Below are 72,089 nucleotides of genomic sequence, written 5' to 3'. Positions count from 1 at the left end.
TTATATCTTTGTATTCGAATTTAGAAAATCTGAAAACTGAGACTGCGTGACACCACATTCAGTATCCGCGACACAAGGAAAACAGTCCAAAGTGACATAGTTTAAAAAAAAAACAGGTTAATTCCTCTTTTTATTAATATTTAATCAACTAATGGAAATTAGTATATGAAGATTTCTTTTTTTGTGGAATAAGCTGTTGCTTTCTTGGAGAAAGATTTTCATAGACATGAATAAAAGCAATATTAAATAAATTACTTTACAAGTAGTAGGTAACCTTTCGCTACCAACCAATACCTACAGCTAAAACAATACATTATTTCTCGCATTTAAAAATACTATATTATCCACGGCTACCATTCGCATATAAATTACAAAGTACAGACCAAAATTCAAGGCACGTTTCAAAATTTATTGTGCCCCAAATAAGTTGGAAAGAACCATTGAGATAACGCGAGAAAGCAAAAGTTTGCCGACTCGTCTATGGTACCTTTATTATGTGTAACGATAGTGATGTCCCCTTTATTGGTTTCAAGAGGATGAACATTATGGTACGTGTAGTGACGTTATTCCGGCTTATGTATTGTTAAGTTTTAAACAGGAATAGTTTTGTTAAATATTATAATTTTATAACACATATATTAAAAATGGGAAAGTCTGTGATTTTGTTTGTATGTTTGTTAAATTTTCAGGCTCAAAAGCCTGGACAGATTTAGATAAAACTTGGTAAAGAGGTAGTTGTCATCTTGGATTAACACAGACTAATTCATCTGCCTGTATTAAAGGAGGACGTGCCAAACATATTTTGAGTTTAATTCTCACTCAACATTACTTCTTTAACACCATACTGTGTAACAGTCGAAAGATTAAAAAAACAAAAGTTGCACCAAAAAATATATCAACAAAATTGACTCATACTGCAGAAAATTCAATACAAAAATGTTAATAACCGGATAAATTTTACAAAGAGTATTAATGTTATGAGCGTTCAAAATTATGTTAAGTGTGCAATTATTATGGATATGTATATTAAAACAATTAGGAGATGATTTCACGCACATCGGCGCGTTCGTCCATGATATATGATCGATGCTGGGATAATGGGACTACTCGTATTTGGGTGTGGTTTGTGTGATAGCAGGTGGCGGGGCGATTCTTTACCTCCAGTAAAGATCACAAAATCAGCTCGTAGACACCATAAGGAAAATTCATGCTAATTTAAAAGATTTCTTAGTTCATATGATTAATAGATTTAGAAAAGTCTAAAAGCCCACGTTTTTAATTTTCACTACATTAAATTTTTATCAAAATCGGTCCAGTTGTTTTTATGGTTGTAAATTGCATTGTCATTAGTTTTGAAGTTACTCTGAAAATTTCAGCCTGCTAGCTTATCGGGAAGTGCCTCAAAATTGAGTTGCAACGACAAACAAACAAGAAAGTGAGTGTATAAAAACGTGGAAAAATAGCAGTGGTTCTATTAAATATAATGTCCAAATGAATCTGGTAACACTAAAAGCCAAGCCCAGCATAGCTTAGGAAGTAATCAAACGTGTGTCGATCAATATGTTTCACCCCACGGATATCCGAGTGGCAAATGTCACTCATCAAGCCCAGTCTACAAGCCAGTCTGGGTGTGTGACTTGAATGTTGGTGAAACCCCCCGCGACACTAGGTCTAGTCCTCAGAAGTAGAAAAATAATACAACCATAAATATTTCATAAATACACACTACTAATACACCTACCTACAACTAATATGTTTAAAATTAAAATTCTAAATTGTTTTACCACAGCGTAAATTAAGACACGAAACAGATTGAGTCGAAACAAAAGACAAAAATACCATTTCGCGACACACGTTCAGAAAAACTAACCTAAAAAAACGACAACCATTACCGGCGACGTCACAAAAAAAATGGAAATCAAAATGGCGTCATTTATTTAATTATCAAAACAAAGGGTTAACTTCCCGCGCAATAAGGCAAGAACAGTAACACAGTCTAGGTATACAGTAAACCAACCGAAAGAGTTTAATTAAGGCGGTGTGTAAAAAGTTAGTGGGGTCCTCTCTTGATATACTGAATGTCGCTACTCTGTGGCTTTTTTTAATTTTAATAAAGTTCTTGAACCTGATGTGATATTTTGCTGTTTATCGCTGGCTTTTGTCTTAGTATTAGAACCTTAAGGACTACTTGTGTTTTTAAGAGTTCAATACCCAAAGGGTTAAAATGGAATAGTAGTATCTAGAAATTTTCAGACATAATAATAAATACTAAAAACCAAAAATGGAGGTTGAGTTAGTTGTTTCTTTAAAAAATATATCTTTTAAGCTTATTCCTATGAAACATGTAGTTTCGTGAGTTCAACCTGCACTTGGCCAGTTCTTATACAAAAATACAGGCGAAACTTTGAAGAAAGGAGCAAGGTTGGGTTTTAGTCAGTAAATCTGACACTCTTCCGCTCAACCCAAAACGGAAGAAGTCATTTGACGATTGACTAAGAAGAAAACTATCCTTGAAGAAATTCTTATTACTGAAATTTTCAATTAACGTATTGTTTAAAAACATTTAAAAATGCAAGTTGAACAACACTAATATAAATTCATAAAACCGCAAAACCACAACGACTATCAAATTATCCGCCCAAAAAAGAATATAGTTCAATGTATTAAGTAATAATACATAATTATAAAACATTCATTTTCACTCGCTCGTTCAATCATACCATCATATTCTGTATTTAACGCAGCGCATTAACTTCTTAATTAACAGTATCACAGTAATTTTCCGGGAGAATACACGAAGGTTCCTACCACGATGTCTTAAAGCAAGACAGCTATAGGTATGTGAGCGTGATAGCGATATAAATTGTGTAGCGGCGTCTCGTTTAAATAGCTGCAATAGTATTTCTTTGTTTCGTGGTAGGAGGCCAACTGGGCTTTAAATTAAAACGCTATTTAAGCACAATCACAATAGTTGTACACCGAGCCTGTAGTCTTTTGTTTTAAATATATACTTTCAGGTTTTCCTCCTATTGTTCAAGGTGAATAGTTTTTTTCGAGTACTTTTCGACGCACTTGAATATTTATGTTGTTCACTAGGTCTTTTTCTACGTGGATATCCACGTAGGAAATATCCTATATAGGTTAAACTATAATATTTCTACCCTTGAAATTTACACAGTGCTCGTATCAAGATTCATACAGAACCCTAGTGAGGTTCCGCAATCTATAAGCTGGTCTGCCAGTCCTCTGTATATAATGAACCGTGGTAGTAAAACCGTTCAAATTTTCACAAGTGAAAGGTTTCAGTAGCCGTTCTGTCAACTAATAATGAAAATTTACATTGAATTTAAGCTATGGTTGCTACGGTCATAAATTTGACGGGTGACCAATTTTTGTAGCGGGATTTTCACACTACAGATATCGAAAACGGTTTAAACATTCAATAGTTCAATAAATTACAGTACATTTTTTTTCAATTATTTGAGTCGATGATAAATTTGGCAGACGTAATATTTCACATTTAATTTTGGCAAACGAAAATAATTAATTAATCTAAAGACGAGTAATTATTTAGTTCGTTTCATCCGTGTTTAGCCGATTTTCCTGTTTTCATTAAATGTCAGATATCTAAGAATATATTAATTAAAATTAGTTTCAGGAATCCGTTGCCTTTGCTAAGGCGTCTTCAAAAAGACATTAATTTAATTTCCAACGATTTACTTTCCGTTGATTCTTGAGGAAAACTTTAATTTAATGAATCCGTACATTACATACTTTTCGACTTTTACTTTCTCTCTGGTTAATTAAATTGTCCATTCGAGGAAATAAAAGCAATGACTTAATCAACAATATTTGGTAGGTTTTTTTGGTCCCGCTTTTGTTTTTTAATTAGGTCTCTTGTGTCTTGACTTTATGCACATTCGAAAAAGGTTGGATTTATTTATTACTGAAGTATTAATACAACTCCTTTATTGTATTTACCTCAAAAGCTGCAGGTTTTGCTTAAGTGATCCATCACTCATGTGCTAGTCATATTTATTTTTTAGACTGAATTAAACTTTAATCATATGAATCATTCTTACTCAGTTTGAATCAGTGACACTGAGATTTTCCTTTCTCGGACGCAAAGGGATTCAATTTTGGTCAATATTTGACTACAGCTACGAATCAAACTATTCAGATTAAAAGTAACAGTCTGTCTGGACTGAATCTGAGAAGTGTTTTCTATGATAATATCGATAATTTAACGATAAAAACATACTCGTACAACCGACTTTAAATAAAAAACTACTGAGCCAAACTTGATGGGACTAATTTATAGAGCAGCTATTTAACGATAAATGAAGAAAAATCTACCAAAATTGTTTAATCCAATCCTTAGTTCTGAGAATTGAGAACCTCCGCCTTGTTGCAATCACTTAACGATAACATATGGAAAATCAGTAGGTAGTTACTATAAGCAAATTCATGAGGCAAAAATCCGACGTATTCAAATTACGAAAAAAAACACTTATTTCGCAAAATATACCTAAAGTTACAAACAACCTAGGAAATACCAAAATATTCTACGAGCATCCACCGAGTACGTCTTGAAGACATTATAAGAGAGCGTGTTTCAATCTTATGTAGATTTACTAAATGCCTGACCCGTACAATCCGCTGTTGGCCGACAAACTTGGCCGTTTCATTTCCTCTCGACGCTCATACAAACAAATGCCTATGTGTGGGGTGGCAGTGATAGCGGGGAGAGTAGCGGAGCGACAAGCGAGGTTAAAAAAAAGCGTCAAACTTTGCTGGCATTGATGGTATATATCATGAGGGAATAATAGAATCGGGAGTCAGCAATCCGCTGTGAGGTAGCATTCATTTCATTGGCCTAGCCTTTTCCCAACTATGTTGGGGTCGGCTTCTAGTTGGTAGCGTCTTGACAAATTCTTAAACTTTGTCCATATGAGCGAGACCTTTTATCAAAATGAGAACATTTACAGACTGCTAATATTAAACTATTAATGTGATCTTAATTATTTTTGTTATTAATTCCAATCACATTTTGAAGCTTTGTAGGTTCAGAACCCAAAGTGTAAACAAGAAAACCTATTATTAAGGCTACACTGTCTGATCTTCTGATGCGTTCGTTATTATAACAAATAATGAAAATAAACATCTAGATTAAGCAACAATCATAAATTTGATGTGTGACCATTTTTTATTCCAAATTGGTTTTACTACATCCAACTCGAATTTGACCGGTTTTACTTCATTTATTTCTTTCTAATTGCCACGCCCCGCTGTCACTGGCACCCCACGACCCAAAGACCTTCAATTTCCTTTTTCTAGTGTATGATATTGAATTGGCTTGCTTGAATCGTTGAATATAATACAACATTTATGTGATGTGTGAAATTGCCTTACTTGTGTCGATAAATGACCCTCATGTAATTCTATCGAGTTTTCTAGGTTAAGTCTACTGTATTTTTGTTTGATTATTTATTGGACGATGTATTATATAATTGAATGTTATGTTAAATGTAGTTTGTAGATATATGTAAGTTAGTAATGCTTGTAATAAATTATTATTTAGAGTTCGAAAAGGTTATACTTTTTGTGTCGTCATCATTTGGACACCAAAATACAATATTGTAACGAACTCTACCTACCTTCCACGGCAACTTTATAAGCGTGATTATAAAGTTTAATATTTTCTTTGTTTAAATACATCATATCTGCAGCATTAATATTTAATTCCTAAATTCCGGAGTCATTTTTAAAACAAAACAAAAAAAATTGTCTATTTACAACTTGAGCATTGCATTGTGAAATATACAGTAATTTTATTGTTAAAAATTTACACATTTTAACTGTCGATTTTCTATAAATATCCCGCATCAATGAATAACAATCGAACAATATTCAGAACTTGACACATAAATCCATAGAGCAACACTCTCCTTATTGATTCACTAAATCCCCAATTTATCTAAACCCCGAAATACTTTTACGAAACCTGTAGACTTGTCTGAAATTGTTTTTCTTTGACAAATGACGAATAACTTATATTTATCGCTTACTTCGTTTTATTTGGAATCGCATTTGTTTCTGTAAATGCCCAATTAATTGCAAATATTGGTATTTCTTTAACTTTCCTCTTTATCAATTGGATAAGTGATATCTCTGCGCGCGACACTAATAAGGATTTTTGTGATCTACGAACGTTTGTCCTGAGTGTGGGTGTATTTATGGAAGTGTTTTTCCTTTTTTAAACCGGACCCCCTGGAACACAAGGCTTAAATTCCTTATTGCAGGTATCGTAATTTAATTTAGTTGCTGCAAAGAGTTTCTTGTGAGATGACGTCCGATAGAAAGGTATGGAAGAAGAAGCCATGTTGCGCCGACCCCAAAATAAAATAATTAGGATAGGTGCAAGGGAATGGTGATGAATTTAGTGTCTGCCTGACTTCACAACCCATACATAGCTTTTTAACCATTCTAAGTTAAGTTACAGATATAGAGCAAGAAGACAAACGACTTCATATCTTCTGAATTTCTTTTATTTTTTATGTTTGTTACCTCAAAACCTCGGACTGGTTGAACTGCTTTTGTTCATACTTTTCTGATTCAACGTATAGCTGATATATAACTGTCATTCGATCCCATAAGAAATTCATGAAGTTTTCCTCAGTAGTATTTATTAAATATTATTGTCAAGTCACTTTAACTTGTAATTCCAACAAATTCGATCCATTTTACCAACATTAGTACTTACTTAGATAAGAAAGCAAGTACCTACTTCGCACTTGGAGTCACGCAGCGCATGTTTCAATTACCCGACATTAAAAAAGCGTAAGACGTTACAGCGGACAATTTTATTGTGAGTGTCGCGGCGAGCCGGGATGTAGAACTCAATTTATGTAATTCTTGAGACGTCGTCCTACATGGTGAGGTAGGCGAAGCTAATGTCAAGCGACGGGTGAAATACGTGACAGAGGGTTTTTTAAGAACATTGGTTAAGGTGACTTGTACAAATTGTTCTGATTGTTCGTAAAAATAGTTTTGGGAAATATTTGCCTGCTTTTATAAGAAAAAGAACTTATTGGAAGGTTTTTCATCGGAATCAATCCAATCGTGTTTGCGTAAAGAGGTAACAGACATACACACCCGCAAACAAGCGCACTAACATATTTTTGCATGTATAATATTAGAGTCATGGCAATTATAGGACTCTCACTTGCAAGAGGCTCCAGGCTCCCAAAACGCAGCTAAACTACATCTTTGGCAACAAAATCATTTAAAACATTTATTTTTGTTTAGGAAAAAAAAAAATTTACAAACAATGTTAACAGTTCAATTGAATATATACAGACTAAGAGTCAATCACATTAAAATAATAATTGTACAAGTAAATTAAACATATAAGTAATGAAGACGAGAACTTACAAAATATAAATTACTAGCAGTTGCCCGCGACTTCGTCCGCGTGGTTAGAAGATATAAGTTATGACACCTTGGGTTACAATATCGCAATTTTCTTACGGACCTTCATAGCCTATGTTCAGCGGGGACAATGTGGCTTCTCAACAGTGAAATATTTTTTCAAATCGGACGAGTATCTCGAAGCCTATTAATATAGATAGCTTGAATATCGCCTAGCATCCTTTAGTAGGACACTCAGTAATCTTCAGGAGGGCAATGTTGGAATTGCATCAGGAGTGCGGTCGTTCGTCACGGCGCGACAAACTTCACCTACTATTTTATAGAATGCTACTCGAGAAAATAGTGTCAGGTGGGGCCCCTAAATGTGGAAATTTAAATAATTGTGGAATGAACAGCTTACAGCTTCTTTGTAGAACTTCACCATCATCATCATCAGCCAATATTCGGCCACTACTGGACATAGGCCTCCTCAATTGCACGCCATCGAGATCTTCCTTCGGCTCGTAGAAATATAGAAGAAAATGCAAAACACTGCCATGTGCTGGAATGCCATGCAACTGGAACCAGTTTTTTTTTCCCTCTCTGGATCCCATCCACTTTTGACGTCAGTCAAATACTAAAAATATTAATATTGTGAAAAAAAAAGTATCAAAAATCTATTTAAGAAAAATCTATTTTAGATTTAAGTCATGCAAAACCCACTTTGCGAAACGTTTCGCGGACTCGATTCCCGCGTAAGACAAGCATTTGTATGGTCCACGAATGCTTGTTCTAAGTCTGAATATTTTTGTGTATGTAAAATTCCCTGCGAGTCCTGCGACACAAGGATTACAAATACATCGTTACGAGTTTAAGATAAAAAAACAGTTATACAATATGTATCCGCATAATACAATCTTCTTTTTCCAAAACGTATCTCCCTGATTATATCTTAAACTAGTATACACGTATATAAAACAAGTCGTGCCTTCAAAGTTGTATGTATATTGGTAGTAGTCAATCGTGCGTATTTTACGCGCTCCGGATAAAGAAATTCACCGACGAAGACCGTGTGTCGCATACATCATGTGTAGGATACACATTGAAATATATTAAACTGGTACACAATTTGTTATGTGTACAATCGAATATAAATGTTAAGCAGCATTTTCTTGAAACAATATTGTTGTAAATTTAAAATTCAACAATTATAAATTCTTTTTCTAATTTCTCTTAATCTGTTTGCGAAAACCAAAGCTATGATGTGATGTGTATCAACCCTGTATAAGGTTCCCTTTACAAAGGGTAACAGCAAAAAACGATATTTCTTTCGCAAATTGGTTTCGTAAGTACGTAAGTAATTGGTGTTAGATGGTAAGTACTTGGTGTTAGATGGTAAGTACTTGGTGTTAGATGGTAAGTACTTGGTGTTAGATGGTAAGTACTTGGTGTTAGATGGTAAGTACTTGGTGTTAGATGGTAAGTACTTGTTGTTAGATGGTAAGTACTTGGTGTTAGGTGGTAAGTACTTGGTGACAGATGGTAAGTACTTGGTGTTAGGTGGTAAGTACTTGGTGTTAGATGGTAAGTACTTGGTGTTAGGTGGTAAGTACTTGGTGTTAGGTGGTAAGTACTTGGTGACAGATGGTAAGTACTTGGTGTTAGGTGGTAAGTACTTGGTGACAGATGGTAAGTACTTGGTGTTAGGTGGTAAGTACTTGGTGTTAGATGGTAAGTACTTGGTGTTAGATGGCAAGTACTTGGTGTTAGATGGTAAGTACTTGGTGTTAGATGGTAAGTACTTGGTGTTAGATGGTAAGTACTTGGTGTTAGATGGTAAGTACTTGGTGTTAGATGGTAAGTACTTGGTGTTAGATGGTAAGTACTTGTTGTTAGATGGTAAGTACTTGGTGTTAGGTGGTAAGTACTTGGTGACAGATGGTAAGTACTTGGTGTTAGGTGGTAAGTACTTGGTGTTAGATGGTAAGTACTTGGTGTTAGGTGGTAAGTACTTGGTGTTAGGTGGTAAGTACTTGGTGACAGATGGTAAGTACTTGGTGTTTCATGGTAAGTACTTCGTGTTAGATGGTAATAATAAATAATCCTTCATTTCACTATCTATATAAAATCTATTATCACACCATAATTTATAGGAGCCGAGCGGTGATAAAAAATCTTACAAATATGTTCAGAAGTTGCGTGGACTCTAAAAACTAGTCCGATTTCGCAAAAATCCTAACTTATATCTTCTATCCTCGCGGACGAAGTCGCGGGTAACAGCTAGTTGTATATACTTTTCGTCACCCCGGGGCTCCTGTGACATGGCGCTCTAAAATCGACCGCTGATTCGACTAAAGCAATAATATTGCTTGAAGAAGTGGACTTTAGTCTAGCTATTGACGGGCCTGTTGGTCTAGTGGTTAGCGACCCTGACTGCTATACCGGAGGTCGTAGGTTCGATTCCCGCCCAGGACAAATGTTTGTGTGATGAGCATGATCATTTGTTCTGTGTCTGGGTGTAATTTATCTATATTATGTATGTATTTAGAAATATATAAGTAAGTTTATCAGTTGTCTGGTTACCATAACACAAGCTCTGCTTAGCTTGGGATCAGATAACCGTGCGTGAGTTGTCCCAGGATGTATTATATTATATTATTATTAACAATTAGACTCATGACACTTTTACTTTATTACCTCTAGAAAATAAACTTTACCTCTGAACCATCTGATCTAATGGCCGCACAAGAAAATTAAAACTACATTTGTATTCAAGGCCTGAACATAAAGTTTTACAGTCTTCAATTTAAATCAATTCCAAAGAAGTTTGTTCCGCTATAAACTGGGTTCCGCACGCAACGGGATTAGTCAACAACAGGACCCGGATCGAGGAACGATGGATGTTCTGCGATCGTCAACTGTTTTTAAAAATCTGGTATGTCATATCGGCCTGTCAATGACTCATTGCCGATTACTGAAACTGGTCAATTGTAAGTAGGACTCGAGGCACTGAGGGCTCTGTATAAATCTATACTAATATATAAAGCTGAAGAGTTTGTTTATTTGAACGCGCAAATCTCAGGAACTACTGGGCCGAATTGGAAAATGATTTATGTTTATAAATCTGTTTGACAACAAATAATTTAGAGTATTTGCTTTGGCACCCAGCAACAACAACTTTTCCAATTTGACATCAATCTTAATTTTTTAGATATTTTGTTTTAGCGTCAACATAAATAAATGATCTGTAAAACAACAGTTCTTAAGACACAGCCTGGTGCCAGACAGGCAGACATCAAAGTTACAATTATACAGGTATACTTTTACAAACCAAAAAATGCCCTATAAAGTACCCTATTAATCCCCATTTAACAAAACAACAACAAATCAGTTACCCCTAACCCGAAAACTCCACAAACCTTTTCCAAAGTTATCGAACGTTAATTACGAGCTCTCAATACATCCGTCAGTTTAATTGGAAACCAATCCAATGGGGAACGTATTTACAAAACAATTATTCAGTTTCGTCAGTAAGTACACAAAACGTTCGGGCCGTGTGTTACATTAATTATCTTCGTGCAATAACGTTGCACGCATTTGTACGAATTACACTAATTAAAGTTATCATTACGCTCGCTTTCCCAAGGGTAGGCAGGGTTGTATAACAATTGAATGCAAATAAACGTAACATTTGGATGTGACTAAACTGTTTTAAAGCTCATTTAGCATAAAAATACTCTGTTAAGTTTAAAAGCAAGCATACGCATACCTATATATTACATTTTTCAATTATCTATTTTACGATCTTTTTTTAACACCAAGTCATCATCCCTTTTAGAAAACAATCAAAAGATTTCATCATTAAACTTGTATCATTAAACTAACACATCTAAAATAAAGAAAACTACCGAACAGCACATTAAAAGCACTCCAACATCCCCAACATATTACAAAACAGCAAAATAAATACAAACATTAAACTACACAAACCTTCGAAGGCATCACAAGCGCCATTACAGCGATAATCTGCGTCTTATCGATACATCCAAAGCAGTATTTACGATACACACAACACTTGAACATTACAATACCTGCTTTACATATAAATTGTTGTTGTACACTCACGGTCTGTAATTATAGTCCAAAGGTGCCTTCATAAATATTCTTTATTGCCCGGCAAATTTGTATAATAGGTGGACGTTGAAGCTGGCTGCATGCGGCCGTTTACGTTGATACCTGCGTCTAGTTTTACTAGGTTTTTTTTAGGCTTTAAATGTTGCGCTTTTTTGCTGGACAGTTTAAGCTTAATTGTGAAAGGTTTCAGTGTTTGTTTACTAGCAGTTGCCCGCGACTCCGTCTGCGTCAGTTTATTGCGCGCGAAGGTTCCCCGTTTCCGTGGGAGTGCTGGGATAGAATGTAGCGTTGAAGACACCTTCCACTACCCCCCTTAAAATGAAAATACCCGAAAACCGCTGGGCACACATTTCACTATTTAAATAAACTATATTTAAGCCAAATTTCAAAACCGTAGCCGCCGTAGCCGTAATTCATTCCAATTCAATGTATGTGAAGAATCGACTTTAACTACATGTTAAAAAATACGAATCAATTTAAAAACTAGTCATATTTAGTGATAAACCTTTCCTGCAACAGCTTCAATCTACATGGATATCTCTATCCAGCACATTCATAAGATACAGCTTAGTAACAAACCCAAAGACAGAGCTGCCTTATAGAATAAGTAACAGAACCCTAAAAATGTACAGTCTCACGTCAAAGTAACAGCCACTTTCCTAAAAAAAAAAACAGCATTAAGAACACACACACTTCGCAATATCTCTCACTGCAAGTGCCAAAACTGTCTACGTGTCTAAACAAAGTGAATTACTTGTACATATTTATTTGGCATCACAAAGAGCAATAAATACTTGAAGCTTTGCACCTGGGCCTCAGAGGAACGCGAAGCGGACCAGAACGCGGGGAATGGATCGAGGAGACTATAGAATAATGGCGGACATAGATGAAGTGGGCTTCGTATTTTGACTGGCCTGTTGGTCTAGTGGTTTGTGGTCCTGACTGCTACGCCGAAGGTCGTGAGTTCGATCCCCACCCAGGAAAAATGTTTGTGTGATTAGCATGATCATTTTTTCTGAGTCTATGTGGAATTTATCTATAATTTACTCGTATAATATATGTTTTATTTTCAGTCATCTAGTACTTATAATAGAAGCTATATTTAATGTAAGTGCAAGTTTTATTGTTATTATTGTCAGTAATTTTAGTAAATAAGTAACTAGCTGTTGCCACCAGCTCTGCCCACTATGCCTCCCCTATGCGTTAATCCAGGTTATAAATTATCTGTGTGCCAATTTTCGTCTCATTCCTTTCAGTGGTTTTTGCGTGAAAGAGTAACAAACATCCATCCATACTTATAAACAACTTTCACGAAGGATATCGACAAATAATATATGTAGTACTACATCAGATATTCAGGTATGTATATGAATATAAAGCTTCTTTGTAAAGATCTTCTGATCAAACTGCATTATAAACTCTAGGAAAAATCCTAACCTTCATCAATTCGCCCCACTTGACAAACATGCTAGAAGTAAATGAAAAAAACATGTGATATACATTTGTACAAGGTTATTTAGAACCTGAAATGTTTAATTTTTCTACGACTATCAACGTTGACATGATTATTACGTAAATAAATAAAATTACGTAAAAAACACTTTTAGACTATATGACAAATACCAACCCGACAAAACCACGCCTAAAAGAGTCTTCATAACTAAAATATGAAATACATTATATCCACTTATTCCATCCGAACCCGCATCTCACGTCACCTGAACCAACATTCACCGAAGTTTCTCCCGATGTAAATCGCAGTACTCAAGTTTTCAAGTGTTCGTATCAACGGGACCGAGACCCGCATTCACTATTACTGCGCCTGATTTGTTCGAGAAACCTTTAGAAAGCAAGATGGCGCAGATAAACCTATTGTCAGAATGAATTGATGTGTAGGCGTCGTGATAAATCCTACTTCCTTACTCAAATAATAAAGGAAAGTGGTTGGTGCTTGTTTTAGCGTTTAAGTCGGGTAGTATAGTATTGATCATGCGGCAAAAATGTTAAAGAAATTTGGAAAAATAAATGCAGGTATGAGGCAGTTTTTTTTTAAATATCGGGTATTTAAGTGATATTGTGCGGTTAAACTTTTACTTCATTCTAAATAATAAAGTGGAATAATATTGTTTTAAAAAAAAAAAATTAACCGGCTTTGAAATGATGAGACCAAATGATAGTTATTTCTCGTAAAAAAATAATAAATAAACCAAATCGGTACATCCAGTCAGAAGTTCTGAGGTAAAAAAAAACGAAATTCAGACGAAATCAGAACCTCCTCTTCTCCTTGAAGTCGATTGTAAATGTGCTTGATCGAACTTTTATGCAAGCCTTGTCCTAAAAGTGTTTCAATCGGCTCTACTCTACAATATTCAGTTTCAATGACTTGGGAGATTTGACAACAATTCAAATTACATGCATTAGAATCATGCGGGCTCGGCGCAAGCGCTTGTATCACACACAAATTGGCCCATACATCAATCGGACTTTAAAACTAACCTTGACCTATTACACCATTCAGATCCAGTCAAATTACACTTGTGATACCAAGTACTTAGATCCCGCAATGAGTTGGTTTTGGAGTGCCCAATTAAATGCCGCTGTTTTATTGATGACTAATTTTAGAAACCCGAACCGAAAGTTAAAACGCAACAATATTACTAATTTGGAATTAAGCTTATCCGAGTGCAAATACTTAATACAATGAATTAATTTAAAGCTCAGACAGGACTCGAACTTGCGACTCCTGGCTATACACGCAAGTCGCTTTACCAACTAAGGTACATTGCAAGTGACTGATGCTCCATTGTCTGTCCGACAGTGCATTTGCTCATCTTATCACCAGACTGTATATCAAATACCGTGAAAGCTAAACAGTTGCAGCAGCAGTAACAGAAATACTCCTTTTTTTTGGTAAATCGGGGGAATCCTCGTGGTCACCCACTCGCTCGGGGGAGGAAATGGGTAGTGTCAGGCTCTTACCGACCAAACCTGAACCGCCGTGCTACGTGATCCGCGTTTTTGTGTCGGTGAATGGCAATGCGTTGCAATCCTTCATACAACAAAAACACTCCTGTCTACTGTGAAAATTAAAAACAGTTTTGTTTCCAAGTCATGACAACCAGCATGAAAACAGACCGGACGTTCTACAACCACAACGTCCAAATAGCCACATAATCAACACAGGTGCTAAAAACATAATAATAGATCGAACGGCCTATCCGAACACCGCCGGCTTATGCTTCCTAATCGGATACAGGCCACGAATTCCCTACCAATTCAACTGGAAGGCATTGTACGGACGAACTGAGCTTAATCCCACATACAATGTTTGCGACTAAGTGTGCCGGCAATTGTACGCCTCTACATGTTTCTATTGTCCTGTGATTAAGGATATTCAATGCGCTGATGCAAATAGATGTGTAATTATATTGGACAAAGTGTTGCGCGGACTGGGAGATGGTGTTGCGTGCTTGATTGGATGTTTTGAGGTATTTTCGGAATGTTTTGTTGCTATGGAGGAAAAATAAGATTGTTTTTCCTTGTCTTTCCTTTTTTAATATTAAGGCTGATGGTTGAGCTTCAGATAAAAAAAATACAAGTAGATAAATAACCGTTCGTTCTACTACGCACCACCAAGGCCGGAACTAATCAAAGATTTCTTTTATTATAAAAATAATTTTCATGGCAATTTTTTGGCAAGTCGTTGATGGTCCGACCAAGTGAAGTGGTCCGGGCTGTATTTGCTTTCAGATATAGCCCTAATACAGCCCTAACTACAATGAACTCTACAATTTAATTTAATATCGTTACGAAAGAACAACATTTCGATAGAAATCAGTCGATCTCCTCGAAAATCAAAACGAATCCTTCGAAGCGCCATACAACCGCAGGTCTAAAAAACATCTTACAAAGCATTTCCCACCCCTATCGTCTATCGATAGCCACAAACAATACAAAACCGTAGCAACTTAGTTAGTGTTGTACACCGATAGGTCAGACTATCGATAGCAGCTCGACACGGCATAAATAAACCATGAACACCCGTACACCTGCCAGAGTACACCGCAACGACAAATTGGTTTTTATACTTTTGCTTTTATTACTATTTCATAGGTTATCGGAAATTTTTGTGGTTTTTTTTTTGGCGTTAGATAAGTTTTTTGGCGGTTTTGAGGGTGGTGTTATTTAAAATGGACTGGTTGTGTTTTTATGTATCCTGTTTCGAAGAGTTTAGTTAAAATTATTCAAAAAATCTGAATTAGGGTCTGTATAGACGAACAGTCTATATTTTTTTTTATTCTTGCCAGTCTCCATAAGAGTGTAACAAATGTTTATCATTTATAGATACTGTCTTTCAGAACCTCGAATATTTGACATTGAGTTTGTTATCAGTAACATATTCAGTCTTGTGTACGCACCGGTTTCAAGGTGTCGCTAGCTCTGAGGTCCCGGGTTCGATCCCCGGTCGGGTCAATGTAAAAATTCTTATTTCCACATTGTCTCGGGTCTGGGTGTTTGTGGTACCTTCGTTGTATCTGAATTCCATAACACACAAGTGCTCTAGCAACTTACTTTGGGTTCAGAACAATGTATGTGATGTTGTCCGCATTTATTTATTTATTTGAGAAGTTCCATCAGTACATATTAACAAAAGATTCGACGAACACATTTCGTTTAAAAGAATCACTTTCAACAAAAGCCACAACATTATGCAGGTGTACCTGAAATCGATCGACTTATTACGGTCTCATCAATCACATGCATTATACGTGTATATCGACTTAATTCTTCACTTCGTGTAATTATAGACTACGTGAAAACCAAGCACAGCTGTGTGATTGCATGCCATGCAATACATATAAAACGATAAATGTCACTTTGGTGCATAACCTTAAACAATTTTCAAATATTTTTACACCTTTACGGCAATAACCGTGGTCCCGGGTTCGATCCCCGGTCGGGACAATGTAAAAATTCACATTTCTACATTGTCCCCGGTCTGGGTGTTTGTGGTACCTTCGTTGTATCTGAATTCCATAACACAAGTGCTTTAGCAACTTACTTTGGGTTCAGAACAATGTATGTGATGTTGTCCTCATTTATGTATTTATTTAATAACGAAAGTGTTAACAAGTTAATTAGTATAAGGGAACCACAATTGCTAGTGGATGTATGTAGATTATCGTATCTAAGTTGCCATTTAGTAATCAGAAGTCGGCGCAACATGTCTTCTTCTTCCATACCTTCCTATCTGACGTCATCTCACAAGAAACACTCTTTGCAGCCATATCGTCTTTCACCCAATACATCCATCGATTCCTTGGTCGTCCTCTTCCCCTATATCCATCCACATCCATACTCAATACCTTCCTCACCACATGACTCTCATTCCACCAGTTTCTCTGTAACCGGTGCCACTTTTAAGCTTCCTCTTACATATTAATTTCTTACTCAAACCGCACTTATAATAAAACTTACATTAATTATTAATCTACTACCAGAATCCAATACTCCATTCAGGTGTACAACGAATCGATCGCCTGATTACGGACACATCGGGTAATCACCTACATTTATCTATATACAGCACACTGCACCGCGCAGAGAACACGCTGTATATTGCACAGGTAAATACTGATGTGGTATCATAGAACAAGTAATTGAAATAACGGTTAACCTAAGCCTGCTTTGTTTTTAATCGAGAAGAAAATCGAGTAAATAATCGAGTAGGAAGTCTGAATCGATTAGTTTCATTCGATTTATATTCTCTGGTTATGTTAGGTCGGGTTTAGAATTGATTACATTTTAAGTGTAGCTTCCTGAGGTTATTTTTAATATGTCTAATGGCAGTAGGAAAAAAGGTCAGGTTATTTTGATTTCAAGATTGGAATGTGAAATAGTCAATCCGTGAATAAGCGTGGGTGGTGATCAATGCTCCCTTGTTTTCGAGATTAAATGTATAACTTAGATTAAATGAGACCTAATTATTTATTTCTTGGGAATTTAGATGCATTTTTAGATGGTAAAACTAGATAAAGATAAAGATAAAGATAAAGATAAAGTTATATTTTTTTTGCAAATATGGGTACAAAGTAAATGGTGTTATAAAATAAACAAGTTCTGCCATATTTTGCCATTCGGCGTGCAAACATTTACAAATTGTTGTTATTACAATCTAAATTATACACATTAAATTATACATCAAAACTAAGCAATTAAATTATACAAATAAGTATCATTAACTAAAACTAGATGAAACTCTAAACATAATATAAATAAATTTAAATAATGCTTAACAGTATACAATTAAATAGGTACCTACTTAGACTACTTAGCGACTAGTTTAATGTCTTTGTCAGATAGAAATTCTCCTATATTATAGTATGCTTTAGTAACTAAATATTGCTTTAACTTATTTTTAAACATTTTAGTAGGTATTCTTTCCATGACTTAGGAATATTATTGTAAATGATCGGAGCCATGCAGAAGACACTTTTGCGCATTAAAGTAGTCTTAGCGGTCTGGAGACATAGTCGGCTATTGTCGCGTATGTTTCGTGGAACAGTATCGGCAAGTCGTTTAAAACGGCTCGGGTTCGACTTTACAAACACAGCCACTTCTAATATATACAAACAGGGTAACGTTAAGATTTTATATTTCTTAAAATAAGGTACGCAGCTATCGGTTGTTTGAAGTTTAAACATTGCCCATAGAATCCTGTTCTTGAGGCTCCGCTGTCTGTTCGTCCGTCTGTCACCAAGCTGTATCTCATGAACAGTGTTAAAATTCAAACAGATAATGGATTTCTGTTGCCTGATAATATAACAAATAATAAACATCGAAAGTAAGTTAGTATAACGGTCAGTAGGGTCGATATCGATTAGAAACATGACCAAATTCTCGTTGCAAATCGATTTTCTTTAGCCTTTCTGTACGGAACCTTCAGAGCCACAAGACAGACTCGCACTTGACCGGTTTTTCTATGTTACCGTGACAACTAAAAATTTTAAACTTATGTGTTTTGCAATAAAGAATTTTCTATCTATCTAGCTTACGTTCCTAATCTATTGTTTTTCCAAGCAATTATTCAAATCCGAGATCTAATTAAAATTATAACTAAAAGTCTTCATATTAACAACAATATTTAAGGTTGTTTTCAATATTCTAACTGAACTCTCTAGAGCAATTCAATTGAAATATTATGTAACTTACTAGCTGTTGCCTGCGACTTCGTCCGCGTGGTTAGAACTAGTTAGATGATAAGTTATCCCTGCCCTGTTTTTTCCACACTTTCCATTGTATCTTCGCTCATATTAGTTGCAGCGTGATGGTATATAGCCTAAAACCTTCCTCGAGGAATGGTCTATTCAACACAAAAATAATTTTTAAATTTGAACCAGTCGTTCCTGATAGCGCGTTCAAACAAACAAACAAACTCTTCAGCTTTATATATTAGTATATAGAATATAGATAGGATAGTCCTGTTAATAAATTGATTAAATATTTTAGTTTTGTTGATAGTGTTAAAACAAATATTATTATATTTGTTAGTTTCTTTGAGTCACTACGGATGTTTGGAAGTTTTTTAGACTAACTTCTCGTTCTTTTTTTGTCTGATTTTAAGGACTCTAGAATTAGACAAAAGAATCCCATAGTTTCGCTTTTTCATTGCCATCTTGCCATTCCGTCCGTCTGCCCCGGACTGTATATCAAAAACAGTGATAACCAGAATTTTGTTTGCAAATTTGTTTTTCTTTGTCATAGTTTTTTTTTTGCTATACGTCTCTTACTATTTAATTACTTAACAGGATACAAAATTAATACTATTTAAGTGTATACCAAGCCGAAGTACTTTATTTCATCTATTTTATCATCGTAATCCCAGGAACCATTGATTTATCATGATTTTATTAAAAATAACTTTCAATAAAATCATGATTGAAAATTACTCGGCAATGCTACATGCTACAAAAAATCACTGTTTGATCGAGAATATCAACATGAATGCAGCCGAAGCCGCCAGACTCAGCTAGTACCTCTGTCCATATAATACTTTCATTTCACAGTTATCTGGACGAGTATAAATCTAGAAATAACAACATAGTTTCGTCAAATATCATATATATTATAAGTTAATTTGTAAAATCTCTTCTTTCGCAAAGTTTGTAAGTTCCTTTTGATGGCAAAACGAAGATAAACAACTTCATTACAGTGATTAATGAGAAATTACATTTAATTTTAGAAAAAGCTTTTTCTTGACAGACAGTTACAGGCTGTTATTAACACGAAAGCTTACACATTTCATATGAATAACACATTGATTACAAATAAAATCTATTTCTGAAATATGAAGGGAAATTGGAAATTCATTATTCCAGAAATTACTTTTGTATTTTCGTTATAATCGAAGTCGTATTGTATGGGAAACATGACAACAAAGAACACAATACAAGCGTTTGATAATTAATTAGAAATTGATTAAAATCAGAGACAAACACCTGTGGTACACATATACACATATGACCTACTACATATAATAATACTAGGTGTTACCCGCGGACCCGCCCACTACAAATCGAAAATAATCCAATGGGAATATATAATCGGATTTAAAGCTATCCTATGTGTTAATCCTGGTTGTAATCTATCTGTGTACAAAGTTTCGTCTTAATCTGTGCAGTGGTTTGTGCGTGACAGACGAACAAACATCCATACATACAAACTTTCGCTTTTATAATATTAGTAGGATGTCTCTTATGAAGTAGGAAATAAATTTGTACTCTATGTAAAATACATTAAGAGTCATTTTCAAAAAATCAGTTATGAAAGTCTTTATGAAAGACACAAATTATTAATCAAATGGAGTGCTGATTTCTTTTTTATTTTAAACAAGCCATTATGCCCTAGGATTATATTTTTATCGAACATGAAATAATATCGTAATTGCTTGTGGTTCGTCCTAATCAGGTTAAAAAACCTTTGGGAAGGAAAAAAGCTAATGGTACGTAATTAATTGCCACGCATCAAACAAATGCGGGAGATGTTGCATGGCGGTTCAGGTTTGGTTATTAAGAAATCTGACATTACCCGCTTACTCCTCCAAAGAGATGAAGATTCCCACACCTAACCCTAGGCCCTAGGCCCTATGGGCTCAGGTGAATTCAAAAAGTCATGTGACTTGAATATTTATGAAACTCCCTACAATAATTCCATATTGAGAGACTCGATTTTTTCATATAAGCAAACGAACAAAAACACACAACGATAATCTGTTATTTCATAGAAGAAATTCTAGGAAAAGTCACTCGAGAATTGTTTCCATGCATTTCAGTAAATGTTGTGTTTTCCCAAAATATTTATTAGAATTTGAGTGAACATAATATAATGTGTTTTGTCTGAACAGATATCCATATGATCCATACATCATTCGACCCCAAATATGGAAATTATTAAAAAATATTACACCTATAGTCTGACCCGTGGTATAGGGGTGTGCTGAATTATATTTTGAATTAAAGTTTTTGATATCAAAATCAAAAAAAAATGTCACAGTGGTGACAGTGATGGCTCTAGTTGCACCATTTGATAAGTTAGAGACAATTTAATCGGTGAACCGCAAGCCGGATTCACGACACTAAATATTCTGTACAACAAGGCTCAAGAAAAACATGTGTGCAACAAAAATTGGTCACCAATCAAATCTTTACTATTTAATTTGAATATCTTGTCAACAGTTGTTAGACAGACTGCCTTCTATTTCAGTTCAAGATGCTTATGAAATTCACTTCTTACATAATATATACAAGATACTGATATTATTATGTCTCTTTTTACTTGTTTTCAATAAACGAAACTTGATTCTTGGATAGATTTTAGTCAATTTATATTTTACTAAATAACGTATGTTATGTGTAACAAATAAAGCAATCTTAAAATTATTTTTACTTTAAATTCTAAAAATTAACTTAAAAAGAATTAATTAATATATTTTCGACGTGTGCCATCCTTAGACGTCGGCCCTCCCATAAAATTATACAGCTACGGGATTCCCCAGTAAAATTGTTTCAAAGCACAGGTGAGGTATTAGGCAGGGTGCACACCTGCGCCCCTTGCTGACGTCAGCCGCCTAGCCGCCGCGATTTATGAAAACCATTGTGTAGCCCGCCTTTTGTGGCATTGTCAAATGTGTTAGCAAAGAATTAGAAGCGCTGATTTGGTTTGCTTTCGTTTTGCGTTTAGAAATAATGTACAAAAGGAAATGTTAATATTTTAGATGAAGTTTCAGCGCAAAATTTTTTGCTTATAAGCTTGCTAGCCATTATAAAACTTAATATTCAGTCGAATAAAATCTTTAACTGTTTCAAAATCAAATCAAAACTTATTTGTTCAAATTAGGCTACTAAGTAGCACTTTTTGAAGGTCGGGTTACATTGGACAGCAGCCAGTTTCGCCCACAATTCACTTTCTATAGATGTGTGTTACTTAATGTACTATAACACACTGCTGGGTTCAGACCTCTCAAGCTTCACCATAAAACCGTTCACTATTTATATCCACAGCTACCCTGTTACGTCACTCGCCCATCCACTCCACCCAAAGAGAGATGCAATCATCCAAAAAACAGTCCAACAGGGAAATACCATTGAACACTGCAACTCCATATTAAGATACTAGCTGTTGCCCGCGACTTCGTTCGCGTGGTTAGAAGATATAAGTTATGATTTATACCTGCCCTGTTTTTTCCACATATTCCATTGTATCTTCGCTCCTTTTAGTCGCAGCGTGATGGTATATAGCCTAAAACCTTCCTCGATGAATGGTCTATTCAACACAAAAAGATTTTTTCAGTATGGACCAGTAGTTCCTGAGTATAGCGCGTTCAAACAAACAAACAAACTCTTCAGCTTTATATATTAGTATAGATATCACCAGCTGACGTATTATCACAGTCTCCACGGTGTGTTACGTGCTAACTGCTAATTGGAACAGTTAACGTGACTGTTCCAGGGTTATTGTTATTGTTACAGGATTCCCAGTGGTCTGGACTGCGGTGGGTTTGCGTTGGGCAAGGTTCGAGCTTGGTCATAAAATGAGGAAAATATTTGGTTTAACAAAAGTGGTACAAGTGCTTGAATATCGGAGAAGACAGCAGGAAATTAAAGTGCAAGAGACGTGTTACTTTTTTTTTTCTTTTGCCAAGTATTTCGTTGTTTAGGTGAAGGCCTTTGCTTAGTAGTTAATTACCATATGCTTAAAACATTGATGGTTCTGAACAAATATGCCGAAAATATCAAATCGCCTGGGTAATTTAAGCCATAGCCGAAAGCCTCATGTTTAATTGTCACTTACCAACAAATTCAAGACCTTAAAACCGATGTTTAAAAGCGAACTTTATTTTTAGTATCTATAAAGAGGCAGCATAAATAGAGCGTGGTGATGGAAGGACGTACAGACAGATCTCAGTATTAGATTGCGTTTTTATACTTTGCGTATGAAACGATAAAAATCCTCTAATTCTACCTAAATTCATGCCTGGACCTATAACTGTTCGTAAATAATATTATGACTATTTTAATAAACTCGATTTATTATGTAATAACATCTAAACTTACGTAAATATTGTAAAAAGATTATATAATTAATATGCAACCTCTTTTAAATCCACAAAAACCTCTTCATTATTTTAAGAGCACAAAAACAAAAATACCTCAAAACAGTTTCTAAGCAATTAACAGATATAAGCTGTCAGGTCGTTTGTTTACCTCGATCTCATAAATCATGGTGGAAGTCAACATGGCGGAGATTACGCGCCGGACCAAGTTTTAATCTCAGCGAAACGAGATTACGTGACTATAAAACAAGCGCACAAATACTGATGGGACCTTATTAAGATGTATTCGCTTCTCAAGATTTTCTCACTGGATTTAGTGAAGCTGTACAGAGTGTATAAGTCTTTGAAGGAGTTAGTGGATGAGTAATGAGAGAAGTAATTGTTCTTTTTTATTGATGGTTATATATTTATAGTAAAACATTGTATATAGGTATACTGTTATAGAGATTAGATTTGACTAGAAATTACATATGAGAATCGAGCACCAAGAGTTGACGCCTATTTTACGCCTACTAAAAACATTTTGATTTTAAATAGATTGGTTTTTCTTCAAATGGCCTCCTTTTCTTACTTATTTAATCAGTAAATAAATTTTACTGGTATGGTAAGGAATATGCAGGTAAATTCAAATGATGAACAACTGCAATGCGATAAAGTAGTTTTTGCACACGACGCAGAGGCGTGCTATGAGTTAGACCACTGTCTTTATTGTGTGTGAGTATTTCTCGACTAAAAACCGCTTTGTTTTAAAGAAACTGAAACACTACTATTACCGATTGTTAATCCAGCAAGGATAAGAAAAAAAAATGACGGCTGTTGAAATAAGTAGAATTTCTCTTTGACCAGCTGAAAATATCACATATCTACAAATCCCACATATGTTAAAACTATCCAATCCTATACCCGACCGCACAAAGGGCGCCTTAACATCATATCAATGATCTAAATCCTAGCCACAAACCCCTTTCATAGCCTCGTAGGCTAGATGTTAATAAAACAGAATTGTACTCCGAACGCCTACCCATTTGGAGCATTAAAGGTTTTTTGAAGATCGTATGTTAGAAATATATCGAGTAAGCCCGTCTTATAATCCATTGATAGGTGTATAAGATACGGGATATCTTAGGATTTGTGGCCCATAAATATTGAGGGCATGCTCCTGAGGGTTTGTGGGATATTCCCGTTTTTAATATACTACCTTTTTAGAACCTACTTTCTTGAGAAAGTAAGAAGGTATACAGCAAGATTGAATATGGACAGAAGGCTGTTATTGGGTAATGATGAAGCAGATCATATATAGAGAATTATTAAATAATCCTTACAATTAAACAAATTTTAATTTCTTTTCTACTGCACGGATACCCGAGTGATAAGGTCACCGGGAAAAACCCACAGCTTTGAATGTTTTTTTTTAGTTTGAGTCTGGTCTTTGTGCATTAAATAATTCTATGTGACAGGTGTTTTTTTTTTAATAAAAAGAGATGAATATTCTGAGTCTGATACATAAAAAACAAAAAAGAACATTTTAATTATTTTGATTGTTTTTCTTTTTGATCTCTTATGTACGAAATGCCCTATACCTTCACAATTTTATATTTCATCAACAAGAAAACTAACTTCTCATTCTCCTTGTTTGAGAACAAGAAAACTAGAAGTATCTACACATTTTCCCTAATACCCAAAACACATGTCCACATGGTATCCCCACACATTAACGGCACCAGCGGCCCGGGGGACACAGGCGGGCCCTTACGTTTTATACGAACGTTATTTGGAGCCTCGAATTGTGGTCCTCATGAAAAGATGTCGCCTAACTCATGTTTATGTCGAGTTTTTAACTGGGATCTAATAAGATGGGAGGTCTTGATAGCTTTTGAAATGTTTTCGGATGTCCCTTCATGTACTACATATGTAGATTTGAAATGATTTTCGTCTAATGTAATGGTTTTTGAGGTTTTTATTAAGTTATTTGAGGAATACGGTAGAAAATCTGTTTTTATTTATTTCTGCTTCTCATTCTTGCACAAAGTAATACAAGGTAGTAATAGTAATTCATGAGTACTCCTTATTAGTATAACTGACTGCCAAACGACGACCTCCGTGGTCGAGTGGAGTACGCACCGGTTTCAAGATGTCGCTAGCTCTGAGGTCCCGGGTTCGATCCCCGGTCGGGTCAATGTAAAAATTCACATTTCTACATTGTCTCGGGTCTGGGTGTTTGTGGTACCTTCGTTGTACCTGAATTCCATAACACAAGTGCTTTAGCAACTTACTTTGGGTTCAGAACAATGTATGTGATGTTGTCCGCATTTATTTATTATTTATTAAACTTCACCAGACGTTAAAGCACTTTTAGAAGAGGAGAAGGAGTTCTTTTGAACAAGTTTGGTACTTCTTTGTCCACATTATTAATTCTCCCATACAAGTGAAGTACATGACTCTTCAGTTCTCTTCCAATCCCAGTCACCTCGTCACAAAAGCAATTCTCTTAAAGTGGAAAACCATGAAAAAGTTGAATAATTAGGCATAAGTCGAATAGTAAGAGTACCTAATTTAAAATATTTTACTAAAGTATATGAATGTTTGTGTTTCAGAATTAAGTGATTGGAATATAGCTTTTTATCGATATATTTTTGGTAAATCGACTTCTATAAAATACTTTATTACACCTGTAACGTTAGACGATCACTCTAGTACCGACTGGGGAATTTCGTTTGATTTATTTATTTAGTATTTTTTGAGATGTCTATCGATTATGAGTTTCAGTTTGAAATATTTGAAAAGCATTTTTTGTGTATCATATTTTATGTTTAATAGGATTTGTTTATTTTAAAATGGCATATTTATATTTTCTGTATTGAGGAGCTCGTGAGGGCTTAGCCAAAACGCTATAAGCTTCGTCAAAACGAGTTCCTCCGTGTTTCGGAAGGCACGTTAAATTGTGGGTCCCCGCTTTTATTCCTACATCTTTGACAGACGTTATACGTAGTCAGAAGCTTCAAAAGTCTGACAACCAGTCTAACCAAGGGGTATCGTGTTGCCCAGGTAACTGGGTTAAAGAGGTCAGATAGGCAGTCGCTCCTTGTAAAACAAGGAGCTGAAGCATTTGTAGCTGAATCCGGTTATACTGGAAGCCGACTCCAACTTAGTTGAGAAAAGGCTAGGCTAATGATGATTATATTTTCTGTATTACTACCTATAGTAACTATCACTGAGTCAGAGAGATTCTCAATGTCTCAAAATTCCCTATGTCCTATTTTATCTGAGTCTTTCAGTTGTCTCGTACTCATAATACAACGTTTTTTGAGACTAGATTGTTGCACGTTGTAGAACATAAAATATTAAAAAAGCTTCTTGAATATAGTTAAACCACACCGACACTTTCTTTAAATGAAAACATAAGTACATGAGGCGGTGTTTTGTCTCAAAAGAACTATTTTCCCGATTTCAACTTTTCGCTTTACCTTCGCCTAATAGATAGCACTTCAACATTTCTTTCAAATCTAAAAACGGATCTAAAACGAGCCCGCCACGTACCATCATTCAGTAAAATAAATTATTCAAAACGTAAAGGTGCGTTGCATCGGTGACTGGCATTGTTTAATCTGAGCAATTTCATATAGAAAAAACTATGATAACAGTAGTGTATTGCAAGAGACTGAACAAGTCTGAGATTAATCAACCCTTAAACGTTTTAACTTAAATTAAATAAAAAAATGTAATTCCACAAAATTTTATTAAAATCAGTCCAGCGGTTTTTATTGTTGTAAATTGTATCGTCATCAGGTTTAAAGCTACCCTGAAATATTTCAGCCGTTAGCTTATCGGAAACGCCTCATAATTGAGTAACAAAAATTCAACCGGAACGACTTACAAACAAACAAGAAAGTGAGTGTATAAAAACGACGGTAAAAAAAATTGTTCGATATCATTTCTTCTTTTAATTTTTTAATTGCTGGCACTAAAAATATTTAATATTCACCCATGTAACCGCGTCGTAACAATTTATCTCAGTTTCAACCATTTTTTGTACCAGTCTAGTTCGTCCCTAGATGAGATATTTCATTTGTTTCTCCGCCTGTCTCTGGGGCAAATCATCGATATATCGCCGAACATTTAAATATTTGTCAACGAAGACAAATTGCGTATAGAGCTGTATCACATGTCACTAGAGATGGGAATATATCGATAAATTTCATGATGGTTTTATTTTTAGAAAATGTTGTTGGTGACGTAAGTGTTTTTTTTTTAGTAGCAGTAAGTCCGCCATGTAATAGATATATCAGAAAATTTGTGATTGCAAATTACCTACATAAAATTTCGAATAAGGATATGTTAAGCTAAAAATATGTATATCAGTGCTGTTTTTCTAACAAGTAAACATTACTGGAAGTTACACAAGTATTTCTTGAAACAAAACAAAAACTATTTTGACGATTTCCAATTTCGGCTTTAGGAAACTTTTTTATTTTTAATCACCTCCTTACATTGAACAGTCATATGAATATGTAATATCGATTACCTAATTGGCGTCACATCACTATACCCAGTTGAAGCCAATCCATTTGACCTGTTATTCTCGATATGAGGGATTACAATGCCATCTGTACATCATTTGTTTAATGCCGCGGCCATTTTGTTTTCCACAATATTATTATGTTTTTACAATAAGTAGGTTATTACGGGTGCATTAAATTAATGAAAGGGATATTTTCGTTTAATACCTTTATGAAGAAGCCAGATATATAATTTATTTTTATTGTTTATATGTCATACATTTTTATGTACTGAAAGTTTAAAAGAATATTTCACATATGTAATCTAATTAGTCCCAGTAACATAAAATGCCTCAAAGATGGTGATACTGATGTTCAACAGTAAAATAACCAAAACCAAACTAATAACAAAAATAATATGAAATAAATAATTAAAATAATAGTACAAAATGCATCTAATTCAATGAACTTAAAGTTATAGAAGATACAAATCAATCAAAGATTTTGAAAGTCTTGGAAAACAATTTATTCAGAGAACTCCAAGAAATGGCGGAATGACAGAAATTTAAAACATGAGTATCGTAAATAGTAAGGATTTCATATCTAGGAGAAAAGTGGATGTAGCAACAAGCAATTCCAGGAGGAGCAATGATGGGCATGTGTATCAGGCCTGCCTATGCGTATCAGAATTATCAGAAAATTACATATTAAAACAGTTGCTGGAATTTAGACCTGCAACTATGTGCATAATAATTCAATCTTTGAAACCCTAGTTCACATAAATACTTAGACCTTTGTTTAGTCCTAGCTACCGCATTAGGTTAAGTAACCTGTAATGGTAGATTAGTTTAATAATTAAATAAATAAATAAAAATTGTACTGTTAAGTGACGCCACACGAAATTTCTACTCACTGTTTCATCTGCTTACTTATTTATTTATTTATCATTTATGTACACAGACCAATAAAAGAAGCACACATATAGAAAGACGGGTACAAAGGTACTGCTTATTTCTTTAAGAAATCTCTTCCAGCAGACCTGCGAAAGGATAAATAAGTTAGAAAAATAGACAATAGTGTACAAGCATTGGAAAACAGAAAGAGGTGAATAGATAGAATACTATTTACTAATTACATATTTACTCTAATACAATAATAATAAAAACCTACTTTAAGTGCTATTCATGTACAAAACAGTTTAGTTTGTACTTGAATATTTAATGAAATTATGAATACTTCATTATTGAAAAGATTTTCAATCGCTACTTACCCAATTTAAATTCAACTTATTAAATTAGTTTTAACATCCTCTCAATCGTTCATTAATAGGAGGAACGAAACGTGTAAATAGGTATTCTGTTACAGAGACAGCACTTCTAGTAATTCAGGGAGATTAAATCCTTCGCTTGGAGAAACACAGTCTTTTAGTACGTCATTCTCTGTAGTAGGTATATGCGATGCTCAAGAAAAGATTTTAAGGCCTGTATGTATGTAGTTATAAATAGGCATACAGTCCGATAGTACGTAAAACGATTAAGTAAGATATGCGACTCTCCGTGGTCCAGAATCTACAGATAATGTAAAAAAAATATGACTCCACTAACTCTTCTTGCACCTCTGGTTTTATTTTTATACATAAAGTAATATAGAAATAGATAATATAATATAATATTAAACAACACAAATCTGCTGTTACTTGTTTTATCCTTGTTTCGATTGTAAGTTTATGTCTAGAATTTAAGTAATACACAGTCATTTTATAGTAAGTAGAATATAAGCTCTCACATTTTTGCAACGCCTGAAAAAGGCCGTTAAGCTGAACTTCAATTGTATGTATTTAACAACTGTACAACCTTAACATGCAAATAAACATTTTGATTTTGATTTTGATACATTACATTTGAAAATATCACACTCTCTCACACGGGGCCTTAGTGAGGTGTTTCTGTGTTTTACACTTTGGGTACGGAATCTAAAAATAAGGACACAATTGAAACTCGGTTCAGCTCAAATAAGAAATAAACTATCTTTCTTTCATGAGACAACGTATATAGTTCAGCGCAACACAAACAAGCAGATATATACAATCGTTTTCCTATCATAAGTAGAAAATAGAGAAAAACTCATCTTTCTATTTGTCATCAACTCAAAATCAAAGTCAAAGTAATGTGAATTAGGTTATCAACGGACCGCACCAATGCTGCAATCTAATCAAGTTTTTTAGAACGATGCAGGAATCTTCAATCTTGAAATAGGGGGTTAAAAAACAACCTTAACGAGATCGTCGGTTAAAAACGACAGCCCGTCAGAGAATCAACATCCATTCAAGTTTATTGTCTAAGTTTGAACGCCGGAAAGTTGAGGAGTCGGTTAGAAAGAGATTTTAAGAATAAACCTGGCTAAGTATTATAATTAAGTTCGTGCTCATCAATCACGCGCACCGCCATCTGTCGGGGGCCCGGGGAAGCTTTAAACGGTACTGTATTCATAGTCACGTTTGATTTGGAAACATTGATGGATTGGAAACATGAATTTATTCGTTTTATTTTTTCGTGATCGTAATTTGATTGTATATTGCTTCTGTGTATACAAATAAAAATGAATCCAATCTATTATTCAACATGAATTTAAAAGGACGTATGTTTATGTTTCTAATATTAGATATTCCTGCGTGTAAAAATAAGACAAGCAAAAATAGGCCCAAAACTCTTCAACCTAAACATTATCATACCCACTATTATTTCAATTAATTAAAGCCACCTTAGATATAGTCATAGAGATATAGTCATAACCTACAATAAATTATAGTTTTTTAGACACAACATGTAAACCAGACTATGAATACGGGCCACCCAAACAGTTTACGTAGTTACTCATAGGCAACTTTTGTCGGCAGATGTATTCATCTAATTGATTATTCTTGCTGAAATTCAGGTAACTTCGGAGTACATTGACTATTCAGTATGCTACATACTGGCTTTGTTTGCCTCCGCGCGGGCGAGCGAAAGCGTGCAGGTAAAAGTTTTATAATGTGTGGAGGATCTTTATTTTGTAGAGGCATTTGTATGTTTTAATACACTTAGTTGGTAACTAGTGGGGATAAACGACCTAGATTTTTGTGTGATACCTTTTTTCATGTTATTTTAGACTTACTCGATTCAGATGAATAGGGTTTTTTGAGGAATGACTGCCTGTCTGACTTCTACAAACCATTTTACAAGGCAATGTAGTAAACGCATGATTATAACGTTAAAGTTTTAAGTCACCGCAACAGAAAGGCATACCAAAGTTGTGTTTTGTTTCTTATTGGCCAAACTATTTGGAGTTATAAATAGCTGCTACTGATACATACGCTACTCATATAAGTGATGACTGCCTCAACTCTACCAAAGTGACATTTTGGACACCAACACTAATCGTTAATAAGTAATAATAGCTAATCTGAAGCTTAAATGTAATGAATTATCAAGTTAGTGAAAGTTACATACGTGGGTGAATTTCCCGGACCCAAAAATTGCGTGGCATCGATGAAATCGGTACTAAAAAGCATTGTTATAATGTTCTAACATTTTTTTTTAGGTAGATGACATAAAAATCTATCTGTAGCACTAAATATTTTATTAATATAATTAATAGGTTTTCCAAAAAAAAAAGTTAAACCACATAATCTTTCATCGCCGTGTTTGTCCACGACTCACCTTGATGTATTAAAGTCATCATTGATCAAAAATGTATCGTTATTTATATTAAAACTTAGTTTTATTTGGTTCGTGAATAGTTAGAGTATTGACTCGGAATACATTTATTCAAATATTTACACAATACAACGTATGGTTAATAAAAAACCATTTGTCCCAGAACTACCTTTCATCGCCATGTCCTAAACATATTTGAGAATATTGCATATTCTAACGTTTTGCGTCGCTCCCGTTTTGCGTTAAACGTTGCATATAAGTAACGTCGAAAGGCTAGACAAGGAACAACGTGTGTACGTGCCTGCGTTTTCGAGCTATAATTAAAAGTATTCAATTTTTTTGGTACTGGACATTTTTTCTTTCATCGCCGTGGATAGGTCTAACTTCTATTTCAATAAGTTTTTAATCTCGATTGAGCATTCAATACAATGCCATTTATATTTAGCTTATTTGTAAAGTGTTCATTACTGTGAATTATTACCAGTTTTTTAGTAAATTGAATTATACCCCTTGATTTTCATCGCCGTGCTCTCATTTCCGTGGTTTCCGTGGACAAAATTTGCTATGGCAATGAAAAAAAATACACGGGAATGAAAAAAATATCATCGCCGTGCCTTGTAAAACAGTTTCCTTTCATTGCCGTGGCCACGTGTTTCATTTCCGTGACTTATGTTTGTTTCGCCACTAGACAGGAATGTATCTATTTATAGTTATATTATAAAAATAATATCATGTGTGACTGGATTTTTACACATTATATTCTATTATTATTGCGTATAAATTAATAGTATTTATTTTTGTTTCAATGATTAACTTTATCATTTAAATATTCTTGTACACTATAATAACATTTCATTGCCATGGACGCCTGTTTCATTGCCGTGCATGCATGTTTCATCGCCGTGGCACGGAATTTTCAATCTTGTATATCTCGTTAGTTTTTTAAGCTATCTGCTAGATATTAAGCAAAACTGCATATCTGATCGAAAACTTGAGAAAACACTATTTTTTATTGTTCTAAAGTTGAAGAATAAAAAATCCACGGAAATGAAGATTTTTTTGGACCTGTTGAAATTCACCCATGTCAACTAATGTCAAGTGCCTTGACTTATTGAAAAGGAATATCAATGCCACACATAGGTTCTCAGACATCAGCGCTAATAGCACACCTGTAGAAATGTCTACCCCCGGATTCGATCTTGTATATTCGAGTTTACATTTTCATTACAAAAAGGCACTGAACCGCATCGGCATTTGGTTTATAACGGCGGCAAATATTAATGTCGTCGCTACATTACTTATTCACTTGCCAAAATGAATGAACAAATAAAAAATTTAAATGACGTCATATTTCTTATGTAAACGAGAAAAAAGAATGGAGACGGATGGAGCTTGTTGTGCTTGTAGCACAGAGAAAGCTATAAAAAGTGGTTTGGAAACCATGGAGCTATCTGAAACGAATATGTTCTGCTTCGAAACTACTTAACGATACTAATTTCTTTTTTTTTACTTCGTCATCATCGCCCTAGCCTTATCCCAACTATCTTTAAATAAAATTTTGATTTTAATTTAAGTTATTTAAAATATTTTTAATTATTTTAAATGTATATGCTAATAAAGTATTGAAATTATATTTATCTGAAAACAAAATACTTACACAGTTTTTTAATTTAAGCATTAAAGTTAAAAGTCTCGAATTTAATTTATTTTTTTGTATAAAATTGTTAGTTTTCGATGGAACGGATAGATAGATTTTCTGACAAAAATGAACATATTTTACATAATATATTTATATTAATTATTGTGAAAGCCATAGGAATCGAGAAATTTCGTATTATACCTTTTTTATAAAATACACTAAGGCTGTTTTAAAATACACTAACACACTTTATAGCCTAGCTTTCATAGCTGTTCATACTTTAATTAACATCATTTTAAGGGTGGACTAAATTTATAAATTGGTGACAATTATATTTTACTTAAGACAAAAAGTGCCTGAATTATTATGGCATCTTAGCACTACACTGTAGTATATACGCACTAGGGTTGCAAACTTCAAAATGTGGTTATCATAATTGTTATTCTGCTAACTAAAAGAGAAATGAGTAATGATTGACTTCTTATCTTGTTTATACATAATATAGATTAACTTCAACAGATTTCAACCCGGTTTACCGTACCTAATATAGTTAAAAAAAAATACTATATTCTGCTAAATGCTCCGCTTAACCTTGTGTTTGGCTGTAAGTGACGACGTCCATCATAAGAAATTTATTCCTTTTGTCGCGAAGTGTTTGACTGACATTCAGTCCTTTAATGACATTCGTATCAATTGCTTTGACAACTGAAGTTATTGATTAGTCGTCATTAGACTAATTAGTTGCGTTTTTATATCAAACCATAAGATCGACACACATGTCCACAAGCAAATAAAATACGTGAAACATTTAAAAATCTTAATCGAAGAAAATTCTCAAAATAACCTTTGTCGGACTCCACAAAAATTCAAACAACCCTATGCTAAGAGGACAATAACTAAAGAAAAACAAAAAATATTATAGCACAAAGATCACCTTTTTAATTTCTTAAAACAAAGGAATCCATATTTCTGTTGGTCGAGAGCCAACCCCCTCGTCGCGGCGATTGTGTCTTAAGACTCCCAAATGATAATTTATTTGGTCGTTTCCAAAAAAATCTAACAAAGACTGTTTTGAAATAAAAAATAATGAAAAATCAGCGTAGTTTTCGGTATGACTTAATGTTATGTTAAAAAAATAGTAACATACATACAAGCACACTATTTTTTAATGTTCTAAATTGTAATATATTCGTCATTAAATATAATTCTTAAATCCTAAACAGTATAAATGTGAAATGTTACAAAAAGTACTAAAAAATACTAAACTTATCAGAGAAAATAAAATACACCGAGATGTTTTCCGATACCAGTCTAAATTACAGAGTTACATCCCAAAATCTCTTCCGCCATAAAATTGCAATTTCTCTCTTAAAATCGTAACCATTAAAATACAATTACCTCGAGACATTACTAAGAAGGTGCTTAAAGAACTTGACTTAAAATGCTTTCGGGGTCAAGTGTGAACTTTTTTTTTAATAAAACAAGAAAATTTGAATAGCGAACGCCATCTGGCCGGGCAACTTGTTTAAGTTCCCCCACCGCGGGGGAGGGTTAACTTTGGGATTTTTTTAAAAATTATGATCTTATAGGTGAACTTGTGATATTGTTAGAGGGAGATGGCGAGTTAGAGGGAAACGGAGAGTTTGTTTGTATAGTTTTTCATTTGGATGATAAACTGCCTTTGACGTTTAAGCTGGACTATTGAGTGGTTCGAAATGCTTTTGAGGTCGTCGGTAGGAAGGACCATTTAATTATTGCGCTGATGGCTTTTGTGGCTGCGGCGTACCGGTGCTAAATAAGTCATGAAATAAAACCGACGCTTGATGGCCTGTTAGTTAGCCTTTACAAAGCCTTATAAAATACTAATTCTCTCACAACTTCATAACAGCAAATTACTTTGGTTCATAACAAAAAGAAAAATCAAGTCCCAAAAATTTAATTTATTCAAATCTTAACCATCCAAGTCCAGTATCAAGGACCTTCGGATCGAAGGACCAAACTCCAAACTCACATCTAAGATAATTTCTTATCGACCGTCCTGGAGTGTCATTAGCCGATCCGAATGGGGATTATAAGTGGGTCCCACGAAAATAATTAACAATTCCAACGACAGTTTGGACATAAACGTTTAAGCTTGAGTCCGCGGGGCCAGTGGAAACGTCCTTGCCTTATTATAATGTAGGAAAGTATTGAGATACTTTTTTCAGAAGCGGAATTTTTTTGCTGTTTTTAGGGATTCGATAATAGGACGTGTTATGGATGTGTCAGACAGCCATTTAAGAGGATAAAAAATACAAATGTTTGAAAAATTGTGGGAAAAAGAAGTAAATTATTTGCTTTTAGATTATTGTAGAACGGGGTAAATAAGAGTGGCGAGATAAATAGGAACAGATTTTCTTATGGTTTCAAATGTTTTTCTGAATAAATGATGACTCTTTGGTTTATAAATTTGTAAGAAAGCTGTTTAAATAAAAAACACTGCGACATGGCCGAAAGAAGATATCACTCCACAAATTTCTTCTGTATCCAAACAACCAGTCCTATTCACCCAATTTAAAAATATTTTACATTTCTCTAGCATGTATTACGACATTTACTTCAATTAAATTTAATCCAATACTCTACTTTAAATGGTTCTTGAATACTGAGTAATGCTATTATAAAAAAATAATTTAGGCAGTAACCCTGTAGCCACATAATCACAATTATTAACACAACTCCTAAAACGCCATTCAAACTTTCCTCACAAATTTGCACAAAATGTCTTTTTTCCTCAGCTCCAGTATACGTTCTGCCATCTTATTGCCTCTCTAGCGTGTGACCCTACAACAAGCACTTACGGATGTGAGAGGCATTTACCTGCGTCCCTCTTTACCAAGCCTGTTAATTATTAAATTCACTTTACGATAAAAAAATCTGAGGTAATGTGAAACAATTAGATTGCGGACCCAAGTCAAGCGTAGGAGTTTAAGTTATAAAGAGCATTAGTTGAAAGAAACTAAAATTAGAGATTACAGGACTAAGTCTGATTTAAGAATTTAGGTAAGTCTAATCTTCAATAGTCACACCTACGTGTTTTTAGGATTTCAATGTAATTTTTTTCCAATTTATTTTTCTTATACATGAGCAGTCAAAATCAACAGTTTTATTTCAAGTCGTCCGTTTTCCAGGCACTTTCAAAACGTTACAATAATGAATCTAGGCACACGATGTACAATGATTAAAAACGAAATGGCAAACTAAAAGTTGCTCGTTCGTCTAGCTCAGTGGGTAATGGATACAAGAGTTTCTTGTATAAAACCTTATTTAGTAAGGAGCAGTCGTTCATACAAATTTCTATTTCGATAGTCAATTCTTTGTACATACAGCGTCTATAAATGTTGTAAGCTAATGTGTCCTCGGTTCTTCTAATCGTCATAATTCATAAATAATTTATAAACAGGAAAACAAAAAATATTGATAATTTTCCATCGACATCCATCACTAATGGTCAAAACAACAACATACGCAACACGGAACTCGGCCATCAACAAATATAATGAATACCTTCACCCGCGGTTACACAACCTCCAGAACAAAAGTATAAAGGTACAAATTAAAAATTCAGACTCGCACGCCCCGCACAGGGTATTTTATACACGCGTCATAAACCTAATGTTATTTATTGTGGCAATAAACGGGGAAAGTGAAAATAACGAGAGCCCCCTTCTCCTTACCCCCGATCGACGCCCACGCGATATTACCCCAAACCCACTTAGTTTTGAAGTGAAATCAAAGTTTGTTGGAAGGTGGTTATAAGGCTGGATTTTGACTGCGGCTAAAAGTGCGAAATGTACGCGGCTTTAGCTATTTCTTTTAAAAGGTTAGGTCGTACTATAAATGTAAATGGGTCTACCTGTAATACTGAACCGCAGTTATTGTTGAAAGGGTTGCCTCTCTCCAAGTCTCTTTATTTTGAATGAAACGTTTGCTGTTTAATAGATACCGTTGTGCTTATCTGTGAGGTTTTTAGATTGTATGGTAGGAATATTCTTACTTACATATTTACTATTTACGTGTATGACAATTGTAAATTGATCTCTTTCGATGACATTTAGAATTTCAACTTGTTGGTCTTGCGTTTTGCATCAGTGTTACCTAGTACCAATCGTTGAATGAATTATAACATGTGATATGTATCATGTGATTGACTTGCGACCACGCCGCCAAGTCATCTCATGTTAAAGGTCTTAGATTGGATCCGAAACTAGTCGGGCAATCTCGATATACACGTGTTAATAACCCGTTATTAAATACATAATTATGAACCCGCCCGCACGAAACTATTATAATAATAACAATTTATTAAGATTTAATAATAAAATCACAGTCGCTATCAACACATTTAAAACAAACTGAGGCTATTTTCTTTAAAACGCTACGACCTCTCTAATAGCGTGGCATATTCTTAATAACATTGGAACCCAAGGGATGCCGAAGTCAAATTTTGGATAAACTCAAATTGTCTTTAATACTTTTTATAATTAGATAATTTTACGCATCTGGGACCTTAAGTTCACCTACTTTGGGACTTCTACTTAATTATAAGAGACAATTAAGAGACGTTTACAAAGTTATTATGAAACAATTGGTTTTTGCAAATTGGTCCTTTTAGCCGCCGGTGTAAGGACCAATTCGGTTGCCAACAAGCTTTGCAAAGAACATAATCGTCGTATTAAGTAATTTAGACCTTAATAGCTTTCGCTTTTGTGAAATGATTTCCCAGTTTTTAGGGATATAATTGAAGAGGGAGCTTATGAAATTTTTTATTCTATAATAATATGAATATTGCTCGGGAAATTCGGTTGTGATTCTGATTATAGTTATGACCGTAATAGGTCTGTTTTGAGGAAACTTGATTTGAATATTGTTATTTTTTAAAGGGTTTATTTCTCCTCGATAGGGTTTTTATCACATTTTGTGATGAAAACTTCAATTTCACAAAGGCGCCCAGTCATTCTTGGATCACCCAATACTGGTCTTAGGACCAGCAGCAGGGATTGAAACCTCGACACGTCTCGCAGTGTGTAAATGGTGACCTATAATACTCGGTACATTCAAAGTGATGGATAGTGTTACAACCTGATATTTCTTCTTACACCTTCTTAAAATACTTCTGTTTAAATACGTTGCAGGTACAGACCCCGATCTCAAAAAGATCTGTTACTTTTGAAAGATTAGACAATCGTTAAACTCAAATCAGTATTTTCCTTATATAAGGTGAATATTGTCCTTATACATACATATATCATGTGTGGTTTCCAAAAACTAAACATCAGTTGAGCATAAGTTAATTTAAAAAGGAACTCCAAATTTTTCGATGCCATGACTCGTAAGGAGCTGTCGAAATCGACCTCCAACCCCCCCCCCCCTCCACCTTCCACTGTTAAAGTGTAAAAGTTGGTTAGAACGATAACTTTACGACCGTGGCAGGGGTCGGATATATGATAAAATTTAATTCCTAACCGTAAAACGACTGATATAGAATCAGAATTAAAAGTTCAGATTTTTATGTCAGGTTATCATATTTTTAAATGGAAATCAAATGGGTGATAACAGTTTTTGAGGCATAACACTGTTGTCAGGCGTTAATAAGCAGATGCTTTTACACCGGTACTGTAATAAACATAGGTTGTGGTGGCACATGCAGTGGTTGAGGTCACCACGCCAAACCCACTCTTTAAGAAATCCGTTCTAAAAAATATCACATAGGTACTTACATATTTTTACTATCAATACAAAATACAAAAATAAACCGTGAGAATGGTGAAACGTATGGCATAATGGAAGTGGGGCCTAATTACCTAAAAAGTGTACGAATAAGTGACACAAGATGAAAGCTTTGTGTATCACCTTATTTTTTATTTGGGTAATATTGTTGTATTGTTATTGATTTGTACTCGTACATGACTGGCCTGTTGGTCTAGTCGATAGTAACAACCAGGACGAAATTTTGAGTGACGAGCACGATCATTTAAGTATGTCTATCAGTTGTCTAGTACTCATAATACATACTATGGTTAGTTTGAGCCTAGGTGGCGTTGTAAGAAAATTATTATGATCTTCTAGTTTCCCAACTTAATGTTTGACATACTCTACACTTGTAATAACTAAGTACATCCCTTAAATAGTTTTCGCATCAAGGTCTTTCACTTTTGAAGTCTTGTTTACCAAATACAGGTAGGAGGCAGGCAGAACTTGTATAAATATATTCTTAAGCGTAGATTGAATAAGCAAAACTTTAAGAACAGAGTTTATTTGTGTTTCTTGATTGATGTTGTGTGTTTTGCGAGTTTGGAATCGACGGTAAATTGCAATTTGCTTTAGTAAAACATAACTTTACTCCTTAGGACTTATTTATACTTTAATTGTTTTCATGAATTTCTGTCACTTCTGAGACAGCTTATAAATTAGCGGATAAAGTTTAACTGATTACAGTTTTAGAGATTATCAAATGGATTTTTTGCTTTTTCTAACCTAACTAACATTTCGGAATACTTTTTATATACAAGACATATACTATTTTCAAATTCATAATTGAATAGGTTATTCTACAATTTTCTTTTTAATTTTCTATCACAGTTTTATCAATACAAAGTCACTAACATTTCATAACTTTTATTACTTAAACGTGTAAAGTTTTCACGACTGAATGCTTTGTAACTAAACATTCGCGCCATTATTTACTAGCCTTACATTAATGCGACACGAAACAAGAAATCCTATAAAATTTTGAAAACCTTTTAGAATGATTAGCGTCAATAACAATGCCTTTAGCACTCAAGCTTTTAAACTCAACGACAGTTTTCAAATAACGAACTTAATGCGCCATCTTGATTAAGGTCACCTGTCAAAATGGCGGGTTTGTAATAATTAGTAGTGACATCTATCGAATTAGTTCATAAACAGTGAAATTTGAGTGACATTTCGCTCTGGCCGTTTAAAAGCCCTTCATCAGATATGGACAAAACTCATCCGGGCGCCATTAAATTAATATGATTTTACTGCCTTTTACAGATAGTTCAAGTAGACGCTATGTGTGCGTGTGGTTGATAGCGACTGTTTATTATGGAAGCCTTAGATTATATTAGAATATTCTTTTTTGTACACGATGAAATTGCAGCTGTGATTCTTAATACATACAATGGTATGAAAGTGACACACGAATCAAAGCTGTGTCGGCGATCATTTGGATACTCACAAACTAACCTCGTGGCCAGTGTACGAGCATTTGAAATTATTTCAGGCATATTGGTGAAACTTAGTTGAACATAGTCGTAACTAACGCGCTATCGTATAGCGTTCCAAAAAGTAACAACTTATACAATAAACTAGTCAAGTGCTTCGTATACAAAATTTAAATTAACCAGTTTTATAAAGGCTCTATTAAAAATAATAGGCTTATCTATAAGCAGGCGTCGTAAACAATACTTGTTAGGTTGCCATGGCAACGGCAAGCATAACAAAATAGGTGACGAAGTTTTCCAGTGTTTTGTTTTAATTAAAATGTCGAAGACCAAGACTGGAGCTGTTTGGGAAGACAGAGAGGTCCTTTTTGATTTGCCTTTCGCGTAAGTATATCTTATCTTCATAATATCTACAATTCATATTTGCTTTATCGCCCTAACGCTTTGGGTTTGAAGACTTTTGTGAAAAATACCTTTTCTTTACTCAAAACCTAAACATTATCATACGTCCAGTGCAATTACATTTCTTTTTTTCAAAAAGAAGTACGATAAAAGTCTAAAAATGATTTTACATATTCCAGATATTTAAGATTGAGACCTGGTGAGAAGATTTTCGATAGGATCGAACCGATTGAGGACACTAAAGGCAACAGTGGCACTAAAGGACGCATGGTAGTGACCAACCTGAGGATCATATGGCATTCCATGGCCTCCCCGAGAATTAACTTATGTTAGTATACATTTAATCAAACTAACTTGAAATATGAGCTCTATTGACTTCTGATAGGGTAGAAAATTCATTATTTTGATTCTCAACCTGTCGTAGGTAATTTAATACAAAATTAATTTGACAAAATAAGAAAAGATCCTCATTGCTCAATAGTTTATTAGGGTGTGCTAAAACGTATTAAGTCGTAAATCATTTCACAGTACGTAATGTCTAAATATTTGATGGATACCGCGGTAGAAGTCACACTGATGTGCTTACTAATAAATACATAAAAGCTTCGCATTCAGACCTGCAACGCATTTAAACTTACAAAAAAATCGACTAGTGCACCGAGGAATCCTTCTGTCGCGCGGGGTTCCACTAAAATTCAAGTTATATTCATAAAGCCACACAGTAGTGAAAGTGAAAGCAAAATATTTTTAATAAAACAGTTTTCCGATAAGCAATTATCGAATTATCGACCAATATTCCCAAAATAACCATTCTAGGAAAATCAATTAGTAATCGCTCTGTATAAAAGGGTGCATCGCTCATGAATGAAATTAGAAATGCCTTTACTGCATTCGCGTTGCGTATTTCAATTATAAACCAATCGTTCGTTAATTCAGGTTTATTGTGAACTCATTAAGGCCTTTGATACGTTGAATATATGATTCAGTATTGTAAACATAACTATTTTGAAACTAACGATGATATGAATGGGTATAAATGACAATATCGATTTCATTGAAGCTTAAATTTAAGTATTTTAAATACAAAACTCCTGAATTCCGAAACAAAGAATCCAACAATGAATGCATGAACAAAAGGATTCCTCAAGGGTTGACACTAGGTCCAATCTAAATTGGTCTTAATTGTAATATTATTTTTCAGCTATTGGTCTCAACTGTATATTGTCAACAAATACAAAAGTCGTGAACTCGGGCCTTCGAGGGACGACACAGGCTCTGAATGTGTTAGCAGCGTACAAGACTAATAGATATGAATTTATATTCACAAATTTATCGCCAAACTGTGTGAGGCATTACACTTCTGTAGCCGGAGTATTTAAGTAAGTATTAAGTTGGAATTTAGCTTTAAGTAAATCGTATATTACTCACAAACAGCGTGTCGCATTAAACGAAATATTATTTTTTTTTAAAGAGGCATTTTGTAAGAAGGGTTTGTACAAGCAAGACATAGTAAGATATTTAGAGTAACATCAATTTTTGATGTCAGTATAAGTGTATTAAGAATATAATATATTTATTTACAGAGCCTACGCTGGCTCCCGAATGTATCGAGACCTCAAGCTAAGAGGTGCAATTATCCACAACAAGCATTTGAGAATGCTGCCTCTAGAACAAGTACGTTTATTTTTACATTAATTCGAATACATAAGGATGAAACTGTCGTTAGATACATTTTTAGACGCCAATCCATTGTAGCATTACTTTTTTTAATAAATATCAAATTTGAAACTGGATGACAAAAGGAAAATTGGCATCGGCATAGGCAAAGAAAAAAACGATAAAATTTCAAATATATTTCAGATATGTCTAAGCGAGCACAGTATTTGGAATCTATCGAGTGACTCCGGAAACCTCGGGACCTTGGTGGTCACAAACGTTAGAGTCGTCTGGTTCGCGGACATCAATGATGCCTTCAATGTATCCATGCCTTACATAACCATCGAAAATGTAAGTTAAAGCACTTAGTCGTAATTATAAAGTAAGTAAACGCCACAACATATTAAATACACGTTCGAGGTACAAAGATGGAGATTTACAACTTATATAGCTCTTCCCCTCTCACTCGGATGGACGGCTGACGATTTGGACATGTCATATGAAGGCATTGGAAAAAGCTTGGCCGAGCTGCGTGTATATCGTAACCAATGAACATCTTTCTCTATAACAGTTCCATTAACTATTTCATTGAATTGTTCTAATATAAAGTTCTCGATACACACTTGACACAACGACAAAAACGATTGAAAAAATGCTATATGGATTGCGTTTCACACTCAAATTTTGTCAAAATATATATTGCAAGTTATAGTAGTCAACATATACATATGCTATAGTAGTATATAGTATTTTATGGAAAATATCTCCCTATAATTACAGATCGCCATCAAAGACTCAAAATTCGGGGAAGCATTAGTGTTTGTAGTGCGTCCAACATCTGGAGGTTACGTGTTGGGGTTCAGAGCCGACCCTCGTGAAAGACTGCGTCCTTTACTCACTGAATTAAAAGCACTACATCAAGCTTATACTGAAAAGCCTATATTCGGGATTGAAGTTACTTGGAATAATGAGGTAAAATCATACATTTACTATAGTTGTAACTGTAAAAAACTACGAAAAAAAATATGTTGAATATTAAAACGAAAGAAAGCAAAATTCTAAATGATCAACAGCCCAAAGTCTTTTTTGTTGCTAGTAGAAAAAAATATCGTAGGTACTATTAATGAAAGCTTGTTGATGCCGGCTGAAGCTAAACCTACTTAAATAATAAAATTTTCTTGATATTCGCAGAACACAAGACCATCAACAGACGATATAGATGAACTAGAAGAAATCGGAGAGCCTCGAGGGGAAATGGGCCCCAACTTATACCTAGCATCACAACTAGCCCAAAACAAAGGCGAATCGGAAAGCCCACCAGTCTATAGCCCTTATCTAGGACTGGCCATAGAACCACTGAAAGAAGGATTTACTTTAAAGAGTCTTTTTGAAGTACAGTCTTCTTCTTAATGCAACATTGTTATAATATATTTTTTCGTTTTTACCATTGTATTATAGTTCCAAGTTATGCGTTGGCTGTGAATAAAGTATCGTTGAAATAACTTGACATAATTATTTAAATACTTACTTACTAATAAGCATTAAAAAGTTACAATCCCAAGAACTAATATTATTAAACAAGAACAATGCAGCGCTAAAAAGGCTGGTATTTAAAGCTGAATGACCAAATAACTAAAGCCTGAAGTTAACGATTCTCACGAACTTCACTCCGACAACTGCCAACAAGTTTGTAAATAAATTGACGTGAACAGTAAACTTGTTACGACTTGAATTCGTACTTCTATTTATTATTTATTTAATTTTGTTTTAAAGCTGTAAAAACGAAGATTTTTATGTATGAATTTAGCGCAAGAAAGAGGTTTTCTCTATACGCAATTGGTGAAACATATCTGGTTGTGATGTTAGTACCTGTTCTGTGATACATGAAACCTGGGATTTAATATTTATTCAGAATGAATAAGGAAAACAGTAGAAACGCAGCTGGTCTGGTAAGTTAAATAATACTATCACCTACTTTACGAGATCAAAACCAAGGAGGTTTTATGCCAAAGGCGCCAAAATTATCGTTTTTTATTTGTGTCTGCTAACAGCTGTTTACGATTATGATAAGATTGTCATGTCATGTAAATGTCTTGGTATTATTATCAAAGATTACAAAGAAAATGTGAGTTTTGATTTATTAACAATTCAAAATGTTTTTAGTAATTGGTTAATTATTACGCAGAATCCAGGCGCTCAAAATCCGACAATCAAAAGATACTTACAATCGAAGCCAATTGTAAACAAAACAACACAGTGTTTAAAAGATCAGAACATTCTTTTATATTACTATTACAACACTTATTCCGAAAAACACAGCTATTTGCCTCAAAAAAAAAACTGATCGTAAAAAAGATAGATGTAATTTATATACCAACCTCTTTTTCCAGCGTCGTTCTGCTATAGCTGAGAGAATTCGTCTGAGAGAAGAATGGTCAGCATTAAAAGAAGTTGACACGGCTACCACATCAAAAGCTCAAACTGAAGTTAAGAAAGCAGTAAGGTGTAGAACAACTCCAGCCGTATCAAGCAAAAGAAAGCCACATACAGCCAGTCAGAAAAAGGTATGACTTAATAAATAGTAAGTAGTTTTTTTTATCCAGTGTTTTAATGTAACCTTGACATAATTTACTTTGAGCCCAAAACTAAGAACATCTTGTGTGTGATTCTTGTTGAGGTTGCAAATTAAAACTATTATTATAATGACATTTTTTATTTTTATTAAAATTCATAATTAAGTGAAATAATAATTTGTTGCAAATCTTAAATAAGTAAAGGGAGCTAATTGTTTTTATTCATAGCTATTTACTTTAAAAATCCATTACTTACATGTCAGACTCCTTGATCCCATGACCATATAAAGACCTCAATTTTTAACTAAGTTGATTTACTTCACTTTGATTCTTACCATCATTAGCAAATCAATACCTTAACCTTAGCAAATAATTACCCACTTAGGGTATTATAAAATGATTTCAATCAACTACCCACTTTTCTACTCCACATTTTATTATTGTTGTTGATTTGTAGGTCAAACAGAAATTCTTTAATATACTTTATGTATCTTTAAACTTGTCTTAATATAGTGTACCTATATTCTTTTTTAATGTGTTTTTATACTGAAACTGTGTTTTTTGTAGTCTAGCACTAAAATATACTATCCAGGATGAGCATGGTAATGCTGCCTAAAGTATGTATTTATGAATTTGTGTTATCAATATGTCAGTCAGGTTATTATAAACACTATTGATGTAATAACGGCTTACTCATGCGTATTCGTCGGAGTATCCCGACTAGTTTCGAACCCATCACGAGTCGGCTCGCGAGATCATGTCTTCAACGATAAAGTAATACTTGTTTTTATTTTATGTTCTGTTATCTTATTATCAGAAAAGAGGTCCATGGTTCTGGTTTTAATAAATTTTATGAATGAAATTGAACAAAACAAAGTCTAAATTTTATGATATTAATAACTTTTTTATAAGAATATTTAAAGTCATAGATATAACAACATATACTTCTTCAGAATCTAGTCCATCCAAAGATTGTCTGGAAAAGATCACTTTTAGCGATAAGACTGCCCATTATGGCACCGTCTATTTATTACTTATCCAATCCTGTACTTATGTTGTGTCCAATAAAGAATATTCTATATTTTATGTTATAGGGTAGTCAAAGAATGATGCAGGTAACCAGTGACGTCCTTCGTGGTGTGGTGGCCCTCGTGGACGTCGGCGGTGAGAGCCGGGCGCTGCCGCTGCGCTGTGCACTGACGGCGCTGGGAGCGACCGTCGTTATAGAGTGGAGTCCACTAGTCACACATCTTGTGTGGACCGATGGTAAGGAATATTTTTTTTGTGGAGATAGTTTTTTTTATGCGAAATTTGTTACGAGACTGTTTGTAATTGTTTTGTGATGCGAGGGTTATTTCTTTTTTAATTTTCTGTGTAAGATGTAAGGTAATAGGATTTCCATTTTTCTTTTTTATCTATACCTTTCATACCTGACTGGCTATTACACTTTAATGTAGGAGAACAATAAATCTCTTTTTTTCTTGTTGTCACTTTAGTGTAATTTGAAGCAAAGCGTAGGCTTGAACAAACAGCCTCAGTTATGGGGCCTTGTAAAGAGGAATGCCCAATTTTGGCCATGAAACGCCAAACAATATGCTTGTGTCTAAAAAAATGTCTTGTTTTATGTTAACACGTTCAGTGCCACCGACTCTCCCGGAGAGTCCATGTAAATTTTATTCCAGTGCCGTAGACTCGCCCGGCGAGTTCAATGAGTTTGCTGTTTTTTTCCGAAATGCATGTGTATTTTTTGCTTAAAATAATACTGAAGATCAAATATACCCTAATCTAAAGAATTACGTGGTGGGCCGGGTGTTTAGACCCAGTTTATAATCGAAAGAAAATAAACTATTCTGCTATGCCTTGAACTCGCTAGGCGAGTTCACTGACATAGATTCTCAAACTTTTATTAATGAAACATATATAATTATGGTAGATACTTTTATTTTAATTTTACCAAAAGTCACATTCACTTGCAAAACAACGGCGGATTGTGTTCTACATCTTGTAGGGCTCGAAATTCGTGTTATTATATAGGCAAAGGAATGGACTACTGGAATACTTCCTTCATATTCAATTCATGTATGTATGTATGTATGTAATTTGTTTGTATTATATTGTGACAGCGTGCTGCTGGGGAGTTTGTTGCGCCGTTTCTTCATCACAGCTAAAGCACTTAGGAAGCGGTGAAGGGTGGGCGATAGCGCGGGTGCTGTCTTATGTTCTTAATAAATTTCGAAGTTTATTCAAAATGTAATTTTACTTAAAACATTACTATAACATAACAAATTGAATAATTATAACATATTTAAACGTTCTTCGAAACTCCACAATAAACATTTTAAAACTTCACTGTTTTTTAAACTATATTTAAAAACAACCTGTTTTTAAAACAATATTAAATATTCAAAATATAACCTAAACAATTACCACTATTTATAAGATTGACAGCCACAGCATAAATTACGAAACAAACTTACCTTTTTTTTATCGGCAGTGTTTCTTGCCATTTTTATATGTTAAATTAAACCGTATATTAATTAAACACTTTTTAATTGAGTTAAACTCGCAACGTAGACTGTCACGGCCTCAAAAATAACAAAACATTGTTTTTACCCTAACCCAATGCCACTGAACTCGCGTGGCGAGTCGATGCAATTCATGTTACAGTGCCGGCGACTCGCCTAGCGAGTCCAACGTAAAATGTAGGCGGCATCTGAGTAAACGTCGTGAAAATCGTAGTGGTAATGAAAGTGTTAATTAATCACATTATTAATTTATCGAAACATAGCTTTTCGAGGTCTGTTATACCGCGTTTCCAAGAGAACTCTTTAAAAGTCCGGCCTATGTTCTTTCTCAAGGTCAACTCTATCTCTGTACCAAATTTCATTAAAATCGGTTCCGTGGTTTAGACGTGAAAGCATAACAGAGTTAGTTTCGCATTTATAGTATTAGTAGGGATTATTGCAAAAATTATCTGTAATAAAAAGTACCGAGAATACAAAAATGAAATTGTTGACATCCGTCATTCATTCTTTTGTGGATTCTTCCGCCGAGCGCTGAAGATCCGTGCCGGTAACTAGTAACCAGTAGGCGTGTGATATGACAGCGGGGTCCCGCGCCACGCGGTCCCGCGCGCGCGCGCTGGCGTGCGGGCTGGTGTCGCCGCTGTGGGTGGAGGCGTGCGCGGCGGCGGCGCGGCGCCTGCCCGAGCGCCGCTTCCCGGCCGCGCCGCGCGCCTCCGACCTGCCCTCGCCGCGCACGCTGCGCCAGCTGCTGGTCAGTGGTAACATATATAGAACATAAATACGACACTAAATCAAAACTCATTTATACATGTAAGACTATTTTTTGCCCGCGACTTTTCCTTCGTGGATGTAGGATGCCTCAAAATGTGTAAGAATAAAGATTATGTATGGGTATAAAAAGTCCAAAAGCATATCGTGGTGCCTCAGTGCAGTGGTGACATTTGTCACCATTTTAGCGTCACGCCGTAAATTCAATATCTCAGTAGGATAAGAAAAAATATTAATCACCATCAAATCAAATCCAGTTATTATTATTTATTAAATTGACGATAGACGGACACGGATTATCGTTAGCCCCATTCATGGCGTCATCTCGAATTTTATTCAAATGGACCAAGCCAAGAAATAAAAACAAACAAAACGAAAACGTAAAAACGAGAACCACTCAGTCAACCTTTTCACTAAATTACTTAAATAAGTCACTCACATAATAATTGGTTAATACAAACTCATATTATATGTACAAAAACTTACCTACTCTCAATTTGTTTCTTCATCCAAATCTTTATCTAACAACCAAAACAATATACATTAAACTCCTCTTATTCCATTTACAGAAAAAAGCGGAAAGAGAGAATGTCCCTCTAATAGACTTGCTGTCAGACAGTAAGGAGGACAACAACAACTGTCCGAAGCTCAGGATATCGTCAGAGACTGACACCAGCACTGACAAGAGCCACGACTCTTCAAGGGAAGCCATTGGTGAGTAGTTGCAACTAGTATTATTATATGAGTGCACGGATAGCCGAGTGGTTCAATACACCACTCTGCGCGACGACTCGGTTCGATCCCCGCGTAGGACAACCATTTTTGTGTCTCACGAATGCTTTTCCTGAGTATGGGTGTCTTTGATATGAATGAACGTTTGTGATGTGTTTTAGTAGTCAAAAGACTGGAAAAATTATATAAAAGAACTTAAAAAAGACATTCTTCATGAATTCACACTGACTACAATGAAATATGTTATAGGTATAATGTCAATATGAACCTTTACTACAAATACTGTCTATATCTACTTTTATAGTCAAGACAACAAAAAAAACAAGTCTAGGTAAAGATACCATTGTCTAACTTTCTGTCTATTACTGTACAATGTTAAACAGGTATAGAGTCCCGTGTGAACACAGCCCCCCGAGGCCAGGGCTCGCCCGTCCGCGGGGGAAAGTCGCGACGGAAGCTGTTCACACATAAGGAGGGCGAACTAGCCACGTCCGGAGACGAAACAGGCAAGTCTAATCAATGGATATGACGATTTCTTTTCAAGCTCCCATTTGTAGTGAAAAGAAGAAATAAAAAAGTTGTATATGAAGTTTACGAAATGGTAACGTCGCAACCCCATCTCCTAAACTTTAAAGAAGTTTATCTTTGGTTTTTTTTTCGTCAGATAAAGACAAAAATACTAGTTATTAAAATACCTACTTATATAAGTGCATTCATCAAGTGTGTGAGATAAGAGCTTGGACTTTGAAGTTAAGACATAAGGTATTTATAGAAAGACGTTCATTCAGCAATGTACCTTCATAATTATATTTTCTTCTTCAAAGTACACAATACAAAATTCTGACAAGTTTATTTAAGTAGTCATCGTCCTCATTATATTGTGACTGTACAACATATCCCCACGATTTGATATAAAAAAATACGCTTCTTTCAATTTCAGAGGACGAAAGAACAGGTCGCAACAAGTTGCAGAACAGCAAGATAACGCAACGCGATCGTCGCGACCTCGCCCGCGCTGAACGAATGGCCAAGAAACTGCTCGCCGAGTGCAACACGCAACGCAACCAGCCCGCGCAACAAACACAGAACACGATGAAACCGAAAATTGTAAGGATATTGCTTATTTTTGGTTCCTTACGAGTTATCTCGGTGCTATTACATAAAAAAATAGATGTAGCTATCATCACGCAAACTTTCTGTAAGCAGTGCCCGTTTGATAGGGTTCCTCTCCGATAGATGAACACGAAACGCTATTACTGAGCCTCCGCTGTCTTGTCTGTTCGTCCGTCTGTTACCAGGCTGTATCTTATGAGCCGCGATTGCGAGGTAGTTAGGCAATTTCTGCTGCCGATATAACAACAAATAAAGGTCATTAATCCGCAACGGTTGTTACTTACAAATATATTCATTCTCCAGTGTCGCGAGTTCGACTAGCACTTGACCGATAATTTTTCCTGTTTTGTGTGTGAAAAAAAAATCTATTTACTAAAACCATTCAATTGCAGGTCCTAACGGGTATGTCTCGTCAAGAAAGGCAAGCGGTCACTCGCGCGATACAGTCCCTCAACGGTTGCATTCAGAAGACTGTGAACAAACGAACCACACACGTGTTGCTGGGCTCGTGTCGCAACACAACCAGTTGCAGCAACCATCCGTCAAACATCACAGGTATGAGATAATTTATACAGGCTATCTGTCCAAACAAAATTTTTATTTGGTCCCATAATTAGACGCGCAAAGCCGCGAACAACGGCTAGTTACAAGTTCTATAAATGGAAACTGACTCGAAACTTGTTAGCTCATCATTAATGCATCATGACGACGTCCGTGTTCGAGTGGCGTACGCACCAGTTTCAAGGTGTCGCCAGCTCTGAGGTCCCGATTTCGATCCCCGGTCAGGTCAATGTAAAAATTCTTATTTCTACATTGTCTCGGGTCTGGGTGTTTGTGGTAACTTCGTTGTATCTGAATTCCATAACACAAGTGCTTTAGCAACTTACTTTGGGTTCAGAACAATGTATGTGATGTTGTTCGCATGTATTTATTTCATGACGGACTAAGGGCGGATACGACCAAACAGGATTTATTACATTAAGAATTATTCTCAGATTAAATCGCTACTCACTCGTTTGTCTTACTACAATTTCACGTTTATCCAATTACAATTCGAGGTATAAAGGGTATATTCGGGAATAGTTACTGTACCACCGTTAGGCAACGTATAAGGAGCTTATTCCAAGAATAACAAAACGGCGTTATTTTTCTTTTAAGCTATTTTTTTAAAACTCATTATTATACTCAATTATTTGATTGAAGATAGTGATAGTGATGAGGATGTTAAACCTAAACATCCAAGGTGGATAAAAGAAAGAATAGATTTATTTGAATATTATGATGATCGTGATTTCACTAAGAGTTTCCTTTGAGCAGTATGAGCAAAGATTTTGCCGTCCAGAATTGAACATAAATTGGAATACATTTCTGACGGGTAAGTGTTTATTAGTACAACAATATCTACTTATTTAATATTCCTGCGCATGAATGTAATTGTACGTACATACATAATATATGATAACTGCCTGTCTACCACACCAATATTATAAGGATGCTATTAATTGGTAACTGTGTGATGTGAAGATTGAAGTAAAACGAAGATTTCCTGTTTTATTACTACACTTCTAGAAAAAGCTGAAAATTATAGTGGCTACTGCAGTTCTGTACAATATTTTACGTCATAGATGAGGAACTTTACTTCCAGGTAATCCAGAACTTTATTTAACAGCTCCTTGGGAGCAAATAAGTGATGGCCAAGTACCTCAAATCATTCAAGGAGAGCAAATACCTGTACGGCATGAGACCCGAGATGCTCTTATTGCTGATTTTTTTTTAATGATATAAGTAAACAAAATAAAATAAAAATTATTAAAGAAGAACATTGTTCTTAGAATTTACTAATATTAATAATAAAATACTGGATGACATAAAATATATTCATGTGGAAGAAATTAAAAAGTCAATAATTCGGCATGCTATGGAGACCTATTCAAATAACAAAGGAGGTATTCAAACAGTTATTGTCTCTTTTTGAAAGCCATTATAAGCTTTCTTTGCTTCATCAATAAAATATTAGTTTTAATTTTCTCTTGTTTTAATATCTCCTTTTTTATTTGAATATCTAAGGCATGCCGCTCCCTAGACCTTTCCCTTTCCTCCTTAGCAAGCTTCATCTGCTCTTCCAAAGCATTAATTTCCTTTCTATGTAATTCTAATGACGATGCGCTGGACTGGGTTGATCTACTCCTAGAAACCCGTGTCCGATGAGGTGTGGGATTCTCTGTAGGTGTATAATCTCCCCAATCCTTGAAAAGAAAAATAATGAAGTTAGTGGGGTAAAGTAATAACTTGACATTCGATAGAACGGGGTGAATAGAAGTTTTTTTGGGGTGGATAGAAAAAGAGTTCTTATTAACATTTGGACGTTTAACAAGACAAAATAAAAAGATTATACGAAAAGTCTCAAGCATTCCAGAAATAATTTGTGATTTTTATACAAGAAAATGCATGCGACCTCCTAAAAAACACTATTTTCTATTCTCTCCTTGTAACTTTATTAACCCCGTTTTACGATACATATTTCTACTTAAGTAAATTTTGTCTTATATCTACCTGTTGCATTTATAATTAAGTACTGGCAATTTCGTAAGCCCTTCTTAGCAAGCCTCTAATAAAGAATGTACCTGCCAAGTTTAATCAAAATCTGTCCACATGTAGAGCCCAAGCTAATAGTCCTGTCATTAAAGCAGTCAGTATTTTGTTTACATACAGCCATTAATTACCTCTTCACACATTTCATTTCTCTCATCATCTTCATTTTCATAAACTTCTTCTTTGTTAATTGTATGTTCTTTTGCACTAAGTGTTGTTGGAGGCAATGCTGCAGTATCTGCAAATGAAACTGAAGTTTAAAATGAAGAAATAGGGCAAGCATGGGAGGCATATTTAATACAAATTATATAAAAGAAAGTTACTGATAGAGAGCTCTCAAAGCACAGCCCAAACCTTTTCTGTGAAGTGAAAAGTTAAATTTATAAATTAACCTATGTATTCTATCTCTGCTGCTGGTAAATCCTCTGTTTGTGCTGGATTACTGGAGTCATTTTCATAAGGGTTAATAGCACTGGTAGATATTAATGATATGATCCGCTGTTGAAAACGATCCTCATTTTTAGGCGGTGGTGATGTTCCACCATCTGAAACAAAAATATTTGTGATTAAGTAAAATAAAGAATTAATGATGATGACTTCCAGCCACAAGAAGTCACCAAAAAGTATGTTATACCGAAATATCATAATATTACTAACCTGGTTTGATTATACGCTTCCTGTTTATTGCTTCATACTTTCTTGCCACCTTTTTCAAGCTCTCCCATTGAGCTTTCAAGTTATCCCCCGTGCGAGAACAGTGGGTTGTACGGACGTTATACTGGTCGGCGATGATTTTCCATTGGGCCAGTTTTGCCTTCACCGAAACAGTGTCCGTTTTATTATTTCCTATTATTTTAAAATGTTTCTCAACTAAATTTAACAAGAGTTCTTTTTCTGATGTAAGCCAATTGGGACTACGTTTACGCGTTGGCGTAACGTCACTCATTTTAAACACGCTTTTGTTAGCTTCACTTGTAACTATGTAATTATTATCTAAACTCAATCGACAATCAGTAAAGTATAAATGTTTAAAGGATTTTTCAATCACCAGATCCAATCTATCATCTATCTAAGGAATAAATATGGCCGTTTGACATATTTTCGAAACAAAAGCTGTCAAAACGTCAAACATATTCGTCAGATAAAAGTTATCTGGCGATTGAAAAATCGGCCCGATTTATTAATATTATACTTGACTGACACTCTTGACTTTGACAGCAATTTTTACACGATAGAAAACACGACGAATGAGAGTTGACATGCGTTTCGCTTCAGCTCTCTCGCGTTTGTAGAACAACGCTTTTTTGTCGGGTATTACATTCGTTCCAATCCTATTTAAATCCACTCCCGTATTCGCGCATAACTAATCCAAGTTAAACGTTAGATAGCTTGGAAAACCGACTAAAGATTTATACGATTATTCCCGGAATAGTTACTCGTGTATTAATTCTGTTCTCACATTTGTCACTGTGGTTCACAGAAAAAATTAACGTAAACAAACTCAACGTTCAAACTACTTCAAACGAATGCAGTAAGCGTGGATTTATTTTTAACAAAACTGACTTTTTTTTTAAATAAATTTGATAATTGGACTGATTTTATTGAGTAGGTACTTATTAACATTGCCCGCTATGTAACTTACTTACCGCTATGCTTACCTAGCATCATGTTTTCGTAAGAAACGGAACGTAAAGGAAGACAACTGTCAGATTGACAGATGTTTTTATTTTTCATTTTTGCTTTCAGGTGTTTGTTATTGTGCGATTTTATTCTCTTTGACCCTTTTAATGTCCCCCTTACCTTGACGATTCTATAGAAACTGTATGACGCAGGCAGATTACCTATGGGATTTCGATAACTTTCTCACGAATTGGACTCTACGATATGGATAACCTATCTGCCCACTGGTGTTGTGTTCTACAATGTAATGAAATCCGCAACTTAAATAGTAATTTTATAAGAAATAATTTGTGTTCTAATACAATCCTTTTATTTCATACTACAATGGCTGGGAGTAAAAATAGCCCAATATTGGTAGATTTTAACGAATTTTCCAACACTTTTCGACAAAAACTGGCAGCGGCCTTATTTTTTTTTATATAAATCTATTACAATGAAACACCGTTGACGGAAACGAACTAAATTTATTTTAATTATCACAGACAATACAAAGACAACAGTTTAACATTCCTGTCATAGATGGCGCTACACACCGTAAATAATTATTCTGTTATAAACATATAAACAAAATCAAATGATTCTTTTGAAAAAAAAACATTTTATTTAAATTAAAATGTTTTTTATTTATTTATTTAGTAAAAATGTTAAATTATTGAATACGTATTTTGTGTGTTGGATTAGTTCTTGTAATTGACACGGGTTGCGCTAGTATACCATTTTTAGCTGATAACTCTTACGGTTGAGATCACCATACCAAACCCACTGTACGCGACCTGTCGAGGGTACGATCCCCGCATAGGACAATCCTTTGTGTGATCCACAAATGCTTGCTCTGAGTCTTTGCGCATGTGATTTGTATGTTTGTCAAACCCCCCGCCACACAAGGATTAAATAAATGCCTTACTGTGAGAGCCGATTTTTTTTAAACAAAAATAACTGTATGCACTAAAGTTTTCAAATTATATTTGACACTGTTGGCATTGACAGTAACTTTTACACGTTATAATAAGACGAATGAGAATTGACATGTATGCATTTTGCTTCTACACCATTACGTTTTTTTGTCGGGTATTACATTCGTCCACATCGTGTTCAAAATCACTCCGCTATTCGCGAGTAACTAATCCAATAGTTATACGTTAGATAGCGTGAGAAAAAGACTATCGATTTATTCAAGAATAAAATCGTTTAATAAGTTTTCCGTGTATAAATTCGAGTTTGGTCGAATCCGCCCTAAAGCACACACCTGTTGCTTAAGTGATACGTCCTGACTGCTATACTGGAGGTCGTGAGTTCGATTACCACCCAGGACAAATGTTTATGACAATTTGATTAGCACAATCTTTTGGTCTGTATTTAGATGTACTTTATCTATAATAATGTCTTTATATAAAAGTGTCATAATACAAGCTTTGCTTAGTTTGACATTAGATGGCTTGTGTAAAAAACGTTTTCGCTCCTATTTTCAACATTCACCCAAAAAAATCATGATTACGCAGGTGTAGCTAGTCACTGTGACTTAAGCAAGTCGTCGTGTTGGCCGGACGCGGCGGACAGGTCGGCCCGCACGGCCCGCGCGCTGGCGGGCGCGGCGCGCGGCTGCCGCGTGCTGCACGCGCGCTGGGCCGCGGCCTGCGCCGCGCAGGGGGGGTGGCTGCGACCGCACGGGTACGAGGTGCAGCATCTCAACAAGATCTCTCAGGTAATCACAAACGTAACACTCTAATAAATGTTGTCTTTGTCCATGTAGCCAGAATTATGAGCACCCCTCACTCTCCTTACACATATTTGCAAAATATAGTTGATGCATTTTATAGTGGTTTTGGTTTACATTAGTATTCGCAAAGTAAAGATTGTATTAATAAAAATACGTAGATTATTTATCAATTTTATTTAGACAATTTTTCTTCATTTAAATTACAGAAAGCTCGCGTTGAACGCTCAGCTCTTGGTCTACAACGCTCAGAATACGCTTACGACGTATTCAACGGCATGAGAATACACATCACACAAGAGGCTGACCAGAGAGACGCCGCTATCGAACTCATTACACTTTGCGGCGGGATTGTACATAATGGCGCCCAAGATGGCGGACCAACTGCCAAAAATACACAAAATGGCCGTCCTTTACAAGATGGCAGCCAAAATGGCCGCCGAATGCAAGATGGCGTCGAATATGATGTGATTGTGGGCTCAAGGCCTGGTGAAGTGAACTCAAAGTGGGTGTTTGACAGTGTTGCGGTTGCGAGAATGCGGACCACTAGACGATATATTAATATGAACAGCTTTCATGAGCTACAGAATTCTTGGGGTGGGTGAACTATGTCTTTGTTAATAGGTTTAGTGAATCGACCTTATAAACTGGCCAAACATAAGTAACATTTGCTACTAAATGGTTGCTGTTGCCTTACTCAGCATAACTCTTTATGTGAGTTTGGTCAGCAGCAGAAATCAGTTATATATTACAACCAATTAGATCTTAAAACAAGTGTACGCACGGACAGCCGAGTGGTATAGTCGACTTCGATACAACTGTTGGTGTGATCCTCTTATTCTTGTCCTGAGTCTAGGTGTCTTTGTGTATACAGGGTGGAAGGGACTAGTATTAAGGAATAATCCAATAATAAGGAAGGGATTTAATGACACATAAAATTTAAAAGGCGCGATAAATAAATGCGATTTGCCGATGAGAAATCGCCGCGACACAAAGATTAAATTACAAGTCGTTTAAAAACCTTCTCTTAAAAATCTCTTCTCGATGCTATTGAATGTCCACCTTCATATTCATGAAGTTTCCATGAGTTTCGAGAGACTGCTAACAAACAGACAGAGCAGAATAAGTTGCAGGGTTCTTTCCTTCTAGGTGCTGATATTTTTAATGTGTATTAGAATATGTTTAATTACAACAAAGTTAAGCATAATAATGTTTAATTGATAGTTAGAAAAATATTTTTCGTGCGTTTACCAAGTATTCCATAATAACTTAAAAACAATATTCAAGTGTTAACTAGATGGCGCTAGTGTATTCGCAATGTCAGGCACATTGCGGTTCCAAGGCTCTCTGTGACAAAAAGAGTGAAATATATCCTGCTCGTAATGACTATCATTGGTTAGACTTTTTGGGTTTGACTAAGTCAGAAAATAGGGATAATGACAATTTTTTTTTCAGTGTCCGTCTTGTAGATTTTTGTATATTAATGGATACGTATTTTTTAATTTGTCCCGCAAACATAAATTGACCAAATTACAGTGAATGAAACTTACGCGTGACGTAACGATTGAGTACAAATTTTACCATATCGTTACGTCGCAAGCCCCCTCTCCTAAACTTTAAAGCAATTAATCTTTGTTAATTATAGTTTTTCTGAAAAAGGAAAAAATACGTGTCTCATACTTTTCAATTATCTAGCTGAGGGACTAATGAGATTTTTTCTTTCAGTCATCATCCCTATTGTTTGAGAAAAACCCTTGTGTCTGTTGGTACATTGTTTACTCACATACTGTCCAATAACCTAAATAATAATGATGTATTATGTTGCATTATAATTAAATGCGAAATAGTTTTCAAAATATTTAGGTTTATTTTATTTGATGTCAAAAAGGAAAAATAGCCAATTGTCAAATCCAGTTCCTTGGGAAGCAAATATGAATTAATTTCCATCAAAACGATTTGAAAATGAAGTTAACAGTCAATTTGTATCATATTTATGATTATTATGACAACTTGTAACATATGTTAAGTCGGCCATTTGTAAGCCTATCGGTATTATTATTATTTATTACATACTTTTACTGTTGTAATACCATAAAATCATGTTTTATTATTTAATGTTGTTTTATTATAATTTCCCTTGCTACTTGTATACACCCTTAAAGTGAAGAGGTCGTTACACTTGTGTAATCCCATTTATTTCGATTTATGATTATTTGTTTAATATGTTTATTATTTATTTTAATGAGTTGGTATTAACATTAAAAGTTGTGAAAGAAAATGTAATAAATCTTTTTTTTATTAAGTTATTTAACGTTAAAGTAACATAATACCTTCAAGTCAGAAATCAGTTTTATTTAATACTTACTAGCTTTTTCTTGGCATTTGAAAAACATTACAATATATTTGGTTAATTGTTTGTATTATATCTATTAACATTATTTTATTTATTTATTATTTCGTGTTTCGGAAGGCACGTTAAATTGTGGATCCCGGCTGTTATTCTTTCATCTGCGACAGTCGTTACAGGTAGTCAGAAGCTTGAAAAGTCTGACAACCAGTCTAACCAATGGGTATCGTGTCGCCCAGGTAACTGGGTTGAGGAGGTCAGATAGGCAGTCGCTCCTTGTAAAACACTGGTACTTAGCTGTAACCGGTTAGACTGGTAGCCGACCCCAACATAGTTGGGAAAAGGCTAGGCCAATGATGATTATTTTAAAGTTAAGACTAACTAAACTAACTCTGCAAATATTTGTAACGTAATTTGTAAATATGTACCTCCATTATTCGCAAATAAATTATGATTTGATTTGTACCCCACGGGCGTTTAAACCTCATGTACATCAACCATAAGGAAGCAAAATCACCACAACATATTATTTTTTAAAAAGCACGCCAAATCCACTGAGAGCGAAGTGTCGCCGGTTCGATCCCCGTGTAGAACAAACATTTAGTGTTGGTTAGTGACCCTGACTGCTATACCGGAGGTCGTGGGTTCGATTCCCACCCAGGACATATGTTTGTGTGATGAACACGATCATTTGTTCAGTGTCTGAGTGTGATATATCTATATTATGTATGTATTTAGAATTTATTTTACTCATAATACAAGGTCTACTTAGTTTGAGACTAGTTGGCGTTGTGTGAAAGTTGTGGAATATTAAATTATATTATTATTATATTTATGTGATCCACTAATGCTTGTCTGGGTGTCTTTGTGCATGTGATTTGTACGTCTATGAAACCCCTGCGACATAAGGATCAAAATTACTTAATGCGGGAGTCAAAAAAACCATGTAACTCATAGTAGGTGCTCATACATTCGATCCCATTACAGTTGAATGAATGAGCTATGCACTTGCCTTACCATATCATGAAATTCTAATACCTACTATGTAGAAATGACATTGGCATTGCACACACGATTTGAAAACACCTTGCAAACTGTGATTGGTAATTTAAAACTCCAAACACGTGCTGTTTAATTGTAGTGACGTTTAATTAATATATTAGCTTCGTGGTACCTAATAGGTAAGTTATATTTTGGATTTAATTTATTTTGAAGTTCTATTAAGAAATATTGTACTCGTAACTTCACTGGAATTCGCAGTTTCGAGGAAAATAATTACGAAAATGAAATAAATAACGAATAAATATATAAATAAAAATCTTAACTAAATAATAAACCATAGACTTAATAGTTGCAAGCGCGGTTTTTAACAGTTTAAAAACCAGTTCCTATATAGTAAAGTTATTTTCTTCATTTTTTACATCCTATTAAAAAGTAACTATGATTGTAAATTAGGTAAATTTTATTGAAATAACACATTTTAGACTTTGTCTTATGTTAACTAAGTATTTTTTCAGTTCGACTGTAGTCATCAATATACCTCCAATCCAAATGCTGGTATTGTCTACTTACACTTTTTTTTTAAGAATATTAAATCTTCGTATCGTATTTCAGATCTCCTATTTTATGAGGGGAACCATCTCACAGCCCAGTACCTGCTGATCCTCCTACGAACCCGTCGTCAAAGTGGCAACGGCGGCGGCTGCAACCACGTCACTAACGTTCGCACTTAGCCACTGGTAAGTACTGCACAGGTTTCATTCACTCATTATTTCAGTTCTATCAAAGCAATTACAAAATAGGACAAAAAGAAACTGATTAGTCTATCAAACAGGTACGTAGACGAAAACAAAAATGAAAGGGACACAGTGATGTCGTGTGACGTCACTTACCAGTACGTCTTTTTACTATGCTTAATTGCTATAAGCAAGTAATGTTTTAACCTCCTCCAGTGCATACTGAAGTGCTTTTAATCTTCCTTAATTTTTAAAGATGTCTTAAAATTAAAAATACAAAATAAAGTTAAATACCCTATTACGTTTATGATGTACATGTTTTTTTTTTGTTAGCTTGAGAACCTACATTGCGCTCGGCGACGCAAACCCTAAGACTGATGGAAGAAATGAGTGCTGATGCAGCTCTCAGGCAAGCCGAGGCCATGGAGCGGCAGGCAGTAGCCATGCATGCCCATGCTGCCTCTACTCCCAAAAACCAAATTAATGAATAAGTACTCTTTTAAGCCTTTTTTTTATACTTTTAGTTATTGATAGTTGATTATTTTTATACTTTCTATTGTTTATTGTTATTATTTTAAGTTGTATTGTAAATAAAAAGAAATTTTGTCACTTTGTGCCTGATATTGACTACTTTTAATATTTTCTATCTCTTGCTGTAATTGAAACAATTCCGATGCTTTTATGTAATCTGTTTGGATACAGTGGATGCTTTGTTTAAGCACTAAGATATCTTTAAGTAGGCTCGTTACATCCACGTAGTCGAAGGTCACCCGCGGAAGACGGTGTAGATCTTTCGCCACGAAGGTGGGCAATGAAGCGGGCTCTGTTTCTTTTAGGACTTTAATAATATCCTGTAGTAGTCGTTTGTTCTTGCCGTCCCCTTTTCTTGTAGAGCGACAGTTTATTGCTTCGAAGACAATGTTTTTAGCGGTCGTTATATCAGCCTCTTTAAAGTTAGATTCACATATCTGCACCAAACTTATTTCGTCCATAATATCAATTTTACATTGTAAAAAGCACAGTAATTCGTTTATAACTAGGTTATTACACTGATTCGGCATTTTACTATTTCATTAATTAGGCGGGTAGGTAGTACAGCAGGTGCGTTGATGCACAACCGTACGCGGGGGCGGCGCGCGGGGGACTGAAATAAAAAGTCATAGAATCACAATACATGATTTTATTTAATGCATAAGTTACTGTTTACTAAATTAACAAATATTCACAAAATTACAAAATGCTTGCACAAAAATACAAGAGACAGGGAGATTACATTAAATAATTTTACAACAGTTTATACATACACAATAGAAATAACACTAACTGTTTTGTACTGTATTTGGCTTTAACACTTATTGTGGGGATGTGTCACATGCACAAAGACATCATAACTAAGTCTTTCGATATCACATAAATGCTTGTCGCGGGGATCGAACCCGCGACTCCTCACGCAGCTCGCGTGCTTTGTTCAGTTACCAAGAAATTAAAATAGTAATCACCTCAAGTTAGTAAAAAAGTTTATTAGTCAGCATAATGGACTTCCCGCGGATCCGCTTTTTTAAATCGAAAATGATCCCACAGGAACATAAGTAGGGATGAAAATCCTATTAACAATTAATGTCAAGTAGGATAGTATGATGTATTCAGCGCTCTAGTGCAGGTAATGAAAAAGAAATGACACAAAGTTCAGTCATAACAGCATTTATTAGAACAATGTTTAACCCTATCAAGTATTCATGCATTATCATAAACACAACATTAACTTCTCCTTAAATAGAACAATTGGTGTATTCATTAAGTTATAATGAAATTTATACTAGTATCGCACCCAAACTGTCAATCCAAGTTGGTGTATCATAAGTATATTATTAATGCGAAAGTATGTAGACAAATTTGATCCCATTTGGTTTAGTAACTTTGTTAGACGAAACCGCGAGCACAAGTTTGCACCTGTTTTTTTTTCAGTCCTTAGTTGAAGGTGCAAATTTGCAATTGAACTTTAATTATAAACTTGTAATTGAATAACAATAGGGACCCACAATTTAACGCGGAGGGACGCGTTATGATAAAGATGGTCACCCATCTACGGACCAAACGAACGTCGCGTTCGACTATCGTTATCGAAAATATGTTTTTTTTTGTGATTATGGTGTCGTTTAAATCTTGATTTAAAGGCCTCAATAGGGTTCAAAAACAATCAGGCTTCCTTAAATGAATGTTAACCGTAAATGTATTGTAATTACAAATGTATTCACAATGGGTTACGTTGGCAGCGACTCAAACACATGTGAAGTGCCAAGTTTTTGATGTGAATGAAGAGAATCAATGGCTTGTGTTAGTTAAAACTTTAATTATTTACATTACTTACTGTTCGTAAAAACAAGGCACAGCAATGGTCTCGTTCTTTAGGCTTCAGAGTTCAGACTGACGGACCTTATTTCAACTGCAATCCGACTGCAAATTGCAATACAAGTATAGTTGACTCGAATTCAATAGAACTGCAAGCCAAACTTGCAGTCCGATTGTACAGCGACTGCGACAGCCATTGAAAATGAGATCTGTCTTTCTAGATCCCTTCCCTAATGTCATATAAGTCATAGTTTACAGATAAATTGACATTTTAAATCTTTCCTCACTCTTGTGTCATTCTCGCGACACTGAGGATTATATAGCAAACGATACACAAAAGTGACGTTACGTGTAAGTTTAATTCACAGTAATTTGAAGCACAAAAAAAACTTATCCATTATTATCCCCATTACAAAGTAGTGTCATATTCCTTTAATAATCTGTATCTATACGGCAGATAAGATGCTCAGGTAGCTTCTTACCCAAGGGAAATACAAACTGTGATTATAACTACAAAAGCACACAAAATCAAGGCGTAAGACCCGAACCTAACGGTACTTACAATAGGTCTCCTCAAACTATACATTAAACCTTCTTTGTTAGAATCATGTTAAGCAAAAGGGCTGTTCTATTGTGACCATTGAAAGTACAGGTAAACGAAATGTGAAGGTACAGAGGCTGCAATAGTACAACGAAAAAGGTTGTGGAAAAAAAGTATTTACTAAATTTGAAGTTCGGTACATGAAGTAAAAAGTAGTTTTTTTATATACTGTGTTTGTCTGAGTAGGATGTTCTAGGTGTGTAGTTGTGGTTATAACTTAGTAAAATATAAGTACAAGTGCTTAGTTGCTACGTATCTTTTGTTACTAATCTTTACTTGTTTAATTTTAAAGTGGTGTATAAAAATATGATCCGGGTTTCCGGGGTTATTCTTCAGATATTATATCGTGACAAACGTGGTATGTATCCCACTAAATCCCACGGTTGCCGGGTTACAGTGATCCCATCCACACGGCGAACTGAAAACCAGTTTGGGAGAATCGCAAGCGTCCCTCAAAAACAAATATCGCTTATCAATGCAGACTATAGCTAGTATATCCTTCGATGGATAGTCTTATATCACACTTTAGGTTAGTATAGTAAACTGATAAACACCACGACGCAATATTTTATAGGTAGGTAAGCGGCCATATTTGTTATCCTTCTTTTTAATGATTTCTGCTGTCACAAATATTGAAGTCACATGGACAAAGACATCAGACTCGGAACAAGCATTCGTGGCTGATTATCCTACGCGGGAACTGAACCCATTGCACGTCGCGCAGTGACTTAGGCGCGGTGACTTCAACCACTCGGCTATCACTATCCCTGTAGTCAAAAGAGAATATAGAATGAGGCTATTTGGCAGAACATTTGATTGCTTTGCCTACTTGATAATATAAATTTTCTTTCTTATTTTTACTCATTACAGTATTTTCTATCAATATACTAAATTAAAAATTGTATTTAACTCACCTGAGCGATAGTCTAACTTGAAATTATACCGAACATGTATACTCAATCAGTTGACTTCAAATGGAGAGATAAAAATAACAACTTTGTTCACCTTTCTTTGCCGAAGAGAAGACCAGGTAGCCAACTGCATCTTATTGGATAGTCCCTCTGGGTCATTCTAGGTGATATCATCCGGGTCAACACGGGTATACCCATATTTTGCCCTCAAGCAAGTATCTATGGGTAAACGAGTTCTTGAGTGGAGACCGCGTCGGATGGAGTGATGATGTGCGGAAAATGGCTGGCAGGAGCTGGATGCGAACAGCCGAACATAGATCTCGATGTCGTATAGGTTTATCCGACTACGTTAAAGGAGGGTTGTTAATGATTTTCAAGTTACAAGCTATCCAGGACAGCAGGAGCAACAGCAAGTTTCAACTAAAACAACGAAATGTTACAGGAAATGGTCACTCGCTTATGCATATCGCTGAACAGAGCGCGGAGCATTTGCAAATTAATTATTCTTAAACAAAGAAAATGATACAACGGATTCCTCACGCATATTTATCGGGATTACCCGACTAGTTTCAAGCAGCGAAAATTAATTTGAAAAATAAACTCTTTAGGAGATAAACTAGAAAGAAGCTACCATTTTCTTTAAGAAACCAACACACTGGGAACACGACTAACGACCTCCACATAGCTTGATGATTCACATTACTTGCGCTCCGAACAAAAACATTCTTGAATTAACTTATGTAATTGACTGCGATACTTTGTCCACAGCTATAGATAAATATTGTGAACAAAGCTGGGATTGGAAAGATCCAAGGGCACTTATTTATGACAAAAAAATATTACAGCCGTCGCCATTAAGAATAATTTAAAATTTAAAAAAGCCATATAAAACAAATGAAAAAAAAGTCACTCAACACGTTCCCAATATCGCATTGCAAGTTTATCAGGTATTTGAAGGCATAAAAAGGAATTAATATTAGTAGAAACGATTGAATGATGGGTCAGAAGGGAATGGTTTATGAATATAATAGGTATTTAGGAATCTTGGGAGGACTCATCACTTGGATTTCGAAATGGAAGCTTGTTTTTTTTATCTTATATGTTTACTAGCTAACCCAGCAAACGTTGTTTTGCCTAATGAATTATTTCTAGTTGTAGGTATTTTTAATGCCACATTATAAAAAATAAAAACAAAAAAAATAGTCCACAAAAAAATGTTTTAGTGTCAGCAACCCTTGACACTTAGGGGTATGAAAAATAGATGTTAGTCGATTCTCAGACCTACTGAAAACGCATAAAACGCATATAAAATTGGGTAAAAATCGGTTAAGCCGGAATTTTATATATTAGAAGATTAAACCATCTAGTGTGACACTAATTAGGTTACATTATAAATACAAGTTCAGAAAAAAGTCTTGTATAAATATTCAATCATAAATAGAAAAAAAAATGATAAGTATATTTAAAACAAGGGTTTTAATAACGCGGTGATTTAAGTAGTAGAATTAAAACCTCTAAGAATTCCTTCGAAAACTCAAAATCAGAAATTCCTAGTAGAATGTACATATGTATAAACTTATAGTAACGATTTCCCAGTTGGTACATTTAGTATATTCTCACTTATAATAGTCTTACCTCCCTGCCCGGAGCAGGTTTGCTGCAAATCCACGCCAGAGCACCCGGTCATCGGCCCGCTAAACGCACATTTTTATGAACAAATATTAGTACTTAGATATTGAATTAGAAGGCTTTGGTATAATTGAAAGAAAATTACTGTAATACAAGCAAGGAGTGTGTTCAACTTTAAAGGTTTGAACTATTTTTTTATGGGCGGTTTTCATATTTAATAGTTTATCGTAAGGAAGGAAGGCTTTCGTGAGGGTTTAGTTAAGGATATATTTTTTTAAGTTATTATCTTGGCTGTCAAACATTTTAATATTGACATTGACTGGAAGGCTTTTAAGGTTAAAAGTTATGAGGATACAAACATGAAGATAATAGAATTTAGAACCTACTTCTTTTTTGAAAGATTATGAAAGACTTTTAATTTTGAGCGGTCTATAAAACATTCACAAACAAAATTTATTTAATTAATTTAAATTAAAAAAAAATAAACAATCCTCTTCATTTGTTTAGGTGTTAAATAGGAAAACTATTTTAATATAGAGAATGTAAATCTTGATGTCTTTCTAGACAGAACGGAATTCAAATAATAATCTAGGCAAATAGTTAGCCAAAAACGATGCGATACGAATGCTGTAAAAATTGATCAGAACGAATTTCACGGCTAATGAGATGATGGAAATCTAAATTAGCCTTTTCGAATTTTATGTAGATTTTACAAAAATAGTGACCATTTTGAATGTAGTTGTTATTTTAGAATGTCAGCTTATTTCGTAACGATTGGTTGCATTTAATTTCCTAGGTATATCTTTCTGATAAACTGGAAGCCGAACCCAACATAATTGGGAAAAGGCTAGGCCGATGATGTTTCTGATAAATCTAGATGAAGACTAAAAATCAAAGATAAAACTTACCTGTAGTTAAGTGTGATGATGACAAAATTGCTTCAATGCTTTATTAAATTTTATCAATAGTTTTGGCAACAAGATATATAATTGTAACATATTCTGTATGGGAATTGTCAAAAATTTATCTCTATTAGCCGAAACTTTCGATACATAGATTATCGAATAAAGCCATAAATGTACCGAAATGACTCTATCCAGATAAATGACGTGACTCTGACTTCCATTCGTGCTTTGGCCTGAAACCTAGATATGAACTAAGAAAAACCCACATTACAAGGATATAACAAAATTACAAAAATACATTAAACATTAAGTTTAGGGCATATACATGCACTAAATTTTGTTACACGGAACGAGTTGTTTGTCGATAATGTGACAGGTCAATTCATTTGTTACAACCTAATTAATAAAATTAAATAATATAAGAAAAAGCAGGCTCCGGGAGTAGGACCTAAACGGAAGCATATTGACCAAGAGAAGAAAAAGGCAAAGCAGTAGTGACAACATTGACTGTAAGTAAAATAGGTGGGACAAAGATGAAAAATATACCTAGAATTCGATGATGTAGGTAGGAAAGTAAACGGATATATGACGAGAAAAGATAGATAAAAAGGATGGTATGAAATAATAGAATCTGGGATCTGCTTGACAACTTATGTACGGTAAAACGGGGTGAATAGAGTTTCAAGGGGTGAATAGAGAATAGTGTTTTTTAGGGGGTTACATGAATATTTTCTTACATTAAAATGCTTAGACACAGTTACTTAATGAAATACTAGTGAGTTTGCGTATAATCTTTATGTTTTGTCTAGTTAAACGTCCAAATTTTAATAAAAACTCTGTTTCTATCCACCCCAAAAAACCCTCTATTCACCCCGTTTTACGGTACAACATTTTACGTAACATTGTAAAATATTGTAATGAACTAAATAGAAAATAGTGATACCAATATCCATTGATAAATAATGGATGCGTTAATTATAACACAACCGCGCTACCGACCGAAATTAAGAAGATAAAAAAATAAAATAAAAAGGACAAAACACACCAAATCAACTACGGCTAATAGAATGTTGTAGCTAATACAGCTATAAGCTGAATTTCTCTGTTTCGCGCCAATACTGACCAAAAAGCTCGTAAATAGATAAAGAGTACAATAAATTTATTATTACAAATACAAACACGTGGTAAGTTACACATGTATTAGGCTAGGGGACGGAGACCTTGACACGGAACCAGCAGACCGTTGTACTTCACTTTTAATTTAATAACAAACGCACACAAATTATCATAAACGTATCTCGTAAACTCGTAACGGAGAACGAACTACTTTGTTAGTTGTTGTAATATAAAAGCTTGTAATTGTAAACAAGAACAAATTATGAAATTGTGTTTTTTTTTAATTGGCGCTTTGTTTTTAAGAAAGAACTGGCTAATTGTTTTATGACTGTAATAATTAGCTTTGACTATTAATAATTGTTTAATTTTATGTTTTTCAAGTATGTTAGTAATTGCTTTCGAATTAGCTTCAGTTTACTAAATTAAAAAAGTACGTACATTTAGATATGTTTCATTGAAAATTTAAAGTTTTTCTAGTAGCAATTTTTTTCCGCGTCTAAACGTAGACGCTTAGACGTCTGTTATTCACAACTTGATAATAAGTTTCAGTCAGCGCATTATTAACTTCTAGAATCAAAACTAAATGTATTGTTCTCTGTTTTAGATCTGAAATGAAGTAAAAATAAAAGTTTTGTGGGCAGCTTTCCATGTAAGCAAGGTTTTAATACCTAAGTAATTAGCCGTTTTGAAAGAGTTTTGCGCGCTAAACTTTATCTGGATTTTGATTTCACGACCAATTAAAAGGTAAACAATCTATTACATTTATTTTACAAAATACAAGTCAGTAATAAATTTTGAACTAGCAACGCTCGGCTTTATAATATCAAACACGGAAATATACGGAATGTTTCCCTAGGCTCGGTCATTTTACAAGCACCGTTAAACGATCCGGAATACAGATAAAACTAGTAACCTCTACTAATGCTGTTACAGCGTCGTCGTATTGAAAACTATTAAATTAGAACTGCGTCAACAAATACAACAGTAAATAATCATGTGTGATTTGCAAAATATTTTGCCGCCATCTTCAAATTTGAATTAATAACCAAATTGTCGTTAATTACTAATTACGTACATACCTACATTTATGAATATTAAAAATGCGTCAGCTGAGAATACTAAACATATAAAATAGCAGGATGTTTTTTCTATATGTAATGCTTGAAACAAAGAAAGACTGAGGCAACAATGTTGAAAGAATAACTTTTCATGACAGCAAGGCGGACTAAGTTGGTAATTGACAAGTTTGTTTTTTTTTTGTTAATAAACCCGACCAAGGTATGTGGGTACCGCAATTCGTGAATGCCCCATGACAGCTGTTGCAATTTAAATCATAACGGTTGCACGATTTCTCAAGTTGCTCAGTGAATCATCTTTCCGCTTGATTCACGAAGCCGATGTAAGTACGTCGACTCCGTACGATAATACTATATCAAGTAGAGAGTACTATACAGATAAGCTTAGCGGAGCTTAGTTTGCATAAAAATGTCGACCGGTGTGACATCTGTTGAGAACTTATTAACACGTTCGGCATCGGTATAACGAGCGGGTATTAAAACAGTAGTTATTAACCAGTTATCGGGCAGATGCTCGAAACTTTAATATAGGTAACAATTTGAACTAAAGTTATAAATAGATGCCGCTAAAACTTTGAACTTGAAAGTTTTTTATTTAAGTAGGTAAGTGTTTTATGACGAAATACATTATCGATACGAGTTTTAATATCGATTCGTACCACTTGACTCAAACCTACTTTTACACACATGCCGAAAACGTGTAGGCACCGAACTAACGTCGTAGCCATTACACATAACTGTTGTGCTCAGCCGAAGCCCATAATTTACCGTAGGTTCTACGCGGTTTTGACAGATAACCACACATCGAAGAGTAATAAATGACCTAAAGGTGAATCGGTAATGTTTTTAACTAATTTTATACATTTTTGGACATCACTGACGTCGATAGACATTTGTAAAATGAATAACCGCACGCTACAGATGTTTTTTTTAAATTAGGTAAGTAACGGAGAATAAACGGTATTGTAGGTAGATAGCTAGGCTGACAAATTACATACATACATCGATCACTATAATTATCATTAATTAGTGTTATTACTATCATGTTAATTAATTAGTTATGGTTCAAGTTCATTGCTGCCACTTAACAATAGATTAGCGAATCAATATTTATAAATTTAATTTAAAACATTGACGTTGGTGAGTATCGACAAATTTTTAATAATCAGATGATCACTTTTAAATAGCAAAAGGTGCGAAATAGGATTATGTAAATTCGCTATGAATGAAATAATCAGCTGTTCCTATAATGATAGTCGTATTACAACCTAGATTTAGCCAGTCTCCGTAAAATGTCCTTCGTTTTGGCGGTCTGCTACAAAATATAAGCATACTTAACAAAGTACATTACGATTTACGAGGAAACCGGTCTGCCTGCATCGACCGGTGTCTACACTATATCAATTCAGTCACCTCGAAACGAATAACTTTCTTACAATATGAATTACTTACCACAAGCTCGAAAAACTTTCTACAATCAAAACTATGTAGGTACTTTAGGTAGGTGTGCACTTCTAACTAACACGGGAGTGAAAATTACATTTTGTAAGTAACAAGATAAAGAATTGCTTTGTGCGAATCGTTACAACATGACCTTAGTGCTGACCTAGTGTTAAGATACTTTGTTGGCCTAAGCTAGATACGGTAAGAAGTTTTTAAGTGCGGGTAGTTCGACGATGATGCATTACCTGGTGAGTGTCCACCACGTGTCGAGCGGCTCCCAAGCTCCAGTCCACAGCGCGGTGACCACAGGCAGGCCGGGATTGGTGCAATTTGATACAAGTCACAACGTTTACACCGAATCGCGTCCTAAGCGTGGCCACCGCAGTGAACGACCGACCGGCCGGTTAACGGGACCGCGCGCCGCGGATGCTGAGTGCCTGAATAGCGGTCTTCGACGGCCGGGCCCGCTTGGATAGGCCGGGACTGGTGCAATATCGCACACAAACCGAATATAGCACCAGTCACCGCCCAGCCACTCGGGCCTCCCGGACAAAGGATGCCGACGGCCGCTCCTGCGCCGCGCCCGACTCGTGTCCTTCGACGGTTCGACGCCTCCGTGCAGTCGCGCTCCTCCAAATACGTGAATGAATACTTCATTTATAACTCAAAAGTTTGAAGTCACGCACTCGAGTCAAACGGAATGTTACGCGCGTATTTCGCAAGATAGCTTTCGCGAACGTTAGTTCGCCGCGGCGGTCGGCGACGGAATGATGTGAGGAGCGGGGAGCAACGCGCGCGCAGCTGTCGCGCCGTCTTCCCCCCCGCGCGCCGGCGCACCCTGCGCCGGCCCTTTATCGTTCTGGGAAGTGGTTCCTGAACTTCCCGACTGTGTTGTCAGCGAGAAAATTTCACACGACTTACGGGGAAAATAATTCTGTTAATTCGAGATTTGAAAGTTGTGATCCTTGACACGTTGCAAGCGCGGAACGTGTCGGCGGCCGCAATGACGCATAACCAAGCTTTTCGCGTGGTTCGAATCAAAGTTCATATGGTCAAATTGTCGACTTACTTGTTGATTATGTATGAAGAATTGTGTAATAGATACTTAACCCATAACAAAACATTGTTATTATTTACAACTTTACCGTTGGTTACAGCATTGTTAAATCTCCTATTCTATAACAAATAAACAATTAGGTTTGTTATTATAGAAAAAACACAAGTGCAAATAATTTTACATAAGTTTTTTATCATTAAATCACGCAATATTTTGGCGCAAAGCTTGCAACCCTGATATTCGACATTCAAACCGTCCATCCCGCGCTACCTGCGCAAGTATTGCCATAGATTACGTACCAAAACAGAGGAACACATAAAATGCCACAATTATTGAACAAGCACGCAGATGCCACGTGGTCAATAATAAAAATATTGTCCAAGTGATAAAATGACGTCATTTTTCGGTCAATGATCATAGCGATCCGATGATTCGCATGTTGAACTATATTTTTTTATGAATGAATACGTATGGCACGATTTACCTGGTTATTATGTTGTTGTTATGTTATATAGAAGAAAATAAAAATTATTATAGCAAAACTCCTCTTTGTAAAATAATAGCACTATCGCTCTTAAATAACCATCTTCACGAAAAAAAACAATTAACAAGGTTATTACAATTGATTGATGACGTACCTATATCGTTCACATTATTTTAATCCATATATTATTTAATTATTTTAGAGATAGAAAAATAATTTTACGGTTACAATAATAAATATCACATGTCTAATCTTTAGCTTTGAGTGCGTGGTGTTTTTTTGAGTCAAATGTTCATGAGATAGATATTTAACTAACTTGTGCTTTATAGATAGATAGAATTAATTAGATAATCATTCCTTAAAAGCGTGTTTTATGATCGCCAGAATTGACATGGATCTTTTTATACATCAGACAAATTCAAACATTCCGTCCTAAATTTCCTATCATATGGATAAAATCTTTAACTAA

General features: G+C 35.0%; 3 protein-coding genes across 4 annotated transcripts; 2 read left to right on the top strand and 1 right to left on the bottom strand.

Moving 5' to 3' along the window:
- The first annotated feature begins 40,187 nt into the window (after window positions 1-40,187).
- LOC113501828 (Bardet-Biedl syndrome 5 protein homolog) lies at window positions 40,188-43,906 on the top strand. Its single transcript, XM_026883111.1, has 7 exons — window positions 40,188-40,595; window positions 40,793-40,941; window positions 41,815-41,992; window positions 42,197-42,287; window positions 42,474-42,620; window positions 43,050-43,241; window positions 43,461-43,906. The coding sequence occupies exons 1-7, from the start codon at window positions 40,531-40,533 to the stop codon at window positions 43,677-43,679; spliced, it is 1,041 nt and encodes a 346-aa protein (XP_026738912.1). The 5' UTR covers window positions 40,188-40,530; the 3' UTR covers window positions 43,680-43,906.
- A 147-nt stretch (window positions 43,907-44,053) lies between these two features.
- On the top strand, window positions 44,054-58,081 carry LOC113501827. Of its 2 annotated transcripts, XM_026883109.1 has the most exons (10): window positions 44,054-44,218; window positions 44,660-44,833; window positions 45,937-46,108; window positions 47,949-48,118; window positions 48,705-48,849; window positions 49,251-49,373; window positions 49,808-49,974; window positions 50,373-50,535; window positions 55,752-55,954; window positions 56,176-58,081. In XM_026883109.1, exons 1-10 carry the CDS (start codon window positions 44,183-44,185, stop codon window positions 56,569-56,571), a joined length of 1,749 nt encoding a protein of 582 aa, XP_026738910.1. In that variant the 5' UTR covers window positions 44,054-44,182; the 3' UTR covers window positions 56,572-58,081. The 2 variants fall into 2 exon arrangements, with proteins under 2 accessions (XP_026738910.1, XP_026738911.1); XM_026883110.1 differs by lacking the exons at window positions 44,054-44,218; window positions 44,660-44,833 and adding an exon at window positions 44,849-45,459.
- Window positions 51,834-54,395, bottom strand: LOC113501829. Its single transcript, XM_026883112.1, has 5 exons — window positions 54,373-54,395; window positions 53,230-53,641; window positions 52,965-53,117; window positions 52,704-52,810; window positions 51,834-52,226 (listed from the first exon to the last, which is right to left on the bottom strand). Exons 2-5 carry the CDS (start codon window positions 53,516-53,518, stop codon window positions 51,939-51,941), a joined length of 837 nt encoding a protein of 278 aa, XP_026738913.1. The 5' UTR covers window positions 53,519-53,641; window positions 54,373-54,395; the 3' UTR covers window positions 51,834-51,938.
- Window positions 58,082-72,089: the final 14,008 nt, after the last annotated feature.

The sequence above is a fragment of the Trichoplusia ni genome, chromosome 16, assembly GCF_003590095.1.
Source record: "Trichoplusia ni isolate ovarian cell line Hi5 chromosome 16, tn1, whole genome shotgun sequence".
NCBI classification, from domain to species: Eukaryota; Metazoa; Arthropoda; class Insecta; order Lepidoptera; family Noctuidae; genus Trichoplusia; species Trichoplusia ni.
This window is presented reverse-complemented; position numbering and strand designations above follow the sequence as displayed.

Bases quoted from the DNA above. Each gene is read 5' to 3' on its own strand.
- LOC113501828 (XM_026883111.1), top strand. From the start codon at position 40,531: ATGTCGAAGACCAAGACTGGAGCTGTTTGGGAAGACAGAGAGGTCCTT. The intron at 40,942-41,814 runs GTTAGTATACAT...ATTATTTTTCAG, and splicing joins CTCCCCGAGAATTAACTTAT to CTATTGGTCTCAACTGTATA. The intron at 41,993-42,196 runs GTAAGTATTAAG...ATTTATTTACAG, and splicing joins TCTGTAGCCGGAGTATTTAA to AGCCTACGCTGGCTCCCGAA.
- LOC113501827 (XM_026883109.1), top strand. From the start codon at position 44,183: ATGAATAAGGAAAACAGTAGAAACGCAGCTGGTCTG. The intron at 49,374-49,807 runs GCAAGTCTAATC...TTTCAATTTCAG, and splicing joins CACGTCCGGAGACGAAACAG to AGGACGAAAGAACAGGTCGC. The intron at 49,975-50,372 runs GTAAGGATATTG...ATTCAATTGCAG, and splicing joins ACACGATGAAACCGAAAATT to GTCCTAACGGGTATGTCTCG.
- LOC113501829 (XM_026883112.1), bottom strand. From the start codon at position 53,518: ATGAGTGACGTTACGCCAACGCGTAAACGTAGTCCCAATTGGCTTACA. The intron at 53,118-53,229 runs GTTAGTAATATT...TTTTTGTTTCAG, and splicing joins GAAGCGTATAATCAAACCAG to ATGGTGGAACATCACCACCG. The intron at 52,227-52,703 runs GTAATTAATGGC...TTTCTTTTCAAG, and splicing joins GAAATGAAATGTGTGAAGAG to GATTGGGGAGATTATACACC.